Source organism: Ranitomeya imitator, chromosome 2, assembly GCF_032444005.1.
Source record: "Ranitomeya imitator isolate aRanImi1 chromosome 2, aRanImi1.pri, whole genome shotgun sequence".
Classification (NCBI taxonomy): Eukaryota; Metazoa; Chordata; class Amphibia; order Anura; family Dendrobatidae; genus Ranitomeya; species Ranitomeya imitator.
Genome location: NC_091283.1, coordinates 247601935 through 247672970, shown reverse-complemented (window position 1 = coordinate 247672970; position 71036 = coordinate 247601935). Strand labels below are relative to the sequence as shown.

General features: G+C 43.9%; 4 protein-coding genes across 6 annotated transcripts; 3 read left to right on the top strand and 1 right to left on the bottom strand.

The window, feature by feature from the left end:
• Window positions 1-31177: 31177 nt before the first annotated feature.
• Window positions 31178-34925, top strand: LOC138666352 (gastrula zinc finger protein XlCGF71.1-like). The gene is made up of 4 exons (XM_069754579.1): window positions 31178-31379; window positions 31473-31570; window positions 31667-31813; window positions 34893-34925. Exons 1-4 carry the CDS (start codon window positions 31178-31180, stop codon window positions 34923-34925), a joined length of 480 nt encoding a protein of 159 aa, XP_069610680.1.
• Window positions 33278-37871, top strand: LOC138662899 (uncharacterized). The gene is made up of 4 exons (XM_069748895.1): window positions 33278-33604; window positions 36557-36698; window positions 36804-36954; window positions 37039-37871. Exons 2-4 carry the CDS (start codon window positions 36650-36652, stop codon window positions 37727-37729), a joined length of 891 nt encoding a protein of 296 aa, XP_069604996.1. The 5' UTR covers window positions 33278-33604; window positions 36557-36649; the 3' UTR covers window positions 37730-37871.
• A 670-nt stretch (window positions 37872-38541) lies between these two features.
• On the bottom strand, window positions 38542-42309 carry LOC138662898 (uncharacterized). The gene is made up of 4 exons (XM_069748894.1): window positions 40956-42309; window positions 40347-40456; window positions 40107-40253; window positions 38542-39631 (listed from the first exon to the last, which is right to left on the bottom strand). Exons 1-4 carry the CDS (start codon window positions 41070-41072, stop codon window positions 38710-38712), a joined length of 1296 nt encoding a protein of 431 aa, XP_069604995.1. The 5' UTR covers window positions 41073-42309; the 3' UTR covers window positions 38542-38709.
• Window positions 42310-42350: 41 nt separating this feature from the next.
• LOC138662903 (zinc finger protein OZF-like) lies at window positions 42351-60808 on the top strand. Of its 3 annotated transcripts, none has more exons than XM_069748902.1 (7): window positions 42351-42495; window positions 43487-43636; window positions 43766-43945; window positions 44029-44152; window positions 44236-44336; window positions 47566-47656; window positions 58512-60808. In XM_069748902.1, exons 1-7 carry the CDS (start codon window positions 42493-42495, stop codon window positions 59615-59617), a joined length of 1755 nt encoding a protein of 584 aa, XP_069605003.1. In that variant the 5' UTR covers window positions 42351-42492; the 3' UTR covers window positions 59618-60808. The 3 variants fall into 3 exon arrangements, with proteins under 3 accessions (XP_069605003.1, XP_069605005.1, XP_069605004.1); XM_069748904.1 differs by having other exon boundaries at window positions 42369-42495; window positions 43901-43945; XM_069748903.1 differs by having other exon boundaries at window positions 42369-42495; window positions 43898-43945.
• Window positions 60809-71036: the final 10228 nt, after the last annotated feature.

The following is a 71036-nucleotide window of genomic DNA, read 5'->3' as shown; positions in this document are numbered from 1 at the left end:
ATACGGGTGTATACAGAGTACACAGAGGGGTGTGAGGCCGAAGCTGGAGGTATACGGGTGTATACAGTGTACACAGGGGGGTCTGTGACCGAAGAAGGGGGTATATGGGTGTATAAAGCGTGCACAGAGGGGGTCTGTGACCAAAGCTGGGGGTATATGAGTGTATACAGCGTACACAGAGGGGTCTGTGACCAAAGCTGGGGGTATACGGGTGTATACAGCATACACAGAGGGGTCTGTGACCGAAGCTGGGGGTATACGGGTGTATACAGAGTACACAGGGGGGTCTGTGACCGAAGCTGGGGGTATACGGGTGTATACAGCGTACACAGAGGGGTCTGTGACCAAAGCTGGGGGTATACAGTTGGTCAGTACACAGGACCCCATACAAACAGGGCTCTGCTCAGTATATGCCAGGCTCTGCTCCGTACACACATGGCTCCGCTCCATACACCTCGTACACACGCGGCTCCGCTCCGTACATCTCGCACACACACGGCTCCGCTCCGTATACCTCGTACACATGCGGCTCTGCTACATCCACACTGTAAACCCCTCCTGACCCCACACATTAACTTCCCCTCATCCAGCACCATGACAACCAGCACAGCAGAGTCCTGCATATACACAGAGGCCCCTGATCATGTGACCCCTGACTCTTCCCCTCCTGTGACCTCATCACAGGTCCTGTGCGCACACAGCAGCCATATAAATCTCCGGCCATTGTGGTCTCATCACCCAACTTCTGCTCGTTCTCCTTCTATTCTTGCAGAGGCCGCAGTGGATTTCATCCTAGATCCATAGAACCGAATAGAGGAGCGATGTTCCTTCAGGCTGATGGTAATTGATAGTGATATTTGTCCAACGTCCACATTACCGAGTATATCCCACCAGGACTGTAGCAGTGAAAGACCCCAATATCCACAGGTGTCCCTTCTAATGGGGGGAAAGTACCAAAGAAATCCCATCATATCCCGAGAAAGAAGCTCTGTACATGGAGACATTGGCCTCACTACGTCGCTGACCAATATACTACATAGCTGTGCAATATACTACGTGGCTATGTTATATACTATGTAGCTATGTTATATACTACGTCACTGTGCAATATAGTACGTAGCCTGCGCTATATACTACCTACATATTCTAGAATACCCGATACGTTAGAATCACGTCACCATCTAGTCTCTTATAAAAGCCTCAAACTTGTGTGTGTGAATCAGAGCTGAGATCTAACGTGATAGAAGATTACAGTGCGGGGAAGACGGGAAACCTTCATATAGAGGCCGGTGGTGATGGAGTCAGTGACCGACTCTGGCCAAATCTGTCTCTAGAGCCGTAGTAGAAGATGAAGATGTCGTTCTCATCATGAAGTAGTTATTTCTCATGTCGCGTGTAATGAATATCTCCTGCAGTATTACTAATGCCGATTCCAGGGTCGGTAAATGAGACGAGAATTAGCGTTTTGGAAGATGAGTCTATGGGGAACGTATTCAGCTGCCGACTCCGAGGAAGAAACTGCTTGTTGTCTGTGGCCTAAATATATAGGATTTATTAGTAGATGTAAAGAAGGAAACTGAACACTGTAAAATAATAAATCTCCTCATATGTTTCCCTTATTATCTCCAGTAATTGTATTATTACAGGATTCTTATGATGTTACATCGGCTCATCTTCTCATTCAGGTTTCTACAATATCGGATCCTCCCAGTGAAGATCTTCTACAAAAGAAAATTCTCCTGATTTACCCATCAAAGATGGATATGGACAGAGACAAGATGGGGGAGAGGATATTACACCTCACCCTAGAGATCCTCTTCCGGCTTACTGGAGAGGTGAGAGATTCTGATGATGTCACATTACATCATTCTTATCTATGGGAATAACAGATGGACAGAACTGGAGAGGTGAGGACTCTGGAAATGTCTGTAGTGAGATATATTAATGTGTCTCTCCACTACCAGGATTACACAGTGGTGAAGAAGACCCCTAGTGATCGCTGTCAGGACCCTGTGTCTGAGGGATGGAGAAGACCCCTGAGCCCAATCACGGGGCCTCCACCTCACCCCGTAGACCAGAACGATCCATGAGGACATCAATGACCAGAAGATCCTAGAACTCATCTACAAGATGATTGAGCTGCTGACTGGAGAGGTGACAGTGCTGGGAATGCTGGGACATTATACAGTAACACTATGAAGGGATCGGGGGATGACGGTATCATTGTATGTGTCAGGTTCCTATAAGGTGTCAGGATGTCGCTGTCTATTTCTCCATGGAGGAGTGGGAGTATTTAGAAGGACACAGAGATCTGTACAAGAACGTCATAATGGAGGTTCCCCAGCCCCTCACATCTCCAGGTAATAGACAGGACTAAATACACATGGCCTATAATTATCTGTATGTAAAGAATGAATTCACTCCCTGTATGTGTTTCCTCCAGATCTATCCAGTAAGAGGACAACACCAAAGAGATGTCCCCGTCCTCTTTTTCTTCCACAGGACTGTAACCAAGAAGATCCCAATGCTCCTCAGGATCATCAGGTAGATGGAGAGAAGGTGTCATCAGAACTCAGACACGTCCGTTTATTTCCGATCCCGGAAAAACCAATACCGGAGATATCAGTGTCCGTGTGTGTAATACTTGCGGCACATGTGTGGCAACCGTGTGCTGCCTCAGTACCACACAGACGGCCGCCTGGGAAGAAGTGCTACTGTAAGCGCTGTTCCCCTGTGACGGGTGCTGAAGACGGCTCTCATCGTTCTCCCCTGCTTTGCCAGCGATCGGCAGGAGCAGAAGAGAATGATGAGTTATATTAAAGTCTGAACGATGACAGCAGGTGGGGGCTTTAGGGACTATTACTCCCATCATCCGACACTTGCTGCCGCTAATAACAGTGACAGCAGGAGCAGATGATCGGGGTCCCCACGTTGTTATTTTTTTTATATATATTTTAATAAATAATAAATTAAAAAAACGGCATTAGGTCCACCGCATTTTTTGCAACCAGCCTTACTAAAGCTCACAGCTGGGCGCTGGTATTCTCAGGCTGGTAAGGGGCTATTGCTTTAGGCCCCCCTCCAGCCTAAAAACAGCAGCCCGCAGCTTCCCAGAAAAGGCGCATTTCTTAGATGCGCCAATTGTGGCACTTTGCCCGGGTCTTCCCACTTGCCCTGTAGTGGTGGCAAGTGGGGTTAATATTTGTGGGATTGATGTCACCTTTATATTTTCAGGTGACATCAAGCCCACGGCTTAGTAATAGAGAAGTGTCTATAAGCCACCTATCCATTACTAATCCTATAGTTATATGTAAATAAAGACACAGCCAGAGTAAAGTCCTTTAATTGAAAAAATTACAGACTCCTTTATTAAGTTCAAAGTAAACCATACGTACTGCATTGCCTAATTCCACCAAAGTCCTCGATCTCCTGTAATAAAAGTAAAATAAAAAAACAGCAATATACCATACCTGTCCGTCGTTCTGCCCCACGCTGTAATCCATGTCTGGGTGGCAAATAGTTTTCAGCCTGAAGGGTGCCAAGATGCGACCGTCCAGGCTGAAAACTACTGGTGAATGAGCTGCTGCGAGCCCAGCCTCAGTGACTAGCGGTGACATCATCACTGGCATTTTCCCACAGTCCGGAGGTCACTGCTGGTCAATGATGCTGTGCTCTTATCAGCTCATTCACCAGTGGTTCTCAGCCTGGACGGTCGCATCTTGGCACCGTCCATGTTGAAAACTAATTATCCTCCAGACATGGATTACGGTGTGGGACAGAACGAGAGACAGGTATGGTATATTGTTGTTGTTTTGTTATTTTATTTTTATTCCAGGAGATCAAGGGCTTCGGTGGAATTAGACGAGGTCGTAAGTATGGTTTAATTGAGAATATTAAAGGAGTCTGTCATTTGTTTTCCAATTAAAAGACTATATTCTTTGCTGTGTCTTTATTTACCATATAACTATAGGATTAATAATGGATATGTGTCTAACTCTCCATTACTGAGTCGTGGGCTTGATGTTACCTGACAATACAAAGATAAAATCGACCCCACAAATATTAACCCCTCTTGCCACCGCTACAGGGCAAGTGGGAAGAGCCGGGCAAAGTGCCAGAATTGGCGTATCTAATAGATGTGCCTTTTCTGGGCAGCTGCAGGTTGCTGTTCTTAGGTTGGGGGGCAATATCCATGGCTCCTTACCAGCCTGAGAAAAAGGCTCGAGCCACCTGTTATACGGGTTAGTGTCCTACCTACAAGGGGGACAGAGAGATCACGTGAGGACCTTGTGAGAACCTTAAGGCAGCAAGGGACTATACCACCGCGCTAGAAGGAAGGCTTCTAACTCCACCTTGTAAAGGAGAATCCCAACTCGCTTCCAAGCCAGCCGGATCCTACCTGTACCTGTGATTTGGTACCCTGGACTGTGGCTGCCTGAATTCATCAGTAAACCAGGTAAAGAGACTGCAAACTTGTGTCCTCCGTTTCCTTGCTACACCACCCACAATCTTTATCAATACACTGGAAGCCCTGGGGACCCAGCTTCATCTGTGGGAAGCCATACCATCACTGCTGCCACAACATCTCCCCAGAGGACCCCTTTAAGCAGCGTCGGTCACCCTGACCAAATTCCACAGGTGGCATCACGAGCACAAACTTTATTCAATGACTCTTTAAGGACATTCCCTTTGACTTAGGCGCCCAGGACCACGGACCGGGTTGCTGCCATTGTGACATCCCCTGTTGTGAATTCTGTGGCAGAGCTCCCTCCTGTGGTCACAAGTGGTACTTCGGCTGGTTCTCTCTGTGAGCTTCCGTTGGTGGAGGAAAGTGGTACTGCGGCTTCTGAGTTTCCTTCCTCAGGTGATGTGGTGAAGTCGTTAGGTGCTGCTCTATTTAACTCCACCTAGTGCTTTGATCCTGGCCTCCAGTCAATGTTCTAGTATTGGACCTGTTTCCTCCTGGATCGTTCCTGTGGCCTGCTGCTCTGCATAGCTAAGTTCCTCTTTGCTTTTTGTTTGCTGTTTTTTTCTGTCCAGCTTGTCAATTTGTTTTTTACTGCTTGCTGGAAGCTCTGAGAGGGGGGGAACCTCCGTGCCATTACTTCGGTACGGAGGGTCTTTTTGCCCCCTTTGCGTGGTTTTTGTAGGGTTTTGTGTTGACCGCAAAGTTACCTTTCCTATCCTCGCTCTGTTCAGAAAGTTGGGCCTCACTTTGCTAAATCTATTTCATCTCTACGTTTGTCTTTTCATCTTAACTCACAGTCATTATATGTGGGGGCTGCCTTTTCCTTTGGGGTATTTCTCTGAGGCAAGGTAGGCTTATTTTCTATCTTCAGGCTAGCTAGTTTCTCAGGCCGTGCCGAGTTGCATAGGGAGCGTTAGGCGCAATCCACGGCTGCCTTTAGTGTGGTTTGTGAGGATTAGGGATTGCGGTCAACAGAGTTCCCACGTCTCAGAGCTCGTTCTTGTTTTTTGGGTTATTGCCAGGTCACTGTATGTGCGCTGACCTCTATGTCCATTGTGGTACTGAATTACCTTTCATAACAGTACTGGAGGCCCAAAGTACTAATGATCCTCAATAGAGGGAAAAAAGAAGTTCTGAGACCATTTTTTTTCCTCTGTACTGTGTTTTGCCTTTTTTTTCCCCTAGACATTTGGGTGGTTCAGGACACAGGTGTAGCAATGGACATTAAAGGTCTGTCTTCATGTGTAGATCAGCTCACGGCAAGAGTACAAAGTATTCAAGACTTTGTGGTTCAGAATTCTATGTTAGAACCGAGAATTCCTATTCCTGATTTGTTTTTTGGGATAGAACTAAGTTTCTGAGTTTCAAAAATAATTGTAAACTATTTCTGGCTTTGAAACCTCGCTCCTCTGGTGACCCAGTTCAACAAGTTAGGATCGTTATTTCTTTTTTGCGTGGCGACCCTCAGGACTGGGCATTTTCTCTTGCATCAGGAGATCCTGCATTAAGTAATATCGATGCATTTTTCCTGGCGCTCGGATTGCTGTACGATGAGCCTAATTCTGTGGATCAGGCAGAGAAGAATTTGCTGGCTCTGTGTCAGGGTCAGGATGAAATAGAGGTATATTGTCAGAAATTTAGAAAGTGGTCCGTACTCACTCAGTGGAATGAAGGTGCGCTCGCAGCTATTTTCAGAAAAGGTCTCTCTGAAGCCCTTAAGGATGTCATGGTGGGATTTCCTATGCCTGCTGGTCTGAATGAGTCTATGTCTTTGGCCATTCAGATCGGTCGACGCTTGCGCGAGCGTAAATCTGTGCACCATTTGGCGGTATTACCTGAGCTTAAACCTGAGCCTATGCAGTGCGATAGGACTTTGACCAGAGTTAAACGGCAAGAACACAGACGTCTGAATGGGCTGTGTTTCTACTGTGGTGATTCCACTCATGCTATCTCTGATTGTCCTAAGTGCACTAAGCGGTTCGCTAGGTCTGCCACCATTGGTATGGTACAGTCAAAATTTCTTCTGTCTGTTACCTTGATCTGCTCTTTGTCATCGTATTCTGTCATGGCATTTGTGGACTCAGGCGCTGCTCTGAATTTGATGGACTTGGAGTATGCTAGGCGTTGTGGGTTTTTCTTGGAGCCCTTGCAGTGTCCTATTCCATTGAGAGGAATTGATGCTACGCCTTTGGCCAAGAATAAGCCTCAGTACTGGACCCAGCTGACCATGTGCATGGCTCCTGCACATCAGGAGGTTATTCGCTTTCTGGTGTTGCATAATCTGCATGATGTGGTCGTGTTGGGGTTGCCATGGCTACAAGTCCATAATCCAGTATTAGATTGGAAATCCATGTCTGTGTCCAGCTGGGGTTGTCAGGGGGTACATGGTGATGTCCCATTTCTGACTATTTTGTCATCCACCCCTTCTGAGGTTCCTGAGTTCTTGTCTGATTACCGGGATTTATTTGATGAGCCCAAGTCCGATACCCTACCTCCGCATAGGGATTGTGATTGTGCTATCGATTTGATTCCTGGTAGTAAATTCCCAAAAGGTCGACTGTTTAATTTATCTGTGCCTGAGCACGCCGCTATGCGGAGTTGTGTGAAGGAGTCTTTGGAGAAGGGGCATATTCGCCCGTCATCGTCGCCATTAGGAGCAGGGTTCTTTTTTGTAGCCAAGAAGGATGGTTCACTGAGACCTTGTATAGATTACCGCCTTCTTAATAAGATCACGGTTAAATTTCAGTACCCCTTGCCATTGTTATCTGATTTGTTTGCTCGGATTAAGGGGGCTAGTTGGTTCACCAAGATAGATCTTCGTGGTGCGTATAATCTTGTGCATATTAAGCGAGGCGATGAATGGAAAACTGCATTTAATACGCCCGAGGGCCATTTTGAGTATCTAGTAATGCCATTCGGACTTGCCAATGCTCCATCAGTGTTTCAGTCCTTTATGCATGACATCTTCCGAGAGTACCTGGATAAATTCCTGATTGTGTACTTAGATGACATTTTGATCTTCTCGGATGATTGGGAGTCTCATGTGAAGCAGGTCAGAACGGTGTTTCAGGTCCTGCGTGCTAATTCTTTGTTTGTGAAGGGATCAAAGTGTCTCTTTGGTGTTCAGAAGGTTTCATTTTTGGGGTTCATCTTTTCCCCTTCTACTATCGAGATGGACCCTGTTAAGGTCCAAGCCATCCATAATTGGACTCAGCCGACATCTCTGAAAAGTCTGCAAAAGTTCCTGGGCTTTGCTAATTTTTATCGTCGCTTCATCTGCAATTTTTCTAGTATTGCTAAACCATTGACCGATTTGACCAAGAAAGGTGCTGATTTGGTCAATTGGTCTTCTGCTGCGGTGGAAGCTTTTCAAGAGTTGAAGCGTCGTTTTTCTTCTGCCCCTGTGTTGTGTCAACCAGATGTTTCGCTTCCGTTCCAGGTCGAGGTTGATGCTTCTGAGATTGGAGCAGGGGCTGTTTTGTCGCAGAGAAGTTCTGATGGCTCGGTGATGAAACCATGCGCCTTCTTTTCCAGGAAGTTTTCGCCTGCTGAGCGAAATTATGATGTGGGCAATCGAGAGTTGCTGGCCATGAAGTGGGCATTCGAGGAGTGGCGTCATTGGCTTGAAGGAGCTAAGCATCGCGTGGTGGTCTTGACTGATCATAAGAATTTGACTTATCTCGAGTCCGCCAAGCGGTTGACTCCTAGACAAGCTCGTTGGTCGTTGTTTTTTGCCCGTTTTGACTTTGTGATTTCATACCTTCCGGGCTCGAAAAATGTGAAGGCGGATGCTCTGTCTAGGAGTTTTGTGCCCGACTCTCCGGGTGTATCTGAGCCGGCGGGTATCCTCAAAGAGGGAGTAATTGTGTCTGCCATCTCCCCTGATTTGCGGCGGGTGCTGCAAAAATTTCAGGCTAATAAACCTGATCGTTGCCCAGCGGAGAAACTGTTTGTCCCTGATAGGTGGACGAATAAAGTTATCTCTGAGGTTCATTGTTCGGTGTTGGCTGGTCATCCTGGAATCTTTGGTACCAGAGAGTTAGTGGCTAGATCCTTTTGGTGGCCATCTCTGTCTCGGGATGTGCGTACTTTTGTGCAGTCCTGTGGGATTTGTGCTCGGGCTAAGCCCTGCTGTTCTCGTGCCAGTGGGTTGCTTTTGCCCTTGCCGGTCCCGAAGAGGCCTAGGACACATATCTCTATGGATTTTATTTCAGATCTTCCCGTCTCTCAAAAGATGTCAGTCATTTGGGTGGTCTGTGATCGCTTCTCTAAGATGGTCCATTTGGTACCCCTGTCTAAATTGCCTTCCTCCTCTGATTTGGTGCCATTGTTTTTCCAGCATGTGGTTCGTTTACATGGCATTCCAGAGAATATCGTTTCTGACAGAGGTTCCCAGTTTGTTTCGAGGTTTTGGCGAGCCTTTTGTGGTAGGATGGGCATTGACTTGTCTTTTTCCTCGGCTTTCCATCCTCAGACTAATGGCCAGACCGAACGAACCAATCAGACATTGGAAACATATCTGAGATGCTTTGTTTCTGCTGATCAGGATGACTGGGTGTCCTTTTTGCCTTTGGCTGAGTTCGCCCTTAATAATCGGGCCAGCTCGGCTACCTTGGTTTCACCGTTTTTCTGCAACTCTGGGTTCCATCCTCGTTTCTCTTCAGGGCAGGTTGAGTCTTCGGACTGTCCTGGTGTGGATACTGTGGTGGACAGGTTGCAGCAGATTTGGACTCATGTAGTGGACAATTTGACTTTGTCCCAGGAGAAGGCTCAACGTTTCGCTAATCGCAGACGCTGTGTGGGTCCCCGACTTCGGGTTGGGGACTTGGTTTGGTTATCTTCTCGTCATATTCCTATGAAGGTTTCCTCTCCTAAGTTTAAACCTCGTTTTATTGGTCCGTATAGGATTTCTGAGGTTCTTAATCCTGTGTCTTTTCGTCTGACCCTTCCAGATTCTTTTTCCATACATAACGTATTCCATAGGTCATTGTTGCGGAGATACGTGGCACCTATGGTTCCATCTGTTGATCCTCCTGCCCCGGTTTTGGTGGAGGGGGAGTTGGAGTATATTGTGGAGAAGATTTTGGATTCTCGTGTTTCAAGGCGGAAACTCCAGTATCTGGTTAAGTGGAAGGGTTATGCTCAGGAAGATAATTCCTGGGTCTTTGCCTCTGATGTCCATGCTCCCGATCTTGTTCGTGCCTTTCATATGGCTCATCCTGGTCATCCTGGGAGCTCTGGTGAGGGTTCGGTGACCCCTCCTCAAGGGGGGGGTACTGTTGTGAATTCTGTGGCAGAGCTCCCTCCTGTGGTCACAAGTGGTACTTCGGCTGGTTCTCTCTGTGAGCTTCCGTTGGTGGAGGAAAGTGGTACTGCGGCTTCTGAGTTTCCTTCCTCAGGTGATGTGGTGAAGTCGTTAGGTGCTGCTCTATTTAACTCCACCTAGTGCTTTGATCCTGGCCTCCAGTCAATGTTCTGGTATTGGACCTGTTTCCTCCTGGATCGTTCCTGTGGCCTGCTGCTCTGCATAGCTAAGTTCCTGTTGTGAGTTCTGTTTTTGGGCTCCCTCTGGTGGTTACTGGTGGTACTGGGTGACTTGTGTTCTCTGCGGTCTCTGGTGTCCACCTGTTCCGTCAGGATATGGGAGTTTCCTATTTAGCCTGGCTTTCTTGTCATTTCCTCGCCGGCTATCAATGTAATCAGTGTGTCTTTTTACCTCTGCTACCCGCTTCTGTATTCTTCAGGACAAGCTAAGTTTTGATTTTCCTGTTCCGCGTTTTGCTTTATTTTTGTCTTGTCCAGCTTGCAGATATGTGATTTCTTGTTGCTGGTTGCTCTTGTGGGCTGAAATTACTCCTCATGTTCCATGAGTTGGCACATGAGTTCAAGTAATTTCAGGATGGTTTTTTGAAGGGTTTTTCGCTGACCGCGCAGTTCACTTTTGTATCCTCTGCTATCTAGCTTTAGCGGGCCTCATTTTGCTGAATCTGTTTTCATAACTACGTATGTGCTTTCCTTTCATTTCACCGTTATTACATGTGGGGGGCTGCTATTTCTGTGAGGTGTTTCTCTGGAGGCAAGAGAGGTCTGTGTTTCTTCTAATAGGGGAAGTTAGTTCTTCGGCTGGTGCGAGACATCTAGAATCATCGTAGGCACGTTCCCCAGCTACAGCTAGTTGTGTGTTAGGTTCAGTATCGCGGTCAGCTCAGGTTCCATCACCCTAGAGCTTGTTTTGCTTTTGTGCTTGTCCTTTTGTGATCCCCTGCCATTGGGATCATGACAGTATAGCCGGCCCAAAAGTGGTAATCGTATTGGCTGAAGTAGGAGGAAAAGTAGTCTGAGGAAGTTTTTTTTTTTTTTCCTCTCCCAGAGGTTGCTGCCTAGCCTTAATTGCAGCCTGGCTGCTTCTATCCTCCTCTTAATCCTTGAATGGCTCCGACCTCAGCTGTTTATCATGGACGTCCAGAGTTTGGCTTCCAGCCTGAATAATCTTGCTGCTAAGGTTCAAAATATACAAGATTTTGTTGTACATGCTCCTATGTCTGAACCTAGAATTCCTATCCCAGAGTTTTTTTCTGGAGATAGATCTAGTTTTCTGAATTTTAGGAACAATTGCAAGTTGTTTCTTTCATTGAAATCTCGTTCCTCTGGAGACCCTGCTCAGCAGGTCAAGATTATTATATCTTTCCTGCGGGGTGACCCTCAGAATTGGGCATTTGCATTGGCACCAGGGGATCCTGCGTTGCTTAATGTGGATGCGTTTTTTCTGGCATTGGGTTTGCTCTATGAGGAACCTAACCAAGAGATTCAGGCTGAAAAAGCTTTATTGGCTCTCTCTCAGGGGCAAGATGAAGCAGAAATATATTGTCAGAAATTTCGGAAATGGTCAGTGCTTACTCAGTGGAATGAGCGCGCTCTGGCTGCAAAATTCAGAGATGGCCTTTCTGAGGCCATTAAAGATGTTATGGTGGGGTTCCCGGCGCCTACAGGTCTGAATGAGTCCATGACTATGGCTATTCAGATTGATCGGCGTTTACGGGAGCGCAAACCTGTGCACCATTTGGCGGTGTCTTCTGAACAGGCACCTGAGACAATGCAATGTGATAGAATTCAGTCCAGAAGTGAACGGCAAAACTATAGGCGGAAAAATGGGTTGTGTTTTTATTGTGGTGATTCAGCTCATGTTATATCAGCATGCTCTAAACGCACAAAAAAGGTTGATAAGTCTGCTGCCATTGGTACTTTACAGTCTAAGTTCATTCTGTCTGTGACTCTGATTTGTTCTTTATCATCCATTTCCGTCGATGCCTATGTGGATTCAGGCGCTGCCCTGAGCCTTATGGATTGGTCATTTGCCAATCGCTGTGGGTTTAGTCTGGAGCCTCTGGAAGTTCCTATTCCTTTGAAAGGAATTGACTCTACACCTTTGGCTATGAATAAACCTCAGTACTGGACACAAGTGACCATGCGTATGACTCCCGTTCATCAAGAGGTGATTCGCTTCCTGGTACTGTATAATTTACATGATGTCTTAGTGCTTGGTCTGCCATGGTTACAAACTCATAACCCAGTCCTGGACTGGAAAACAATGTCTGTGTTAAGCTGGGGATGTCAGGGGGTTCATGATGATGCACCTCCGATTGCTATCGCTTCATCTACTCCTTCTGAGGTTCCTGTATTTTTGTCTGATTATCGGGATGTTTTTGAGGAGCCTAAGCTCAGTTCGCTTCCTCCTCACAGGGATTGCGATTGTGCAATAGATTTGATTCCTGGCAGTAAGTTTCCTAAAGGTCGTTTGTTCAATCTGTCAGTGCCAGAGCATGCTGCTATGCGGAATTATGTTAAGGAGTCCTTGGAAAAGGGACATATCCGTCCATCTTTGTCCCCTTTGGGAGCAGGTTTTTTTTTCGTGGCCAAGAAAGATGGTTCCTTGAGGCCTTGTATAGATTATCGTCTTTTGAATAAGATTACAGTCAAATATCAGTATCCTTTGCCATTGTTGACTGATTTGTTCGCTCGCATTAAGGGGGCTAGATGGTTCACTAAGATTGATCTTCGGGGTGCGTATAATCTTGTGCGGATAAAGCAGGGTGATGAGTGGAAAACCGCATTTAATACGCCTGAGGGCCATTTCGAGTATTTGGTGATGCCTTTTGGACTTTCTAATGCTCCTTCTGTCTTCCAGTCCTTTATGCACGATATTTTCCGTGAATATCTGGATAAATTTATGATCGTGTATTTGGATGATGTTTTGTTTTTTTCTGATGACTGGGAGTCCCATGTTCAGCAGGTCAGGAAGGTGTTTCAGGTCCTGCGGGCCAATTCTTTGTTTGTAAAGGGTTCAAAGTGTCTCTTTGGAGTCCAGAAGATTTCTTTTTTGGGGTATATTTTTTCCCCTTCTACTATTGAGATGGATCCCGTCAAGGTTCAGGCTATTTGTGACTGGACGCAGCCTACATCTCTCAAGAGTCTACAGAAGTTCTTGGGCTTTGCTAATTTTTATCGTCGTTTCATAGCTAATTTTTCTAGTGTTGTTAAACCTTTGACGGATTTGACTAAGAAGGGTGCTGATGTTGCGGATTGGTCTCCTGCGGCTGTGGAGGCCTTTCAGGAACTTAAGCGCCGGTTTTCTTCCGCTCCTGTGTTGCGTCAGCCAGATGCGTCGCTTCCTTTTCAGGTTGAGGTTGATGCTTCCGAGATTGGAGCGGGGGCGGTTTTGTCGCAGAGAAGCTCCGATGGCTCAGTGATGAAGCCATGTGCGTTCTTTTCTAGAAAATTTTCGCCCGCTGAACGGAATTATGATGTTGGTAATCGGGAGCTTTTGGCCATGAAGTGGGCATTTGAGGAGTGGCGTCATTGGCTTGAGGGTGCTAGACATCGTGTGGTGGTCTTTACTGATCACAAAAATCTGATGTACCTTGAGTCTGCCAAGCGTCTGAATCCTAGACAGGCTCGTTGGTCACTGTTTTTCTCCCGTTTCAATTTTGTGGTTTCATACCTGCCAGGTTCAAAGAATGTGAAGGCGGATGCTCTTTCTAGGAGTTTTGTGCCTGACTCCCCTGGAAATTCTGAGCCTACTGGTATCCTGAGGGATGGGGTGATTTTGTCGGCTGTCTCTCCAGACTTGCGACGTGCTTTGCAGGAGTTTCAGGCGGATAAACCTGATCGTTGTCCGCCTGAAAGACTGTTTGTTCCGGATAATTGGACCAGTAGAGTCATCTCCGAGGTCCATTCTTCTGCGTTGGCAGGTCATCCTGGAATATTTGGTACTAGAGACTTGGTGGCCAGGTCTTTTTGGTGGCCTTCCTTGTCGAGGGATGTGCGTTCTTTTGTGCAGTCTTGTGAAGTTTGCGCTCGGGCTAAGCCTTGCTGTTCTCGGGCCAGTGGATTGTTGTCACCTTTGCCTATCCCAAAGAGGCCTTGGACGCACATTTCCATGGACTTTATTTCGGATCTTCCTGTCTCTCAAAAAATGTCCGTCATCTGGGTTGTGTGTGACCGCTTTTCTAAAATGGTTCATCTTGTACCCATGCCTAAGTTACCTTCCTCTTCTGAGTTGGTCCCTCTGTTTTTTCAGAACGTGGTTCGTTTGCATGGTATTCCGGAGAACATCGTTTCTGACAGGGGATCCCAGTTTGTGTCTAGATTTTGGCGGACGTTTTGTGCTAAGATGGGCATTGATTTGTCCTTTTCGTCTGCATTCCATCCCCAGACGAATGGCCAGACTGAACGAACTAATCAGACCTTAGAAACTTATTTAAGGTGTTTTGTTTCTGCTGATCAAGATGACTGGGTTACCTTTTTGCCGCTTGCCGAATTTGCCCTTAATAATCGGGCTAGTTCTGCTACCTTGGTTTCTCCTTTCTTTTGTAATTCGGGGTTTCATCCTCGTTTTTCCTCTGGTCAGGTGGAGCCTTCTGATTGTCCTGGAGTGGACATGGTGGTGGATAGGTTGCATCAGATTTGGAGTCATGTGGTGGACAATTTGAAGTTGTCCCAGGAGAGAGCTCAGCATTTTGCTAATCGCCGTCGCCGCGTGGGTCCTCGTCTTCGTGTTGGGGACTTGGTGTGGTTGTCTTCTCGTTTTGTTCCTATGAAGGTCTCTTCTCCTAAGTTCAAGCCTCGGTTCATCGGTCCCTATAGGATCTTGGAAATTCTTAACCCTGTGTCGTTTCGTTTGGATCTCCCGGCATCGTTTGCTATTCATAATGTGTTCCATCGGTCGTTGTTGCGGAAGTATGAGGTACCTGTTGTTCCTTCGCTTGAGCCTCCTGCTCCGGTGCTGGTGGAGGGAGAATTGGAGTATGTTGTGGAGAAGATCTTGGATTCTCGTGTTTCCAGACGGAAGCTCCAGTATTTGGTCAAGTGAAAGGGTTATGGTCAGGAGGATAATTCTTGGGTGGTTGCCTCTGATGTTCATGCTGCCGATTTGGTCCGTGCATTTCATAGGGCTCATCCTGGTCGCCCTGGTGGTTCTCGTGAGGGTTCGGTGACGCCTCCTCAAGGGGGGGGTACTGTTGTGAGTTCTGTTTTTGGGCTCCCTCTGGTGGTTACTGGTGGTACTGGGTGACTTGTGTTCTCTGCGGTCTCTGGTGTCCACCTGTTCCATCAGGATATGGGAGTTTCCTATTTAGCCTGGCTTTCTTGTCATTTCCTCGCCGGCTATCAATGTAATCAGTGTGTCTTTTTACCTCTGCTACCCGCTTCTGTATTCTTCAGGACAAGCTAAGTTTTGATTTTCCTGTTCCACGTTTTGCTTTATTTTTGTCTTGTCCAGCTTGCATATATTTGATTTCTTGTTGCTGGTTGCTCTTGTGGGCTGAAATTACTCCTCATGTTCCATGAGTTGGCACATGAGTTCAAGTAATTTCAGGATGGTTTTTTGAAGGGTTTTTCGCTGACCGCGCAGTTCACTTTTGTATCCTCTGCTATCTAGCTTTAGCGGGCCTCATTTTGCTGAATCTGTTTTCATAACTACGTATGTGCTTTCCTCTCATTTCACCGTTATTACATGTGGGGGGCTGCAATTTCTGTGGGGTGTTTCTCTGGAGGCAAGAGAGGTCTGTGTTTCTTCTAATAGGGGAAGTTAGTTCTTCGGCTGGTGCGAGACGTCTAGAATCATCGTAGGCACATTCCCCGGCTACAGCTAGTTGTGTGTTAGGTTCAGTATCGCGGTCAGCTCAGGTTCCATCACCCTAGAGCTTGTTTTGCTTTTGTGCTTGTCCTTTTGTGATCCCCTGCCATTGGGATCATGACAGTTCCTCTTTGCTTTTTGTTTGCTGTTTTTTTCTGTCCAGCTTGTCAATTTGTTTTTTACTGCTTGCTGGAAGCTCTGGGACGCAGAGGGTGTACCTCCGTGCCGTTAGTTCGGTACGGAGGGTCTTTTTGCCCCCTTTGCGTGGTTTTTGTAGGGTTTTGTGTTGACCGCAAAGTTACCTTTCCTATCCTCGCTCTGTTCAGAAAGTTGGGCCTCACTTTGCTAAATCTATTTCATCTCTACGTTTGTCTTTTCATCTTAACTCACAGTCATTATATGTGGGGGCTGCCTTTTCCTTTGGGGTATTTCTCTGAGGCAAGGTAGGCTTATTTTCTATCTTCAGGCTAGCTAGTTTCTCAGGCCGTGCCGAGTTGCATAGGGAGCGTTAGGCGCAATCCACGGCTGCCTTTAGTGTGGTTTGTGAGGATTAGGGATTGCGGTCAACAGAGTTCCCACGTCTCAGAGCTCGTTCTTGTTTTTTGGGTTATTGCCAGGTCACTGTATGTGCGCTGACCTCTATGTCCATTGTGGTACTGAATTACCTTTCATAACAATCCCCTTTAAGTACCAGACCCAGTACCGAGTACCCCACGGCCCTGGCGGGTGTCCCACACTCACGTGGCGGCACACAGAGGTAGGAAAAATAGGAACACTGTCTCTTTAAATCCTCGTTGGTTTATTGTAAGGCAGCATAAACCAAGTTGTGGGGAAAACAAACTTAGAATTTTTGGCTAAAATTGGAGCAAAATAACAAAAGAAAAAAAAAACTGCAGCACAGTCCGTATGGTGCGGGTGGTACCCCGCCCTGGAGCAGGACAGGTTCAGTCTGTACTCAACGAGCCACAAAGCCTCTGGAGTCCTCTCTCCAGGCTAGCTGAACCCAGACTGTAGAGCTCGGTTATTTCAACCCAAGCCTGTAACTTCCCCATCATGTGATTTGATCACATGATCATGTCCTCATGCAGGTCCTGGAAGGTCTGCCAGGGGAGATAAAGTGGACCTTCTCCCACCCGCTCTGTGAATGTCCACATAAAACAGCCCTGTTTATGCTACTTAACCCTCACACACGATGGAGCTGATCATAGATGGGACTTCTCCATCTGTCGGTGACTTTTATAATATTTGTTTCAGGGTGAAGATCTGACCAATATTAATACTACAGAGACATATGTGAGGGGGGATGAGTGGTGTAAAGAGGAGATTCCCACATATGGCTACCCAGGTGAGTAGTGACCACTAAATGCAGAGAAGTCACAGATTCTTCTCATCACCGGCTGTGGCTGCTTTATCGGTGCTGTAGTCCAGCCGTAGTACCATGATCACCATTTTGCCTCTAGACCACAACATTCTCCTCCACCCAAAACTGTCCAAGTGACTTTGGGCATTGAAAGCCATTTTCTATAGAACTTACAACCTGGTAGATCCACCTACCCCCTGGGTTTAGGAGACGCTGTTACCTGCCCAGATCTGTGAACTACAAAGCCAAATGACAGCGTACGTAGAATGTGCTGACAAGGCAGAAATATATTATGATGAGAAAACGGAGGGTAATGATGATGTTGGCTTCCAAAATCCCTGATATGGGAAGAAGGAAAAAATCAGGGCTTTGAAAAGAGCTGCCAAGTGCTGAGCCAGAAAGTTGGCTATCAAAACAAATGAACGTAAAAAAAACAGCAAACTTTTCATTTTAACATTCTACTCATTTCCGATGTGAACCAGCTCCTTCCTCAGACATATGCAAATGATACGTTGTGAGATCCTCTCACAGTGATCAAAATAAAAAAATTAGTAAGCAACCCCCCCCCCACTTTATCACCCCCTTAGTTAGGAAAAAATGATAAAATAAAAAAATGTATGTATTTCTATTTTCCAATTAGGGTTAGTGTTGGTGCTAAAGTTAGGGTTAGGGCTAGGGTTGGGGCTAAAGTTAAGGTTGGGGCTAAACTTAGGGTTAGGGTTGGGGCTAAAGTTAGGGTTAGAGTTGGGATTAGGGTTTGGATTAGGGTTAGGGTTGGTATTAGGGATAAGGTTGGCATTAGGGTTACATTTGGGATTAGGGTTAGGTTTGAGGTTAGGGTTGAGATTATGATTAGGGGTGTGTTGGGTTTAGGGATTTAATTAGGGTTAGGGTTGGGATTAGGGGTGTTTTGGCGTTAGGGTTGTGATTAGGGTTATGCCATAGGGTTAGGGGTGTTTTGGGGTTAGGCTTTTGATTAGGGTTTTGGATTGGGTTGGGATTAGCGTTAGGGGTGTGTTGGGGTTATGGTTGGAGTTAGAATTGGGGGGTTTCCACTGTTTAGGTACATCAGGGAGTCTCCAAACGCGACAGTCAATTTTGCGTTCAAAAAGTGAATTGGTGCTCCCTCCCTTCTGAGCTCTGCCGTGTGCCCAAACAGTAGTTTACCCCCCATATGGGGTATCAGCGTACTCAGGACTGATTGGACAACAACTTTTGGGGTCCAGTTTCTCCTGTTACCCTTGCAAAAACATATGGGCGTGTTATCGGGATCTGTGTGGTGATATCTAACTATGCCACAAGCGCTCGGCCTGTATATATTTATATGATTGTATTCATATTTATGCATATCAGTGTATGAGCATTTTCTAACATTTTGGGCTGTGGCTTGTTGGTATATCATTATTTAAGTAGTATGGTGTGTTCGTTTTTTGATCCTTTTGGGATATGTTTTTAAATGTTTTTATATTTTGTATTTCTTTGTTTGATAATAAAGTTGCTATTCATTTTTGATATATAGGTGTGCACACATTTATGCATTGTCTCTTTCTTCTCTGGTTCAGTATTTGCATTCTCCATGCATTGTGTAGCACCCTAGTTTATATATTTATATATTGGTTGTGCTCCCGACATCTTTATCTTGTCATTCCTGGCTTCAGCCATATGTTCTCCCATCCTGCCCTCATGAGTATCCATTCTGCCCCATATGATCTCCCCATCCTGCCCCATCTGTCTCCATCATATTCATCCTGCCCCATGATCCAATCCTGCCCCATGTCTTTCATTCTGCCCCGTGTCTCCAATCATGCCCCGTATCTCCATTCTTGCCCCACCTGTCTCCAGTCCTGCCCCCAGTGTGTCCAGCATTCTGCCCCCAGTGTGTCCAGCATTCTGCCCCCAGTGTGTCCAGCATTTTGCCCCAGTGTGTCCAGCATTCTGCCCCCAGTGTGTCCAGCATTCTGACCCCAGTGTGTCCAGCATTCTGCCCCAGTGTGTCCAGCATTCTGCCCCAGTGTGTCCAGCATTCTGCCCCAGTGTGTCCAGCATTCTGCCCCCAGTGTGTCCAGCATTCTGCCCCCAGTGTGTCCAGCATTCTGCCCCCAGTGTGTCCAGCATTCTGGCCCCAGTGTGTCCAGCATTCTGCTCCCAGTGTGTCCAGCATTCTGCCCCCAGTGTGTCCAGCATTCTGCCCCCAGTATATCCAGCATTCTGCCCCCGGTGTGTCCAGCATTCTGCCCCCAGTGTGTCCAGCATTCTGCCCCAGTGTGTCCAGCATTCTGCCCCCAGTGTGTCCAGCTTTCTGCCCCCAGTGTGTCCAGCATTCTGCCCCAGTGTGTCCAGCATTCTGCCCCCAGTGTGTCCAGCATTCAGCCCCCTGTGTGTCCAGCATTCTGCCCCCAGTGTGTCCAGCATTCTGCCCCCAGTGTGTCCAGCATTCTGCCCCCAGTGTGTCCAGCATTTTGCCCCAGTGTGTCCAGCATTCTGCCCCCAGTGTGTCCAGCATTCTGACCCCAGTGTGTCCAGCATTCTGCCCCAGTGTGTCCAGCATTCTGCCCCAGTGTGTCCAGCATTCTGCCCCAGTGTGTCCAGCATTCTGCCCCCAGTGTGTCCAGCATTCTGCCCCCAGTGTGTCCAGCATTCTGCCCCCAGTGTGTCCAGCATTCTGGCCCCAGTGTGTCCAGCATTCTGCTCCCAGTGTGTCCAGCATTCTGCCCCCAGTGTGTCCAGCATTCTGCCCCCAGTATATCCAGCATTCTGCCCCCGGTGTGTCCAGCATTCTGCCCCCAGTGTGTCCAGCATTCTGCCCCAGTGTGTCCAGCATTCTGCCCCCAGTGTGTCCAGCTTTCTGCCCCCAGTGTGTCCAGCATTCTGCCCCCAGTGTGTCCAGCATTCTGCCCCCAGTGTGTCCAGCATTCTGCCCCAGTGTGTCCTGCATTCAACCCCCAGTGTGTCCAGCATTCAACCCCCAGTGCTCCAGCATTCTGCCCCAGTGTGTCCATCATTCTGCCCCCAGTGCTCCAGCATTCTGCCCCTAGTGTGTCCAGCATTCTGCCCCAGTGTGTCCAGCATTCTGCCCCAGTGTGTCCAGCATTCTGCCCCCAGTGTGTCCAGCATTCAACCCCCAGTGTGTCCAGCATTCTGCCCCCAGTGTGTCCAGCATTCTGCCCCCAGTGTGTCCACCAGCATTCTGCCCCCAGTGTGTCCACCAGCATTCTGCCCCCAGTGTGTCCACCAGCATTCTGCCCCCAGTGTGTCCAGCATTCTGCCCCAGTGTGTCCAGCATTCTGCCCCAGTGTGTCCAGCATTCTGCCCCCAGTGTGTCTAGCATTCAGCCCCGGGCCCCCCGGATCGCTGCTCTCAATAATAAAAAAAAAAAGAAGTTCTTACCTGACCGCGCTCCTGCGGCGAAAGCGAAGCTCCCTCCACTCAGCTGAAGCGCGAACTTGCCCCGGCAACTGACACTGACGTCAGCCGTAATTTTTTCCTTCCACATTGTTTCAGTTGCTGTGAAGCACGTCAAGGGTTAATACACTTCTTGAATGTGGTTTTGAGCACCTTGAGAGGTGTAGTTTTTAGAATGGTGTCAAGTTTGCGTATTTTCAGCCATATAGACCCCTCAAAGTGACTTTAAATGTGATGTGGTCCCTAAAAAAATGGTTTTGTAAATTTTGTTCTAAAAATGAGAAATTGCTGGTCTACTTTTAACCCTTTTAACTTCCTAACCAAAAAAAAAATTGTTTCCAAAATTGTGCTGCTGTAAAGTAGACATATGGGAAATGTTATTTATTAACTATTTTTCATGACATATCTCTCTGATTTAAGGGCATAAAAATTCAAAGTTTGAAAATTGCAAAATTTTAAAAATTTTCGCCATATTTCCATTTTTTTCATGAATAATTGCTAGAAATATCGAAAAAATGTTACCACTATCATGAAGTACGATATGTCAAGAAAAAACAATCTCAGAATTAGCGGGATCCGTTAAGGCGTTCCAGAATTATAACCTCATAAAGGGACAGTGGTCAGAATTGTAAAAATTGGCCCAGTCATTAAGTACCAAATTGGCTCTGTCACTAAGGGGTTAAACTGGTGGGATCTCATTTATATTCTAAAGCGAAATGTCTAAACAGACAGATTACACCTTTCCTAATATTATGTCTCTGGCTGGTCATCCTATTTTGGATCGCTTGGGTGGTTTTTAGATCCCTGAGATCTTATCGGATGAATCTCCCTTCTCTCCCTTCTGTGCTGCTGAATGTGAACATATGGTCCCTACAAGACCAGGTCCCGTCTTTCTGGCCAAACTTCACTTTTATGATCGACAGCATTGAATGTGCAGTGAGGCCAAGTGTGAATTTCTGGACAATAACAGAGTTTCCCTTTATCCTGACTTTTCAATTTCTTATTAAACCGACTAACTTTATACAAGATTGTGATACACATAATAAACAGTACACCGGTGCCATGATATATCTCTAAGTTGTGCGTGGCTGATGGCTGTAATATACAGCGGGTGCGGAAAGTATTCAGAAGAAGACTTTACATTTTTCATTGTTTCATTGCAGCCATTTGGTAAATTCAATAAAGTTCATTTTTTCTCATTAATGTACACTCTGCACCCCATCTTCACTGAAAAAAAACCAAAAATGTAGTAATTTTTGCAGATTTATTAAAAAAGAAAAACTGAAATATCACATGGTCATAAGTATTCAGACCCTTTGTTCAGTATTAACCCTTTAGAGCTAGTACAGCCTTGAGACTTCTTGGGAATGATGCAACAAGTTTTTCACCCCTGGATTTGGGGATCCTCTGCCATTCTTCCTTGCAGATCCTCTCCAGTTCTGTCAGGTTGGATGGAGAACGTTGATGGACGCCATTTTCAGGTCTCTCCATAGATGCTCAATTGGGTTTAGGTCAGGGCTCTGGCTGGGCCGGTCAAGAATGGTCACAGAGTTGTTCTGAAGCCACTCCTCTGTTATTTTAGCTGTGTGCTTAGGGTCATTGTCTTGGTGGAAGGTGAACCTTCGGCCAAGTCTGAGGTCCAGAGCACTCTGGAAGAGGTTTTCATCCAGGATATCTCTGTACTTGGCCACATTCATGTTTCCTTCAATGACAACCAGTCGTCCTGTCCCTACAGCTGAAAAACACCCCCATAGCATGATGCTGCCACCACCATGTATAAATGTTGGGATTGTATTGGGCAGGTGATGAGCAGTGATACCGCTGAGAATTATCACCAAAAAGGTCTATCTTCATCTCATCAGAGCAGAGAATCTTATTTCTCATAGTCTGGGAGTCCTTCATGTGTTTGTAGGAAACTCTATGCGGCTTTCATATGTCTTGCACTGAGGAGAGGCTTTCATAGGTCATAGGTCTTGCACTACTCTGCCATGAAGGCCTGACTGGTGGAGGTTGCAGTGATAGGTGACTTTGTGGAACTTTCTCCCATCTCCCTACTGCATCTCTAGAGCTCGGCCACAGTGATCTTGGGGTTCTTCTTTACCTCTCTCACCAATTGCTCAGTTTGGCTGGACGGCTAGGTCTAGGAAGACTTCTGTTGGTCCCAAACTTCTTCCATTTAAGGATTATGGAGGCCACTGTGCTCTTAGGAATCTTGAGTACTGCAGAAATTCTGTTGTAACCTTGGTGCATGCCAAAAGTAAAACAAAAAAGTTTTTAAATATATAAAAATAAAAAATATAAAAATGCAAATCACCCCCCTTTCGCCCCATGCAAAATAAAACAATAAAAAAAAATCAAACATACACATATTTGATATCGCCCGATCTATCAATAAAAAAAGGATTAACCTGATTGCTAAACGGAATAGCGAGAAAAAAGTAAAATTGCCAGAATTACTTATTTTGGTCGCCGCAACATTGCATTAAAATGCAATAATGGGTGATCCAAAGATCGTATCTGCACCAACATGGTGTCATTAAAAAACGACAGCTCGACGCACAAAAAATAAGCCCTTCCCCGACCCGATATCGCGAAAAATAAGGGGCTACGGGTATCGGAAAATGGCTCAAATTTTCTACTTATTTTTTTTAAGAAAGTTTGTGTCTGTTTCCTTTTTTTTGCACCACATAGATGAAAAAGAACCTAGACATGTTTGGTGTCTATGAACTCATAATGACCCGGAGAATCAAAAAACAAGTGTGAGATTGCACTTTATTTTTTAAATTTCACCACACTTGGAATTTTTCCCCATTTTCTAGTACACAACATGGTCAAATCAATGGTGTCATTCAAAAGTACAACTCGTCCCGCAAAAACAAGTCCTCACATGGCTATATTGATGGAAAAATAAAAAAGTTATGGCTCTGAGGAGAAGGGGAGTTAAAAATTAAAACACAAAACTGAAAAAGGCTCCGGGGGTTAATTAAACCCAGCTGGCCTCCAATGAAGGAGTAGAGCCATCTCAAGGAGGATCACGAGTTAATGGACAGCGTGTGACTGATATATGAGTGTATGAGCAAAGGCTCTGAAGACTTATGACCATGTGATATTTCAGTTTTTCTTTTTTATTAAATTTGCAAAAATTTCTACGTTTCTCATTTTTTTCAGTCAAGATGGGGTGCAGCGTGTACATTTAATGAGAGAAAAATGAACTTTTTTAAAATTACCAAATGGCTGCAATGAAACAAAGAGTGAAAAATGTAAAGGGGTCTGAATACTTTCTGTACCCACCGTACATTTATTCACGCCTGCAGGAGATGTGTTGGCTCCAGCCCTGGTTTCATGGATTCACTCCACCTCATAAATTCCATAGTTTTTGATCCTAAGAAATTCAGATTACTGCACAATCTCTCCTGAAATGGGGAGCAATATTATTTCCTCTAATCTTCTGGTCAGGATTCATAGTAGCTCCAATGGTCCACCATAAATGAGTGCAACACCGGTTTACTGGTGGAGTTCTCCCCTCATACTTATGTTGTTCTTGAGGATGTAACTTTTTTTAAATTTTTTGTTACATGTTCATTCTGTATGATAGTTTGATTGTGGTGGGATCGGCCTGCCTCACTTATCTGAGTCTAACTCCCTGGTAGTGTTTAACCCCTTTCTGACCTTAGACGTACTATCCCGTCGAGGTGCCCTGGGCCTATCTGACCCTCGACGGGATAGTACGTCATATGCGATCGGCAGCGCTCACGGGGGGAGCGCCGCCGATCGCGTCCGGGTGTCAGCTGCTTATCGCCCCCGGCACATTAACCCACGGCACACTGCGATCAAACATGATCGCGGTGTGCCGGCGGTACAGGGAAGCATCGCGCAGGGAGGGGGCTCCCTGCGGGCTTCCCTTAGCCCCCCGCAGCAACGCGATATGATCGCGTTGCTGCGAGGGTCTCCTACCTCCCTCCCTGCTCCAGTTCCCAATCCAAGATGGCCGCGGATCCGGGTCCTGCAGGGAGGGAGGTGGCTTCACAGAGCCTGCTCCGAGCAGGCACTGTGAAGCCTGCAGCACTATACGTCAGATCAGTGATCTGACAGAGTGCTATCCAAACTGTCAGATCATTGATCTGTGATGTCCCCCCCTGGGACAAAATAAAAAAGTAAAAAAAAAAATTTCCAAATGTGTAAAAAAAATTAAAAAAAATAATCCTAAATAATGAAAAAAAAATATTATTCCCTTAAATACATTTCTTCATCTAAATAAAAAAAACAAACAATAAAAGTGCACATGTTTAGTATCGCCGCGTCCGTAACGACCCGACCTATAAAACTGGCCCACTAGTTAACCCCTTCAGTAAACACCGTAAGAAAAAAAAAAAAGAGGCAAAAAACAACACTTTATTATCATACCGCCGAACAAAAAGTGGAATAATACGCGATCAAAATGACAGATATAAATAACCATGGTTCCGATGAAAACGACATCTTGTACCGCAAAAAACGAGCTGTCAAACAGCATCATCAGCAAAAAAATTAAAAAGTTATAGTCCTGAGAATAAAGCGATGCAAAAATAATTATTTTTTCTGTAAAATAGTTTTTATCGTATAAAAGCGCCAAAACATAAAAAATGATATAGATGAGGTGTTGCTTTAATCGTACTGACCCGAAGAATAAAATTGCTTTATCAATTTTACCAAACACGGCACAGTTTAAATGCTTCCCCCAAAAGAAATTCATGAATAGCTGGTTTTTGGTCATTCTTCCTCACAAAAATCGGAATAAAAAGCGATCAAAAAATGTCACGTGCCCGAAAATGTTACCAATAAAAACGTCATCTCGTCCCGCAAAAAACAAGACCTCACATGACTCTGTGGACCAAAATATGGAAACATTATAGCTCTCAAAATGTGGTAACGCAAAAAATATTTTTTGCAATAAAAAGCGTCTTTCAGTGTGTGACGGCTGCCAATCATAAAAATCCGCTAAAAAACTCGCTATAAAAGTAAATCAAACCCCCTTCATCACCCCATTAGTTAGGGAAAAATTAAAAAAATGTATTTATTTCCATTTTCCCGCTAGGGTTAGGGTTAGGGCTAGGGTTAGGGCTAGGGCTAGGGTTAGGGCTAGGGTTAGGGTTAGGGCTAGGGCTAGGGTTAGGGTTAGGGTTGGGGCTACAGTTAGGGTTGGGGCTAAAGTTAGGGTTAGGGTTTAGATTACATTTACAGTTGGGAATAGGGTTGGGATTAGGGTTAGGGGTGTGTCAGATTTAGAGGTGTGGTTAGGGTTACCGTTGGAATTAGGGTTAGGGGTGTGTTTGGATTAGGGTTTCAGTTATAATTGGGGGGTTTCCACTGTTTAGGCACATCAGGGGCTCTCCAAACACGACATGGCGTCCGATCTCAATTCCAGCCAATTCTGCGTTGAAAAAGTAAAACAGTGCTCCTTCCCTTCCGAGCTCTCCCGTGTGCCCAAACAGGGGTTTACCCCAACATATGGGGTATCAGCGTACTCAGGACAAATTGGACAACAACTGGGGGCTAAAAAATAATTTTTGTGGGAAAACAAAAAGATTTTTTTATTTTTACGGCTCTGCGTTATAAACTGTAGTGAAACACTTGAGGGTTCAAAGTTCTCACAACACATCTAGATGAGTTCCCTGGGGGGTCTAGTTTCCAATATGGGGTCACTTGTGGGGGGTTTCTACTGTTTAGGTACATTAGGGGCTCTGCAAACGCAATGTGACGCCTGCAGACTATTCCATCTAAGTCTGCATTCCAAATGGCACTCCTTCCCTTCCGAGCCCTGCCATGCGCCCAAGCAGTGGTTCCCCCCACATATGGGGTATCAGCGTACTCAGGACAAATTGGACAACAACTTTTGGGGTCGAATTTCTCCTCTTACCCTCAGGAAAATACAAATCTGGGAGCTAAAAAAATAATTTTTGTGGGAAAAAATTTTTGTTTTATTTTTACGGCTCTGCATTATAAACTTCTGTGAAGCCCTTGGTGGGTCAAAGTGCTCAAAACACATCTAGATAAGTTCCTTAGGGGGTCTACTTTCCAAAATGGTGTCACTTGTGGGGGGTTTCAATGTTTAGGCACATCATTGGCTCTCTAAACGCAACATGGCGTCCCATCTCGATTCCAGTCAATTTTGCATTGAAAAGTCAAATAGCGCTCCTTCGCTTCCGAGCACTGTCATGCGCCCAAACAGTGGTTTACCCCCACATATGGGGTATTGGTGTACTCAGGACAAATTGTACAACAACTTTTTGGGTCCATTTTTTCCTGTTACCCTTGGTAAAATAAAACAAATTGGAGCTGAAGTAAATTTTTTGTGAAAAAAAGTTAAATGTTCATTTTTATTTAAACATTCCAAAAATTCCTGTGAAGCACCAGAAGGGTTAATAAACTTCTTGAATATGGTTTTGAGCACGATTAGGGGTGCAGTTTTTAGAATGGTGTCACACTTGGGTATTTTCTATCATATAGACCCCTCAAAATGACTTCAAATGAGATGTGGTCCCTAAAAAAAAATGGTGTTGTAAAAATGAGAAATTGCTGGTCAACTTTTAACCCTTATAACTCCCTAACAAAAAAAAATTTTGGTTCTAAAATTGTGCTGATGTAAAGTAGACATGTGAGAAATGTTACTTATTAAGTATTTTGTGTGACATATCTCTGTGATTTGATTTCATAAAAATTCAAAGTTGGAAAATTGCGAAATTTTCATAATTTTCGCCAAATTTCCGTTTTTTTCACAAATAAACGCAGGTACTATCAAAGATTTTTTACCATTATCATGAAGTACAATATGTCATGAGAAAACAATGTCAGAATCACCGGGATCTGTTGAAGCGTTCCAGAGTTATAACCTCATACAGGGACAGTGGTCAGAATTGTAAAAATTGGCCCGGTCATTAACGTGCAAAACGGGTAAAGGGGTTAAAAAAGGTTTCAATTACCAAATGCACGAGATCTAAAATTAAGATCCCTCAGCTCTGCACTATTATAAGAAAGTTCTATTTAAATTTCTAATATTTCTTCTTGACTTTTATCTGACAGAAAATATTGGTCCATACGATAGTTTATATTGCTTAGAGCCACCAAGTCCCATACCGATGGTTTATATTGCTTAGAGCCACCAAGTCCCATACTCCAATTACTCCAGAGAAGTTTCACCACTACTCATTTTTTTCCTGAGGATGATTGTTCAGCTTGATCATTTCAGTAGATGTGTTATTGTCTATATTCACAGTTTTGTCCATTACCCTTTAACTTCTTTAACCCCTCTACATGGATTTGGTCTTACACAGAGACCCCTAGGCTTGAACCACAGTGTTACCTACTGTTCTGTGGAGTAAGATGGGAAGAAGAATAGACAGATAGCCGTGTCAGAACCAAGAGGCCAGAGAAAATACTAACTCAGGAGACATAAAAGTAGTCAGTAAACAGGCTGGGGTCACAACAGGAAACAAATACACAAACCGGGAGCTGAGCACAGAGGACTGAACTAGAGGAGATCAAGGCTGTATCTGGCAGATTCTGGCAATGTGCTTCAAGCTTTAGTAAGGTGTGGTGCTTTCGAAGTCCAACTCTGATTGCCCAAGGAGTTTGCAATCTCAGGCGGACATATTGCATATTATTATTATTATTATTTATTGTTATAGCACAATTTATTCCATGGCGCTTTACATGTAAGGAGGGGTATAGATAATAAAAACATGTACAATAATCTTAAACAATACAAGTCATAACTGGTACAGGAGGAGAGAGGACCCTGCCTGTGAGGGCTCACAATCTACAAGGGATGGGTGAAAATACAGTAGGTGAGGATAGAGCTGGTCATGCAGCTGTTTGGTCGATCGGTGGTTACTGCAGGTTGTAGGCTTGTCGGAAAAGGTAGGTCTTCAGGCTCTTTTTGAAGGTTTCCATGGTAGGTGGGAGTCTGATATGTTGTGGTAGAGAGTTCCAGATTAGGGGGGATACGCAAGAGAAATCTTGTATGCGATTGTGGGAAGAGGAGATAAGAGGGGAGTAGAGAAGGAGATCTTGTGAGGATCGGAGGTTGGGTGCAGGAAAGTACCGGGAGACAAGGTCACAGATGTATGGAGGAGACAGGTTGTGGATGGCTTTGTATGTCATGGTATGGTATGGCATATGCTTTGGCATTGTCCCAGATTGTCCTCATTGGAGTGGTGTATGGGTACGTTATTCCTAGGGATCCGTTGATATGTATATTAGGGTAAATATTAACTGACAATACAACTAAAATTGTAATTGCAAGATTGTTTTTTGCAAGGAAACTGATTGCAAAATATTGGGTTAGAGAGGAGCCTCCGTCCAGACGTGAATTCATTGCTCAAACGAACCACATAACTGAGCTTGAGAAAAGCATTTACACCAGGAGGGATGAGCTAGATTTCTTCCATAAATTATGGCAGCCGTGGTTGAATAGGATTAATTAATGTTATACCAGTATATAGTATTATAGAGTACAACTTATGGCAAACTGGAACTCTGTTTGATATTATCAACTACGGACGAATTATTGTTTGCTCCTGATATGGCCTCTATGGGGGGTTAATTTACTGTAAAACATAAAATGAGTATGAACATGTGATCTGTTGTAAATCTTGTTATCGTTAATACAAATTTATCTGATTAAAAAATGTTTGGTGCTTTCCAAATGGCTAAAACAGGGAGCAGATTACTGCAGCTGACAGCCCACATGCCCATACTGCCAGACTGGATGGTACTACAAATGCCAGGCACCCTAATCTTAGTGGGTGGGAGGAGCCTGCACCGCCAAGAGCTTCTGGTTCAAACACCACCTCTGATACCAGCATTGCCTTCAGAATGAGTAAGGCAGCGTCTGGTGTCCGAAGCAGAAATTGCAGGAGCAGATACCAGAGGAGAGAGGGCACACCATTTGCAGAATTCCTAATATGACAAAATTGCAGAAAACCAGAGCAGATGAAATCCCTTTAACCCCTTTCTGACCTCGGACGGGATAGTACATCCGACGTCAGAACCCCTGCTTTGATGTGGCCTCCGGCAGTGAGCCCGCATCAAAGCCTGTTCAAAACAGTTGACATGTGCTCGCAATAGCGGGGGGGGGGGGGTGGATTCACGATCCACCCGCCACTATTAACTAGTTAAATGCTACTGTCAAACGCTGACAGCAGCATTTAACTAGCGCTTCCGGCCATCAGGTCTAAAATGCGTGCATTGCTGACCCCCGTTACGTGATCGGGGGTCAGCGATGCGTCGGCATGAGAACCAGAGGTCTATTGAAGACCTCTATGGCTGTTGATGCCTGATTGCTGTGAGTGCCACCCTGTGGTCAGCACTCATAGCAATGCAGTAAATCTACTACATAGGAGCAATCTGAGCATCGCTCCTATGTAGCAGAGCCAATCAGGCTATGCTAGCTTCTAGCCTCCCATGGAGACTATTGAAGCTTGGCAAAAGTAAAAAAAAAAGTCAAAATAAAACAAAAAAATCAAATATACACATATTTCGTATCAACGCGCTCAGAATCGCCCGATCTATCAATAAAAAAAATAACCTGATTGCTAAATGGCGTAGCGAGAAAAAATTGAAACGTCAGAATAACGATTTTTTTGGGTCACCGCGACATTGCATTAAAATGCATTAACAGGCGATCAAAAGAATGTATCTGCACCAAAATGGTAGCATTACAAAATGTCAGCTCAGCACACAAAAAATAAGCCTTCACCCAACCCTAGATCACGAAAAATGGAGACGCTACAGGTATCGGAAAAGGGTGCAATTTTTTTTTTAAGCAAAGTTTGGAATTTTTTTTACCACTTAGATAAATAATAACCTAGACATGTTTGGTGTCTATGAACTCATAATGACCTGGAAAATCATAATGGCATCTCAGTTTTAGCATTTAGTGAACCTAGCAAAAAAGCCAAACAAAAAACAAGTGTGGGATTGCACTTTTTTTGCAATTTCACCACACTTGGAATTTTTTTCCCGTTTTCTAGTACACAACATGCCAAAACCAATAATGTCGTTCAAAAGTGCAACTCGTCCTGCAAAAGAATAAGCCCTCCCATGGCCATATTGACGGAAATATAAAAAAGGTATGGCTCTGGGAAGGAGGAGAGCGGAAAACGAAAACGCAAAACCAAAAAAAGCTGGGGTCATGAAGGGGTTAAAATGACTCCATTTTATAAATTATAACCCTCAATAAATTATAGGAATAGTGACTATTTTGACTCCACTTGCAGTTTCCAGATATTAGCACGCGCAGTGAATGTTGGAAAGTGAAAATTGCAAATATTCCAAGTTATTACCCAACACATAGTGCCCAGATTGTGCTCCAGGAGATACACATGCCATACAATAAGCGATTTCTTCTCACTATAGTAATGCCAAAAGCATGGAGGCTTAATGTGGTTTGAGCACAGTCTAGTAAACTGTAAACTGTCATTGTCTTTGTGAATAATTCAATAATTTCTTTACAGACCGTTTAAGTAGAAATGGTCAAAAATATAGAATTCAAGGATATTTTAGTCTAAAATAATAATTGGTTTTATTCTTGGCAGATGACCGTACCAGATCAGCAGGACAGCTGACATCTTCAATGTTTAAATCAGATAATCTTGAGATCCCACAGGATACAATTGAAGTGAATGCCATTACTCCAAATATACCATCATCCCTTCACAGCAAAGATCTGTCATCTGATCCTGTGGAACAGATCCTGTCTTCTGATTCATTCCCGACTACTAAGGAAAATCAAAGTCACAAAATAAGCATTAAAAAACAAACTGCTCCTAAAGCAATGAAGACATTTTCATTTTCAGAATACGGAAATAGTTTTCCCCTAGAAAAGTCCTTTCTCAAACAACAAAACCTTCACAAAGCAGACAATAAAATTTCTTGCTCCAAATGTGGGAGATGTTTTTACAAGAAATCAGATTTTGTCAGTCACCAGAGAATTCACACAGAGAAGAAGCCATTTTCATGTTCAGAATGTGGAAAATGTTTTATTCGGAAAGCGCAGCTTGTTACCCACCAAAGAACTCACACAGGAGAGAAGCCTTTTTCTTGTTCAGAATGTGGGAAATGTTTTACAGATAAAAAAGTTCTTATCAGACATCATATGTCTCACACAGGAGAGAAGCCTTTTTCCTGCTCAGAATGTGGGAAATGTTTTAACAGGAAAGCGCATCTTGTTAGCCACCAGAAAACCCACACAGGAGAGAAGCATTTTTCCTGCTCAGAATGTGGGAAATGTTTTAACAGGAAAGCGCATCTTGTTAGCCACCAGAAAACCCACACAGGAGAGAAGCCTTTTTCTTGTTCAGAATGTGGCAAATGTTTTACAGATAAAAATGTTCTTATCAGACATCATAGATCTCACACAGGGGAGAAGCCTTTTTCCTGTTCAGAATGTGGGAAATGTTTTAACCACAAAGCGAATCTTGTTAGCCACCAGAAAACCCACACTGGGGAGAAGCCTTTTTCCTGCTCAGAATGTAGGAAATGTTTTAACCACAAATCAAATCTTGTTAGCCACCAGAAAACCCACACAGGGGAGAAGCCTTTTTCATGTTCAGAATGTGGGAAATGTTTTAACCACAAATCGAGTCTTGTTAGCCACCAGAAAACCCACACAGGGGAGAAGCCTTTTTCATGTTCAGAATGCGGGAAATGTTTTAACAGGAAGACGAATCTTGATAGCCACCAGAAAACTCACACAGGGGAGAAGCCTTTTTCCTGTTCAGAATGTGGGAAATGTTTTAACCAGAAAACGCATCTTGTTACCCACCAAAGAACACACACAGGGGTGAAGCCATTTTCATGTTCATTTTTGTGGAAAATGTTTTGTGAAGAAACCATCTCTTTCTAGCCACCAAAGAATTCACACAGGGGAGAAGCTTTTTTATGTTCTTAATTGTGTTTACATAGTCACATTAGAGTGCTTCTCACAAAGTTAGAATATTATCAAAAAGTTAATTTATTCCAGTTCTTAAATGCAGAAAGTGAAACTCTTATATTATATAGAGTCATTACAGAGTCATATATCTCAAGTGTTTATTTCTGTTGATGACTAGATCCTACAGCCAATGAAAACCCAAAAGTCATTATGTCAGTAAATTAGAATAAAACACCTGGAATGGCTTCCTAAACATTTTAAAAAGGTCCCTTGGTCTGTTTCAGTAGGCTCCACAATCATGAGGAAGACTGCTGACTAGACAGATGTCTAAAAGGCAGTCATTGACACACTCCAGAAGGAGGGTAAGCCACTGTAAAATAATAGTATTTCAATAATAATTAAAAAATATAGTTTACTTAACATATGCAGGTTCTAACTAGAAAATAGATACTCTGGATAGTGAGGGACTGAGTTATTCTGAGGATTGTGGCCGATACATCTGTTCCCTGTTTGTCAGAACTATAGGGCTTTTGTCAGAACTGTGGCTATTTGGAGATAAAAAATGGTTCTTAAAGGTCACAGGCTATATGCTTAAGCATTTCAAAATGAGGTAATGTACAAAAAAACTAATATTCATATTCCGCAAGTTACTAGTGTTCTTCTAATATGGTAGAGGCTATGAACATAGCAGCAGATGACCATATGTGGTTATGAGACAGGAAAAATAGATCCAATGTAAGCCTTTGGGTCAAAATAGTATATAAGCCGACCTAACTCCTGTTCAGACAGATCTCTCATACTTTGAGAATCTCCAACCCAGACCGCATCATACTTCAAAACCATATGTAAGAACCAATGAATGCTTGTTTTCTATAATCTTATACTTACTACGTGCTATGAACTTATTTTCTTCATTTTTGTCATCACTTTTTGAATGAACATTAAACAAGATTTGTTTTATCCACACAATTAAATATTGCTTTCCTTTCTATCTTCACTGTGCTCCTACTTAAAAAAGTAAGAAACTGTTATTTTCTCTAACATTTTGGCGAGCCCTGCCAAATCTGATTTTTGCACTATTTTTGTGAAATCCTTTCCCTTGCACACGGAGGTGGAGAGCTCTGCTAAACACCTGTTGTTCAAGGCGCAGGAATTCTGCTATTTCACGTCACAAGGATCAGACAGAACCTATAGACAGTGAGGATTCGTGTCTCCAACCATAAAGAGCTGGATGTGTCCCATGATGGAGGTCTGAGGATTTCAGTAGAGACACAGAGGACCATCCATTGACGGTTGGATCAATCCAGGAGAGGAAAATATATTCCACAGGTGAGAAAATGGATTTCATTCATGATTATTCTAAGAAAAGTAATATAGAGTTTAAGTTTGTTCATAGCCATACAGATTCACAATTATGGTCTAGTTTTTATAGCCAATGTGAAGCAGAGAATCTAAGGGTATGTTCACACAGTGCGTTTTTTACTGCGGAACCGCAGCGGTTTTGCCGCTGCGGTTCCGCAGCTGTTTTCCATGCAGGGTACATTACAATGTAACCCTATGGAAAACAGGAACCGCTGTGCACATGATCCTGAATTTCCCTTAAAAAGCCGCGCTGAATAGCTGCGGGAAAAAAGAAGGAGCATGTCACTTCTTTTCCCGAAACAGCAGCGGTTCTGCACCCATAGACCTCCATTGTGAGGTCAAACCCGCAGTAAAACCCGCAGATCAAAAATATGTCTGCGGGTTTTATTGCGGTTTGTGGTGCAGAACCGCTGCAGCAGGAAGTGCGGGGAAGCGGGAGGAAGTGCGTGGGCGGAAGTGCGTGGGCGGAGTGTGGTCCTGACTGTATCCCGAAGAGACTGTCATCATGGAGGCATACCGTCGCATGGGGATCGATGTCGGGCGTCTGATTGATTTGGTATGTCCGTGTTTGTGTCCCCATGCGACGACAGTGCCTCCATTGTGCTAAGTCGCCGTATGGGACTACTACTCCCATCCGGTATTAGGATGGGAGAGTTGTCCCTGTGTCCGGCGACTTAGCACAATTGTAAAGTTACACAAAAAACACAAACACACAATACACAAACATGACACACAGTACAGTACATACAACACATAACATAGAGTATATACTCACCAACAGCACACTTGTAGGCGAAGCCCTCGATCCTCCAGGAAAAAATCCCAAAATAAAAAATAAAATTCATACTCCCTGTCCGCAGAATCCATAAAACGAGTGTCCCACGCCGATCGGCTGCTCTCCGGCGATACACTGCCAGGAGCAAAGCTCCTAGCAGTGTATCGCGTACTGTCCCGGAGTTCAATGGCTCCGGCGTCTCGTTTAACGGCAGTACAGCTGCGTTGAACTTTCCCACGCAGCACTGCCGTTAAGCGAGAGTACCGGGGTCAATGACCGCCGGTAAACTCGCTCGCGCATGCGCAGTAACACACCGACAGGAACTATGGCTCCTGTCAGTGTGTTGCTGCAGCCGTGGAGAGCAGACACATCTCTGGATGTGTCTGTTCTCCATGGAAGATCTTCGTGGGACCCTCGATGGATTTCTGCGGACAGGGCCAGGGAGTATGAATTTGTTTTTTTATTTTGCATCTTTTTCAGGTCGAGGGTCTTCAGGACGGATTGAGCGAATAATAAATTATGGTCAAAAAGTGTGTGTCTTTATTTCATTAAAATATTTTTTTCTAGTCTTTGTGTTTTTTTTTAACCCTTTCATTGGCTTAATAATGGATAGGCGTCTTATTGACGCCTCTCCATTATTAACCGGGCTTAATGCCACCTTACAATAGCAAGGTGGCATTAACCCCTCATTACCCCATATCCCACCGCTACACGGGAGTGGGAAGAGAGGGGCTAAGTGCCGGAATTGGCGCATCTTTTTGATGCGCCTTTTCCGGGGCGGCTGCGGGCTTATATTTGTAGCCAGGGGGGGCAAATATCCATGGCCCCTTTCCTAGGCTATGAATATAAGCCCACGGCTGTCTGCGTAGCCTTTCTGGCCTAAAAATATAGGGGGACCCCAACACTTTTTTTTTTTCGGGGCCCCCTATATTTTAGTGCCAGAACGGTTACGCAGACAGCTGGGGGCTTATATTCATGGCCTGGGAACAGCCATGGGTATTTTAACCCCTTCCCGGGCCTCAAATATTGGCCCACGGCTGTCTGCCTAGCCTTTCTGGACTAAAAATATAGGGGGACCCCAACACCTTTTTTTTTCTGGGCCCCCTATATTTTAGTGCCAGAAAGGCTGCGCAGACAGCTGTGGGTTAATATTCATAGCCTGGGAACAGCCATGGGTATTTTAACCCCTTCCCGGGCCTCAAATATTGGCCCACGGCTGTCTGCCTAGCCTTTCTGGACTAAAAATATAGGGGGACCCCAACACTTTTTTTTTTCTGGGCCCCCTATATTTTAGTGCCAGAAAGGCTGCACAGACAGCTGTGGGTTAATATTCATAGCCTGGGAACAGCCATGGGTATTTTAACCCCTTCCTGGGCCTCAAATATTGGTCCACGGCTGTCTGCCTAGCCTTTCTGGACTAAAAATATAGGGGGACCCTATGTATTTTTTTTTAGGGGGTCCACATATATTATAGTAACCCTTTAATAGGATTAATAATGGATAGGCGTCTTATTGACGCCTCTCCATTATTAACCGTGCTTAATGCCACCTTACAATAGCAACCCTATCATTAACCCTAGGATCCCTTTAGGGGTAGGGTTACGGTTAGGATCCCTTTAGGGTTAGGGGTAGGGTTAGGATCCCTTTAGGGTTAGGGGTAGGGTTAGGATCCCTTTAGGGTTAGGGGTAGGGTTAGGGTTAGGATCCCTTTAGGGTTAGGGTTAGGATCCCTTTAGGGTTAGGGTTAGGATCCCTTTAGGGGTAGGGTTAGGGGTAGGGTTAGGATCCCTTTAGGGTTAGGGGTATGGTTAGGATCCCTTTAGGGTTAGGGGTAGGGTTAGGGTTAGGATCCTTTTGGGGGTAGGGTCCTTAGGGTTATGAGCCCTAACCCTACCCTAACTATTTCAGTTTAGTGGGTTTTTTACTTAATGTTGTTGATTGGCGCACGCACCGCTCAGGATTGACGGCGCCAGAGCTAGTAGTAAAACAACTGCACACGAACGTTTTTATTGGTGTTTGTGTTTTTGTGCTTGTGTTCATTTATTAGGGGTTACTTTGATATATTTCAACTTTTTAAAAGCATTTGTGTAACATTACTTGGTCGTGCTATAGATTATGAGATGACACTATTGTATTCATTGTAGGTTCGTGATTATACGGCCCTGTGGGACCCTTCCGATGAATCCTATAAGGATAGGTACTTCAGGGAACTTGCGTGGACGAAAATAGTTCGCGACATGTTCCCGGATTGGGACAGATATCCTGGGGCAACACAGCAGAAAATAGGTAATTATAATTACATTTATTTAGTAAACCTTGAGTATATTAAAAATATAATTAGTTTAGATCTCTAAAAAATTGTTGTTTATTTTTGGAACCTTTTTTTGGTAGATAAAGATGTGAGGCAACGTTGGCGCTCCATCAGAGACCGATTTACTCAATTTCTAAATGATTGCTCAAAGAGTGGCTCTTCTCCAAGCAAAACAAAATTCCCCTTCAGTGAAGAGCTACAGTTTATTGTGACCAGCAGGACATTGAGAAAGTAAGTTAAAATCCACTCCACAAGATTATTTATATATATGTTGTGCTAAAAATTGTATTAATGATCTTTTTTTTCCACCCACAGGACGGAAGGAAACATGTCTGCAGCTGATTTAGAGGACAGCGACACAGAGGATGGAGCAGGCAGTTCCTCTGGAGTAGGAGGGACCATCTCTCCCTCCATTCCCACAGCTTCTGCTGAATCAGCATCCACTTCAGCAGCTGCTGCATCAACATCTGCTTCAGCAGCTGCTGAAGCTTCTGATTCCGTAGAAGCTGTGAGAGTGGAGAAGAGAGCTGTCTATCCGGTGGCAGCAGAGAAAAAAAAAACAAAAACAAAGAAGAACCAAGAGGACCAAACGGTTCAAATTGCCTGTGACACCTTGGATTTATTAAAAAAATCAACTACCGATGACCATTGCGACTCCTTTGCAATAACTGTCGCCAGAAAAACACGCTCCCTGCCACCGGATAGACAATCTCTTTTTATGTCTATGGTCCAGATGTCCCTCACTGCTCTGGAGGACCCTGCTCCTATTTCTCCATACAATGAGGTTCTGATGGGGGTGTTGGGACTTTTCAGGCCCCGACACAGAACACCTGAAACACCAGCTACAAGACCCCAGTATTTGGCCAACAGCCAAGGAAGTTCTGGACATAGAGGCATCCAAGGCAGTTATGGCGATAGAGGCAGTTCGCAGCAGCTGGGGGGAGCAACGTATGAAACTGAGGGAACAAATTTCCTCTATTCACCAGAGTACACCTTTCTTAATTGAACATAAATTGGGCAAAAGTTTTCAGTTGCACAGAAAACCACAAGAAAAACGAAGTACATCATATGTGATAATCGTTAAACTTATCAGTTTATTGAAAATAATAAAAATGAACAAAACATAATATAACAGAAAAACCGTATTGGTATTCAAATAATAGGGAACAGGTGCACCACAACATCAACTATCACATAACAGGAAGGGAGAAGGACATGCGTTGTCAAAGGATTAAAAAATACTGGCCCTGGAGGTCTCTATAGAGATGTACAGGGACACATAACTCCTTTGACAACTCCTGCCCTTCTCCCCTCCTGTTATGTGATATTGGATGTTGTGGTGCACCCGTTCCCTAATATTCGAATATTTCAGTATAACGGTTTTTCTGTCATATTTTGGTCATTTTTAATATTCAACAAAAAACTGACAATTTTAATGATTATCCGAGATATAATGTACATCTTTTTTCTTGTGGTTTTCTTTTTTTTTTTTCTCTGACTATGGTGTCCGGACCTGAGCTTTTTTTTTTTAGCTCCAGTTGCCTGTTGGATTTGAAAGGGGCTGTTTAAAATTTTTTTTTCAAATTGAAAAATCATTTGTAAAAATTACCACTAATTTGTGTTCTTTACAATAAATTTTATTTTTCACAAAATATTCTCTTCTTTTTAGACAATGGGGACAAGGCCGCTGTCCTGGGTTTATGGGCTATCGATTAGTGGTTTAGGGGTTGATGTGTTAACTATTGTATATCTCATACTGCTGTTAATTTATGAAAACACCAACCATTTTTTTGACATACAAAAAAACAAAACAAATTAAACCAAAATAACTTTTTTATTTATATTACAACCTATTTTTTTTTCTTTTTTGGGTAACATGAAAAAAAACTTTTTGAAAAAAAATTTTGTGTTGATTGCTGTCGTTTATCATTCTTCGGGATGTTTTCAAAACTGTTAGCAGCGATGTCGGCAACTTTTTGGGGACGGTCAGTGTAGATGCATCCTTCTCTGCTGGTCAGGCTGCTCAACACCAGCACAGGAGTATTGCCAGTGCACGGCACCTTCTGGACTCATAAAGTAGTCAGTGAAGGATTCTCTCACACGCACACCAGAGTTGGACGGCCTGCCCAGACCCCCGTTGACAACTGGATTAAATACTGCCTGCTGGTACTCCACATCTACGTCAGTGTTGTACACACGAGCATAGTTGTGGAGTTCACAGCAAGCCTTTATCACAGCATCAACGGTGTCTGTGTCCAACTGAATGGCAGTGTGAAAGATCCTCCACTGACTAGTCATGATGATCCCAAAGGTGCATTCCACATATCTGCGTGCACGACTCAGCCGATAATTAAAAATCCTCCGTCGGGCATCCAGTCCCCTTCGTGGGTATGGGCGCAGCAGGGTTGTCGTTAAGGGAAACGCCTCATCCGATACCATCACAAAGGGTACTGGATGTGTGGAACCCGGCAAAGGTCTTGGGGCTGGGAGCGTGGCGCCATCTCGAAGAATTTGCATCCCAATCTGTGACGTTCGCAACACCCGAGAATCCCCAGTACTACCATAGGCACCAACATCAATGGCAACAAATTTGTAATGGGCATCAGCCACCGCCATCAGGACCACTGAAAAATACTTATAATTAAAGAAGCATGATCCTGATCGTGGTGGCTGCTGAACCCTAACATGTTTACCATCGACTGCACCTATGCAGTTTGGGAAATTGGCCACAGACTGAAAGCCTGCTGCAACCTGCAGCCAAGTCTCCTCGGTTGGGGAAGGCATCACTATAGGCTGCAACTTCTGCCAGATGACGGTACATGTACACCTCACAATGTTAGAGATGGTAGATTTACCAACTCTAAATTGGAGGTGCAGGGATGTATAGCTCTCTCCTGTGGCCAAAAATCTGGAAAGAAACAAAAAAGAAAATTAGAAATGTCACACAAAAAGGTGATTACAACATGTCACAAGTTAAGGCCGCTATAATATGCGTCCAGCACCATTCAATAATGATGGCTTTAACACCCAGTACAACACAAAGGGTGTAAAAAACATTAATAAAAGGCCTGATGGGACTTGTGCACACACACATGCGAGATATGACCGAGTGTTGCATGGTAATCCCCGGACCTGCTGCATGCACTCCATTGTGGAGCATGCGGCTCCATGTATTGGTATGTGGGTGCACACTCCGCTCCAGAGTTCAGGCGGCAGGGCCGGGGATTACCATGCAACACTGGGACGTATCTCACGTGTGTGTGTGTGTATGTGTGCCCCCTGTCCAACAGGAGGACTGGGTGGGTTTAATCACACGTACTGGACACAGAGACACAAGTAAAATAGAGACCTAACGACATTCCCCCCAAAAAATTGTTACTTACCGCAAGGTGATGAGCAGCCTTTCCTCTGCAGAGATGGACTTCCTCATCACCGTGTCTTGCAGTGTCAAATTGGGTGCCAGGATGGTGAGCAGTCTGTCAAATGCCATAATTGGTAGCCGACAAAAAGAGATAAATTTTTCAGGATATCTGAAAATTGAAAAAGAAACACAAAAAAGGGTTACTTCACAAGTATTGCTAGCAAAAAAATTTAAATTTGTCATTCAATAGATTTCTACTTACCTCCTCAAATCATTGTACAGCACATAAAAGTGCCCCTTCTCTGTTCGGTCTGCTACAAGCGGGTGCACCCACATCCTTTTCTGCGCACGTCTTCTCTGCCGCCGCTGCCTCTAAAGTTAAAAAAAAAATATTTTTTTTGTAAAACAAAACAAAAAACATCAAGCATGCCTGGAAAGCAATGCGGATTATGTAAGGGTACGTGTCCACATTCAGGATGGCCATCGTTATCGTTGGAGCACCTAAGCCGCTATGTGCAAAGCCCCACCCCCTAGTGGGACGCAATGATGCCAGATGTGTTCATTGTACAAATCCGGCATCATCGCACCCCACGCATAGGGCCCTGTTTTATTCCTTGCGGAGCCGCAGCTTCTCAACAAGGAACACGGACATGCTGTGATCATAAAAGACGCGCAGCATGTCCGGAGTCGCAGGGCTGACGGATGACACACAGTGGACACGTGATTTCATGAAATCACCTCCACTATGCTGTTACATGTGGACGCTGCATGTTTGGCGCTGCGGCCACACGCAGCGCCAAACATACAGCGTTTCCAGAACGTGGACATGTACCCATAACCCAATATATAAAACAAACAGACATCTGCTTACCTGACGTGCATGTCGATTCAGAATTAGAAGCATCAACCCCAGGATCGCAATCCGGTGTGGTGTGCGGAGCTGGATCCGCGGGCTGTCATCTGGCCTACGCTCAGCACGTCCACTCATTTTGATGTGTAGTTCCAAAATGGAGGATGGAAGAAGAAAAGGGTTGGACAAGGAAATTACATCATTTTTTTTTTTTTTCCCCCCACTGCAGTAAGCTTTATTTGTGTCAAACACAGACAATCTGCAGAGAAAACTGCATCAAAAAACGCACTAAAAACCGCATCAAAAAACGCACCAAAAACGCACCTGCGTTTTCTGCAAAGAGCTGCGGTTTCAGTCCTGAAAAAAAAGGAGGGAAATCAGGAACGTGTGAACATACCCTTAAAATTGATAAGAGGTTTTTCAGTAAAAAAAGTTACAGAGAAAGCTTCAAAATGGAATGCACATGGACCGAGTGTACAATAATTTAGTCTTTGAGAAAACTGAAACACAAACACATGAAGCATGTACTATCACACAAGACATTGGTCATACTGACACACAAGGTGACACACAAGAGTCTGACGGGCTGGACTCTGTTCATCTTATGTTATCAGTAGATGTACGAGAGACGAGAGGCTGATGACCGCAGTGTTACCGTGTTGGTCAGTTCTACAGGGGGGATAGAGAGCTGGGTGGGTCTGTGAGCGAAGTTGGGGGTATACAGTGTATACAGTGCACACAGGGGGGTCTGTGACCGAAGCTGGGGGTATACGGGTGTATACAGCGCACACAGGGGGGTCTGTGACCGAAGCTGGGGTATACAGGTGTATACAGTGTACACAGGGGGGTCTGTGACCAAAGCTGGTGGTATATGGGTGTATACAGAGTACACAAAATGTGACCGAAGCTGGGGGTATACGAGTGTATACAGCGTACATAGATGGGTCTGCGACTGAAGCTGGGAATATACAGGGGAGAGCTGGGGGGGTCTGTGAGCGAAGCTGGGGGTATACAGGTGTATATAGTGTACACAGGGGGGTCTGTGACCGAAGCTGGGGGTATACGGGTGTATATAGTGTACACAGGGGGGTCTGTGACCGAAGCTGGGGGTATATGGTTGGTCAGTACACAGGACCCCATACAAACAGGGCTCCGCTCAGTACATGCCAGGCTTTGGTCTGTAAACACACGGCTGCGCTCCATACACCTCGTACACACACTGCTCTGCTCTGTACACCCTTTACACGCGGCTCCGCTACATCCACACTGTAAACCCCTCCTGACCCCACACATAAACTTCCCCTCATCCAGCACCATGACAACCAGCACAGCAGAGTCCTGAATATACACAGAGGCCCCTGATCATGTGACCCCTGACTCCTCCCCTCCTGTGACCTCATCACAGGTCCTGTGCGCACAGAGCAGCCATATAAATCTCCGGCCATTGTGGTCTCATCACCCAACATCTGCTCTTTCTCCTTCTATTCTTGCAGGGGCCGCAGTGGATTTCATCCTAGATCCATAGAACCGAATAGAGGAGCGATGTTCCTTCAGGCTGATGGTAATTGATAGTGATATTTGTCCAACGTCCACATTACCGACTATATCCCACCAGGACTGTAGCAGTGAAAGACCCCAATATCCACAGTTGTCCCTTCTAATGGGGGGAAAGTACCAAAGAAAACCCATCATATCCCGAGAAAGAAGCCCTGTACATGGAGACATTGGCCTCACAACGTTGCTGAACAATATACTACACACCTGTACAATATACTACGTGGCTATGTTATATACTACGTCACTGTGCAATATAGTACGTAGCCTGTGCTATATACTACCTACATATTCTAGAACAGGGGTCCCCAACTCCAGTCCTCAAGGCCCACCAACATGTCATGTTTTCAGGATTTCCTTAGTCTTGCCCAGGTAATAATTGCATCACCTGTGCAATGCAAAGGAAATCCTGAAAACATGACCTGTTGGTGGGCCTTGAGGACTGGAGTTGGGGACCCCTGTTCTAGAATACCCGATACGTTAGAATCGGGCCACTATCTAGTCTATAAAAGCCTCAAACTTGTGTGTGTGAATCAGAGCTGAGATCTAACGTGATAGAAGATTACAGTGCGGGGAAGACGGGAAACCTTCATATAGAGGCCGGTGGGGATGGAGTCAGTGACCGACTCTGGCCAAATCTGTTTCTATAGCCGTAGTAGAAGATGAAGATGTCGTCCTCATCATGAAGTAGTTATTTCTCATGTCGCGTGTAATGAATATCTCCTGCAGTATTACTAATGCCGATTCCAGGGTCGGTAAATGAGACGAGAATTAGCGTTATGGAAGATGAGTCTATGAGAAACGTATTCAGCTGCCGACTCCGAGGAGGAAACTGCTTGTTGTCTGTGGCCTAAATATATAGGATTTATTAGTAGATGTAAAGAAGGAAACTAAATACTGTAAAATAATAAATCTCATATGTTTCCCTTATTATCTCCAGTAATTGTATTATTACACAGGATTCTTATGATGTTACATCGGCTCATCTTCTCATTCAGGTTTCTACAATATCGGATCCTCTCTGTGAAGATCTTCTACAAAAGAAAATTCTCCTGATTTACCCATCAAAGATGGATATGGACAGAGACAAGATGGGGGAGAGGATATTACACCTCACCCTAGAGATCCTCTTCCGACTTACTGGAGAGGTGAGAGATTCTGATGACGTCACATTACATCATTCTTATCTATGGGAATAACAGATGGACAGAACTGGAGAGGTGAGGACTCTGGAAATGTCTGTAGTGAGATTTATTAATGTGTCTCTCCATTACCAGGTTTACACAGTGGTGAAGAAGACCTCTAGTGATCGCTGTCAGGACCCTGTGTCTGAGGGATGGGGAAGACCCCTGAGCCCAATCACGGGGCCTCCACCTCACCCCCTGATCCATGTGGACATCAATGACCAGAAGATCCTAGAACTCATCTACAAGATGATTGAGCTGCTGACTGGAGAGGTGACACTGCTGGGAATGCTGGGACATTATACAGTAACACTATGAAGGGATCGGGGGGATGACGGTATCATTGTATGTGTCAGGTTCCTATAAGGTGTCAGGATGTTGCTGTCTATTTCTCCATGGAGGAGTGGGAGTATTTAGAAGGACACAGAGATCTGTACAAGAACGTCATAATGGAGGTTCCCCAGCCCCTCGCATCTCCAGGTAGTAGACAGGACTAAATACACACGGCCTATAATTATCTGTATGTAAAGAATGAATTCACTTCCTGTATGTGTTTCCTCCAGATCTATCCAGTAAGAGGACAACGCCAGAGAGATGTCCCCGTCCTCTTCTTCTGCCACAGGACTGTAACCAAGAAGATCCCAATGCTCCTCAGGATCATCAGGTAGATGGAGAGAAGGTGTCATCAGAACTCAGACACGTCCGTTTATTTCCGATCCCGGAAAAACCAATACCGGAGATATCAGTGTCCGTGTGTGTAATACTTGCGGCACATGTGTGGCAACCGTGTGCTGCCTCAGTACCACACAGACGGCCGCCTGGGAAGAAGTGCTACTGTAAGCGCTGTTCCCCTGTGACGGGTGCTGAAGACGGCTCTCATCGTTCTCCCCTGCTCTGCCAGCGATCGGCAGGAGCAGAGGAGAATGATGAGAATTATTTTAAAGTCTGAACGATATTAAAGTCCGGATGATGACAGCAGGTGGGGGCCTTAGGGACTATTACTCCCATCATCCGACATTTGCTGCCGCTAATAACAGTGACAGCAGGAGCACATGATCGGGGTCCCCACGTTGTTATTTTTTTTATATATATTTTAATAAATAATAAATTAAAAAAACGGCATCGGGTCCACCGCATTTTTTGCAACCAGCCTTACTAAAGCTCACAGCTGGGGGCTGGTATTCTCCGGCTGTTAAGGGGCTATTGCTTTAGGCCCCCCTCCAGCCTAAAAACAGCAGTCCGCAACTTCCCAGAAAAGGCGCATTTCTTAGATGCGCCAATTGTGGCACTTTGCCCGCGTCTTCCCACTTGCCCTGTAGTGGTGGCAAGTGGGGTTAATATTTGTGGGATTTATGTCACCTTTATATTTTCAGGTGACATCAAGCCCACGGCTTAGTAATAGAGAAGTGTCTATAAGCCACCTATCCATTACTAATCCTATAGTTATATGTAAATAAAGACACAGCAAGAGTAAAGTCCTTTAATTGAAAAAATTACAGACTCCTTTAATAAGTTCAAAGTAAACCATACGTACTGCATTGCCTAATTCCACCAAAGTCCTCGATCTCCTGTAATAAAAGTAAAATAAAAAAACAGCAATATACCATACCTGTCTGTCGTTCTGCCCCATGCTGTAATCCATGTCTGGGTGGCAAATAGTTTTCAGCCTGAAGGGTGCCATGATGAGACCGTCCAGGCTGAAAACTACTGGTGAATGAGCTGCCTCAGTGACTAGTGATGACATCATCACTGGCATTTTCCCACAGTCCTGAGGTCACTGCTGGTCAATGATGCTGTGCTCTTATCAGCTCATTCACCAGTGGTTCTCAGCCTGGATGGTCGCATCTTGGCACCGTCCATGTTGAAAACTAATTATCCCCCAGACATGGATTACGGTGTGGGACAGAACGAGAGACAGGTATGGTATGTTGTTGTTTTGTTATTTTATTTTTATTACAGGAGATCGAGGGCTTCGGTGGAATTAGACGAGGTCGTAAGTATGGTTTAATTGAGAATATTAAATGAGTCTGTCATTTTTTTTCCAATTAAAAGACTTTATTCTTTGCTGTGTCTTTATTTACCATATAACTATAGGATTAGTAATGTAGAGGTGTTTTATAGACACCTCTCCATTACTAAGCTGTGGGCTTGATGTCACCTGACAATACAAAGATGAAATCGACCCCACAAATATTAACCCCTCTTGCCACCGCTACAGGGCAAGTGGGAAGAGCCGGGCAAAGCGCCAGAATTGGCGTATCTAATAGATGTGCCTTTTCTGGGCAGCTGCAGGTTGCTGTTCTTAGGTTGAGTGGCAATATCCATGACCCTTTACCAGCCTGAGAAAAAGGCTAGAGCCACCTGTTATACGGGTTAGTGTCCTACCTACAAGGGGGACAGACAGATCACATGAGGACCTTGTGAGAGCCTTAAGGCAGCAAGGGACTACACCACCGCGCTAGAAGGAAGGCTTATAACTCCACCTGGTAAAGGGGAATCCCAACTCGCTTCCAAGCCAGCCGTATCCTACCTGTACCTGTGATTTGGTGCCATGGACTGTGGCTGCCTGAATTCATCAGTAAACCAGGTAAAGAGACTGCAAACTTGTGTCCTCCGTTTCCTTGCTACACCACCCACCATCTTTATCAATACACTGGAAGCCCTGGGGACCCAGCTTCATCTGTGGGAAGCCATACCATCACTGCTGCCACAACATCTCCCCAGAGGACCCCTTTAAGCAGCGTCGGTCACCCTGACCGAATACCACAGGTGGCATCACGAGCACAAACTTTATTCAATGACCCTTTAAGGACATTCCCTTTGACTTAGGCATCCAGGACCACGGACCGGGTTGCTGCCATTGTGACATCCCCTTTAAGTACCAGACCCAGTACCGAGTACCCCACGGCCCTGGCGGGTGTCCCACACTCACGTGGTGGCACACAGAGGTAGGAAAAATAGGAACACTGTCTCTTTAAATCCTCATTGGTTTATTGTAAGGCAGCATAAACCAAGTTGTGGGGAGAACAAACTTAGAATTTTTGGCTAAAACTGGAGCAAAATAACAAAAAAAAAAAAAAAACTGCAGCACAATCCGTATGTTGTGGGTGGCACCCCGCTCTGGAGCAGCACAGTCTGTATGTTGCGGGTGGCACCCCGCTCTGGAGCAGCACAGTCCGTATGTTGCGGGTGGCACACCGCCCTGGAGCAGGACAGGTTCAGTCTGTGCTTGATGAGCCACAAAGCCTCTGGAGTCCTCTCTCCAGGCTAGCTGATCCCAATCTGCCCGTAGAGCTCGGTTATGTCAACCCATGCACCCCGCTCTGGAGCAGCACAGTCCGTATGTTGCGGGTGGCACCCCGCTCTGGAGCAGGACAGGTTCAGTCTGTGCTTGACGAGCCACAAAGCCTCTGGAGTCCTCTCTCCAGGCTAGCTGATCCCAGACTGCCCGTAGAGCTCGGTTATGTCAACCCAAGCCTGTAACTTCCCCATCATGTGATTGATCACATGATCATGTCCTCACGCAGGTCCTGGCGGGTCTACCAGGGGAGATAAAGTGGACCTTCTCGTACCCGCTCTGTTAAGGTCCACATAAAACCAGCCCTGTTTATGCAACTTAACCCTCACAACACGTAGTGTGCTGGAGAAAAAATGCTCTGGTTTCACACCACTGACGCCGTTAAGCGCAGTGACACATATCTCCTCTATCACCTTACCAGTGACCCTGTCACATTGTGTAGATGGCTGTGAAGGTCTTGGGCTCAGTCTTGTTTTATCCACCAGTATTATATGTCTTATACTTGTGTAATGAGAACGGTAGAGATGGCAGGATTAGAGCTGATCATAGATGTGACTTCTCCATCTGTCGGTGACTTTTATAATATTTATTTCAGGGTGAAGATCTGACCGATATTAATACTACAGAGACATATGTGAGGGGGGATGAGCGGTGTAAAGAGGAGATTCCCACATATGACTACCCAGGTGAGTAGTAACCACTAAATGCAGAGAAGTCACAGATTCTTCTCATCACCGGCTGTGGCTGCTTTATCGAACTAGAACTTTCACCCTGGAAGATCCACCTACCCCCTGAGATTAGAAGACTCTGACCATTACCTGCCCAGATCTGTGAACTACAAAGCCAAATGACAGCGTACGTAGAATGTGCTGACAAGATAGAAATATATTATGATGAGAAAACGGAGGGTAATGATGCTGTTGGCTTCCAAAATCCCTGATATGGGAAGAAGGAAAAAATCAGGGCTTTGAAAAGAGCTGCCAAGTGCTGAGCCAGAAAGTTGGCTATCAAAACAAATGAACGTAAAAAAAGTGCTAAAGTTAGGGTTAGGGCTAGGGTTGGGGCTAAAGTTAAGATTGGGGCTAAAGTTAGGGTTAAAGTTGGAATTAGGGTTTGGATTAGGGTTAGGGTTGGTATTAGGGATAAGGTTGGCATTAGGGTTACGTTTGGGATTAGGGTTAGGTTTGAGGTTAGGGTTGAGATTATGATTAGGGGTGTGTTGGGCTTAGGGATTTGATTAGGGTTAGGGTTGGGATTAGGGTTAGGGGTGTTTTGGCGTTAGGGTTGTGATTAGAGTTATGCCATAGGGTTAGGGGTGTTTTGGGGCTAGGCTTTTGATTAGGGTTTTGGATTGGGTTGGGATTAGCGTTAGGGGTGTGTTGGGGTTATGGTTGGAGTTAGAATTGGGGGGTTTCCACTGTTTAGGTACATCAGGGGGTCTCCAAACGCGACAGTCAATTTTGCGTTCAAAAAGTGAATTGGTGCTCCCTCCCTTCTGAGCTCTGCCATGCGCCCAAACAGTAGTTTACCCCCCATATGGGGTATCAGCGTACTCTGGAATGATTGGACAACAACTTTTGGGGTCCAGTTTCTCCTGTTACCCTTACGAAAATAAAAAAAAATTGGGGGCTAAAAAATGATTTTTGTGGGAAAAAAATGATTTTTTATTTTCATGGCTCTGCGTCAAACTTCTGTGAAGCACTTGGGCATTCAAAATGATCACTACATATCTAGATAAGTTCCTTTGGGGGGTCTAGTTTCCAAAATGGGTTCTCTTGTGGGGGGATTCTACTGTTTAGGTACATCAGGGGCTCTGAAAATGCAGCAATGACACCCGCAGACCATTCCATCAAAGGCGACATAGTATCACTCTACACAGTAAAAGGACCACCCCCCCCATTTAAAACAGTATCCTCAAAAAATAAAATAAATACATCACTGCAGTAATAATATCCTGTAATTCGCCCCTATGGTAATAATATCCCCCATCCTGGGTCCTGTGTGTCCCATACCTGGCTTCAGCCATATGTTCTCCCATCCTGCCCTCATGAGTATCCATTCTGCCCCATATGATCTCCCCATCCTGCCCCATCTGTCTCCATCATATTCATCCTGCCCCATGATCCAATCCTGCCCCCATGTCTTTCATTCTGCCCCGTGTCTCCAATCATGCCCCGTATCTCCATTCTTGCCCCACCTGTCTCCAGTCCTGCCCCCAGTGTGTCCAGCATTCTGCCCCCAGTGTGTCCAGCATTCTGCCCCCAGTGTGTCCAGCATTCTGCCCCCAGTGTGTCCAGCATTCTGCCCCCAGTGTGTCCAGCATTCTGCCCCCAGTGTGTCCAGCATTCTGCCCCCAGTGTGTCCAGCATTCTGCCCCCAGTGTGTCCAGCATTCTGCCCCCAGTGTGTCCAGCATTCTGCCCCCAGTGTGTCCAGCATTCTGCCCCCAGTGTGTCCAGCATTCTTCCCCCAGTGTGTCCAGCATTCTTCCCCCAGTGTGTCCAGCATTCTTCCCCCAGTGTGTCCAGCATTCTGCCCCCAGTGTGTCTAGCATTCAGCCCCGGGCCCCCTAAATCGCTGCTCTCAATATTAAAAAAAAAGAAGTTCTTACCTGACCGCGCTCCTGCGGCGAAAGCGAAGCTCCCTCCACTCAGCTGAAGAGCGCACTTGCCCCGGCAACTGACACTGACGTCAGCCGTCATTTTTTCCTTCCACATTGTTTCAGTTGCTGTGAAGCACGTCAAGGATTAATACACTTCTTGAATGTGGTTTTGAGCACGTTGAGGGGTGCAGTTTTTAGAATGGTGACAAGTTTGCGTATTTTCAGCCATAGAGACCCCTCAAAGTGACTTTAAATGTGATGTGGTCCCTAAAAAAATGGTTTTGTAAATTTTGTTCTAAAAATGAGAAATCGCTGGTGAACTTTTAACCCTTTTAACTTCCTAACCAAAAAAAAAAAAAATTGTTTCCAAAATTGTGCTGCTGTAAAGTAGACATGTGGGAAATGTTATTTATTAACTATTTTTCGTGACATATCTCTCTGATTTAAGGGCATAAAAATTAAAAGTTTGAAAATTGCAAAATTTTAAAAATTTTCACCATATTTCCGTTTTTTTCATAAATAATTGCAAGTAATATCGAAGAAATGTTATGACTAACATGAAGTACAATATGTCACAAAAAAACAGAATCAGCGGGATCCGTTAAGGCGTTCCAGAATTATAACCTCATAAAAGGACAGTGGTCAGAATTGTAAAAATTGGCCCGGTCATTAAGTACCAAATTGGGTCTGTCACTAAGGGGTTAAACTGGTGGGATCTCGTTTATATTCTAAAGCGAAATGTCTAAACAGACAGATTACACCTTTCCTAATATTATGTCTCTGGCTGGTCATCTTATCGCTTGGGTGGTTTTTAGATCCCTGATATCGGATGAATCTCCCTTCTCTCCCTTCTGTGCTGCTGAATGTGTTCATATGGTCCCTACAAGACCAGGTCCCGTCTTTCTGGCCAAACTTCACTTTTATGATCAACAACATTAAATGTGCAGTGAGACCAAGTGTGAATTTCTGCACAATAACAGAGTTTCCCTTTATCCCGACTTTTCAATTTCTTATTAAACCGACTAACTTCATACAAGATTGTGATACACATAATAAACATCACACCGGTGCCATGATATATCTCTGAGTTGTGCATGGCTGATGGCTGTAATATACAGCGGGTGCGGAAAGTATTCAGAAGAAGACTTTACATTTTTCATTGTTTCATTGCAGCCATTTGGAAATTCAAAAAAGTTAATTTTTTCTCATTAATGTACAATCTGCACCCCATCTTGACTGGAAAAAAACAAAAATGTAGTAATTTTTGCAAATTTATTTAAAAAGAAAAACTGAAATATCACATGGTCATAAGTATTCAGACCCTTTGCTCAGTATTAACCCTTTTGAGCTAGTACAGCCTTGAGACTTCTTGGGAATGATGCAACAAGTTTTTCACCCCTGGAGAAATTTGGGGATTCTCGGCCATTCTTCCTTGCAGATCCTCTCCAGTTCTGTCAGGTTGGATGGAGAACGTTGATGGACAGCCATTTTCAGGTCTCTCCATAGATGCTCAATTGGGTTTAGGTCAGGGCTCTAGCTGGGCCGGTCAAGAATGGTCACAGAGTTGTTCTGAAGCCACTCCTCTGTTATTTTAGCTGTGTGCTTAGGGTCATTGTCTTGGTGGAAGGTGAACCTTCAGCCAAGTCTGAGGTCCAGAGCACTCTGGAAGAGGTTTTCATCCAGGATATCTCTGTACTTGCCCGCATTCATGTTTCCTTCAATGACAACCAGTCGTCCTGTCCCTACAGCTGAAAAACACCCCCATAGCATGATGCTGCCACCACCATGTATGAATGTTGGGATTGTATTGGGCAGGTGATGAGCAGTGATACCGCTGAGAATTATCACCAAAAAGGTCTATCTTCATCTCATCAGAGCAGAGAATCTTATTTCTCATAGTCTGGGAGACCTTCATGTGCTGTTAGCAAACTCTATGCGGCTTTCATATGCCTTGCACTGAGGAGAGGCTTCCGTCAGGCTACTCTGCCATAAAGGCCCGACTGGTGGAGGCTGCAGTGATAGTTGAGTTTGTGGAACTTTCTCCCATCTCCCTACTGCATCTCTGGAGCTCGGTCACAGTGATCTTGGGGTTCTTCTTTACCTCTCTCACCAATTGCTCAGTTTGGCTGGACGACCAGGTCTAGGAAGACTTCTGTTGGTCCTAAACTTCTTCCATTTAGGCTGTGTGCACACGTTGCGTTTTTTTCGCGGTTTTTTCACGGTTTTTCCCAATAAAAACGCTATAAAACCGCAAAAAAAACGCATACAATAAGCATCCCATCATTTAGAATGAATTCCGCATGTTTTGTGCACATGATGCGTTTTTTTCCGCGAAAAAAACGCATTGCGGTAAAAAACGCAGCATGTTCATTAATTTTGCATTTTTTTTGCGGATTTCCCACTACAAAATGCATTGGGAAGTGTCCGGAAAAAACCGCGGCAAAACCGCGGCAAAAACGCGTCAAAACCGCGGCAAAATCACGGCAAAAACGCATGCGGTTTTCTTGCAGATTTCTTGCAGAAAATGTCCAGTTTTTCTCAGGAATTTTCTGCGAGAAATCCTGAACGTGTGCACATAGCCTTAAGGATTATGGAGGCCACTGTGCTCTTAGGAATGTTGAGTACTGCAGAAATTCTGCTGTAACCTTGGCCAGATCTGTGCCTTGCCACAATTCTGTCTCTGAGCTCCTTGGCCAGTTCCATTGACCTCATGATTCTCATTTGGTCTGACTTGGACTGTGAGCTGTGAGGTCTTATATAGACAGGTGTGTGCCTTTCCAAATCAAGTCCTATCAGTTTAACCCCTTAACAACATCGGGAGTAATAGTGCGCTGAAGTCGGACTCCCTCCCTTTGTTTTGAACAGCTGACATGTGCCCGCAATAGCCAAGGGTGGAATAAAGATCCACCCACGGCTATTAACCAGTTAAATGCCGCTGTCAAACTCTGAAGTGGCATTTAAATTTCACTTATGGCAATCACGAAGGAAATACGCAAACCGGTGACCCCCGTCACATGATCGTGGGTCACCGATGTGTTGGCATGACAACCTGAGTTCTCCTGGAGACCTCTATGGTTGTCAGTGCTGGCTTCCTGTGAGCGCAACCCAGTGGTCGGCGCTCATAGCAAGTGAGTAAATCTGCTATATACAGGCCATCTGAACATCGCCTCTATGTAGCAGAGCCGATCGGGTTGTGGCAGCTTCTAGTCTCTTATGAAGACTATTGATGCATGCCAAAAGTAAAACAAAAATGTTTTTAAATATATAAAAATAAAAAATATAAAAATGCAAATCACCCCCTTTCGCCCCATTCAAAATAAAACAATAAAAATAAAATCAAACATACACATATTTGATATCGTCGCATTCAGAATTGCCCGATCTATCAATAAAAAAAGGATTAACCTGATTGCTAAACGGAATAGGGAGAAAAAAGTAAAATTGCCAGAATTACTTGTTTTGGTCACCGCGACATTGCATTAAAATGCAATAATGGGCGATCGAAAGATCGTATCTGCACCAACATGGTGTCATTAAAAAACAACAGCTCGGCGCACAAAAAATAAGCCCTCCCCCGACCCGATATCGCGAAAAATGAGACGCTACGGGTATCGGAAAATGGCTCAAATTTTCTTCTTTTTTTTTTAAGAAAGTTTGTTTTGGTTTGCTTTTTTTTTTCACCACATAGATGAAAAAGAACCTAGACATGTTTGGTGTCTATGAACTCATAATGACCCGGAGAATCAAAAAACAGGTGTGAGATTGCATTTTTTTTTTTTTTAAATTTGACCACACTTGTAATTTTTCCCCATTTTCTAGTACACAACATGGTCAAATCAATGGTGTCATTCAAAAGTACAACTCGTCCCGCAAAAACAAGTCCTCACATGGCCGTATTGATGGAAAAATAAAAAAGTTATCTCTCTGAGAAGAAGGGGAGTGAAAAACGAAAAGGCTAAACTGAAAAAGGCTCCGGGGGTTAATTAAACCCAGCTGGCCTCCAATGAAGGAGTAGAGCCATCTCAAGGAAGATCACAAGGAAATGCACAGGGTGTGACTGATATATGAGTGTATGAGCAAAGGGTCTGAATACTTATGACCATGTGATATTTCAGTTTTTCTTTTTTTATTAAATTTGCAAAAATTTCTACGTTTCTCATTTTTTTCAGTCAAGATGGGGTGCAGCGTGTACATTTAATGAGAGAAAAATGAACTTTTTTAAATTTACCAAATGGCTGCAATGAAACAAAGAATGAAAAATGTAAAGGGGTCTGAATACTTTCTGTACCCACCATAAATTTGTTCCCGCCTGCTGGAGATGTGTTGGCTCCAGCCCTGGTTTCATGGATTCACTCCACCTCATAAATTACATTGTTTCTGATCCCAAGAAATTCAGATTACTGCACAATCTCTCCTGAAATGGGGAGCAATATTATTTCCTCTAATCTTCTGGTCAGGACTCATAGTAGCTCCAATGGTCCACCATAAATGAGTGCAACACCGGTTTAGTGTTGGAGTTCTCCCCTCATACATATGTTGTTGTTGAGGATGTAACTTTTTTTTACATTTTTTGTTACATGTTCATTCTGTATGATAGTTTGATTGTGGTGGGATCGGCCTGCCTCACTTATCTGAGTCTAACTCCCTGGTAGTGTTTAGAAAAAGGTTTCATTTACCAAATGCCTGAGATCTAAATTTAAGATCCCTCAGCTCTGCACTATTATAAGAAAGTTCTATTTAAATTTCTAATATTTCTTCTTGACATTTATCTGACAGAAAATATTGGTCCATACGTTAGTTTATATTGCTTAGAGCCACCAAGTCCCATACCGATAGTTTATATTGCTTAGAGCCACCAAGTCCCATACCGATAGCTTATATTGCTTAGAGCCACCAAGTCCCATACCGATAGCTTATATTGCTTAGAGCCACCGAGTCCCATACTCCAATTACTCCAGAGAAGTTTCACCACTACTCATTTTTTTCCTGAGGATGATTGTTCAGCTTGATCATTTCAGTAGATGTGTTATTGTCTATATTCACAGTTTTGCCCATTACCCTTTAACTTCTTTAACCCCTCTACATGGATTTGGTCTTACACAGAGACCCATAGGCTTGAAGCCCAGTGTTACCTGCTGTTCTGTGGAGTAAGATGGGAGGAAAAATACACAGATAGGCGTGTCAGAACCAAGAGGCCAGAGAAAATACTAACTCAGGAGACATAAGAGTAGTCAGTAAACAGGCTGGAGTCACAACAGGAAACAAATACAGAAGCCGGGAGCTGAGCACAGAGGACTGAACTAGAGAAGATCAAGGCTGTATCTGGCAGCTTCTGGCAATGTGCTTCAAACTGTAGTAAGGTGTGGTGCTTTCGAAGTCCAACTCTGTTTGCCCAAGGAGTTTGCAATCTCAGGCGGACATATTGCATATTATTATTATTATTTATTGTTATAGCGCCATTTATTCCATGGCGCTTTACATGTGAGTAGAGGTATACATAATAAAAACAAGTACAATAATCTTAAACAATACAAGTCATAACTGGTACAGGAGGAGTGAGGACCCTGCCCGTGAAGGCTCACAATCTACATGGGATGGGTGAGAATACAGTAGGTGAGGATAGAGCTGGTCATGCAACGGTTTGGTCGATCGGTGGTTACTGCAGATTATAGTCTTGTTGGAAGAGGTGGGTCTTCAGGTTCTTTTTTAAGGTTTCCATGGTAGGCGAGAGTCTGATATGTTGTGGTAGAGAGTTCCAGAGTAGGGGTGATGCGCGAGAGAAATCTTGTATGCGATTGTGGGAAGAGGAGATAAGAGGGGAATAGAGAAGGAGATCTTGTGAGGATCAGAGGTTGCGTGCAGGAAAGTACCGGGAGGCCTGGTCACAGATGTATGGAGGAGACAGGTTGTGGATGGTTTTGTATGTCAGTGTATGGTATGGCATATGCTTTGGCATTGTCCCAGATTGTCCTCCTATTGGACTGTAGTGTTGAACTGCATTGGAGTGGTGTATGGGTACGTTATTCCTAGGGATACGTTGATATGTATATTAGGGTAAATATTAACTGACAATACAACTAAAATTGTAATTGCAAGATTGTTTATTGCAAGGAAACTGATTGCAAAATATTGGATTAGAGAGGAGGCTCCGTCCAGACGTGAATTCATTGCTCAAATGAACCACATAACTGAGCTTGAGAAAAGCATTTACACCAGGAGGGATGAGCTAGATTTCTTCCATAAATGATGGCAGCCGTGGTTGGATAGGATTAATGTTATACCAGTATATAGTATAGAGTACAACTTATGGCAAACTGGAACTCTGTTTGATATTGACAACTACGGACGAATTATTGTTTGCTCCTGATATGGCCTCTATGGGGGGTTAATTTACTGTAAAACATAAAATGAGTATGAACATGTGATCTGTTGTAAATCTTGTTAACGTTAATACAACTTTATCTGATTAAAAAATGTTTGGTGCTTTCCAAATGGCTAAAACAGGGAGCAGATTACTGCAGCTTACAGCACACACACTCAGAGTAGATAAAAGGAGTGGCTCACTGTTAGTATTCACAGGTGCTCTGGAAAATATCAAATAGTCTCAAGAAAAAATCCGGCACACTGTTTTCAAGTCAAAAAATGAAGATCAATTAATTGGAGATATATACAAATCTTCTCTTTCAAATTAGCAGTATCGCACAACATAAGGACCATTGAGGTATGTGACATTGGTATCAAAATTCAACGTTTCGGCTATATTATAAGCCTTTATCAAGAGATACCCGAAGCAGTGAGTCCGTTGCTTGCTAAGGTCCGAAGTGCGGACTCACTGCTTCGGGTATCTCTTGATAAAGGCTTATAATATAGCCGAAACGTTGAATTTTGATACCAATGTCCCATACCTCAATGGTCCTTATGTTGTGTGATACTGCTAATTTGAAAGAGAAGATTTGTATATATCTCCAATAAATTGATCTTCATTTTTTGACTTGAAAAGAGTGTGCCGGATTTTTTCTTGAGCACACACACCCATACTGCCAGACTGGATGGTACTACAGATACCAGGCACCCTAATCTTAGTGGGTGGGAGGAGCCTACACCGCCAAGAGCTTCTGCTTCAAACACCACCTCTGTTACCAGCATTGCCTTCAGAATGAGTAAGGCAGCGTCTGGTGTCCAAAGCAGACATTGCAGGAGCAGATACCAGAGGAGAGGGGGCACACCATTTGCAGAATTCCTAATATGACAAAATTGCAGAAAACCAGAGCAGATGAAATCCCTTTAACCCCTTTTTGACCTCAGACGGGATAGTACATCCGAGGTCAGAACCCCCGCTGTGATGTGGCCTCCGGCGGTGAGCCCACATCAAATCCTGTTCAAAACAGCTGACATGTGCTCGCAATAGCGGGGGGTGGATTCACGATCCACCCACCACTATTAACTAGTTAAATGCTACTGTCAAACGCTGACAGCGGCATTTAACTAGCGCTTCTGGCCGTCGGGTCTAAAATGCGTGCATTGCTGACCCCCGTTACGTGATCGGGAGTCAGCGATGCATCGGCATGACAACCAGATGTCTCTTGATGACCTCTATGGCTGTTGATGCCTGATTACTGTGAGCGCCACCCTGTGGTCAGCACTCATAGCAATGCAGTAAATCTACTACATAGGAGCTATCTGAGCATCGCTCCTATGTAGCAGAGCCGATCAGGCTATGCTAGCTTCTAGCCTCCCATGGAGGCTATTGAAGCATGGCAAAAGTAAAAAAAATGTTTTAAAAAATCTGAATAAAATATAAAAGTTTGAAATCACTCCCCTTTCCCCCCATTCAAAATAAAACAAAAAAAATCAAATATACACATATTTCGTATCTCCACATTCAGAATCGCTCGATCTATCAATAAAAAAATTAACCTGATCGCTAAACGGCGTAGCGAGAAAAAAAGTTGAAACGTCAGAATTACGATTTTTTTGGTCACAGCCACATTGCATTAAAATGCAATAACGGGCGATCAAAAGAACGTATCTGCACCAAAATGGTAGCATTAAAAATGTCAGCTCAGCACGCAAAAAATAAGCCTTCACCCAACCCTAGATCACGAAAAATGGAGACGCTATGGGTATCGGAAAAGTGCGCAATTTTTTTTTAGCAAAAATTTTTGGTATTTTTTTTACCACTTAGATAAATAACCTAGACATGTTTGGTGTCTATGAACTCGTACTGACCTGGAAAATCATAATAGCAGGTCAGTTTTAGCATTTAGTGAACCTAGCAAAAAAAGCCAAACAAAAAACAAGCGTGGGATTTCACTTTTTTGCAATTTCACCACACTTGGGATTTTTTTCCCGTTTTCTAGTACACAACATGCTAAAACCAATAATGTCGTTCAAAAGTGCAACTCGTCCTGCAAAAAAATAAGCCCTCACATGGCCATATTGACGGAAAAATAAAAAAAGGTATGGCTCTGGGAAGGAGGAGAGCGAAAAACGAAAACGCAAAACGAAAAAAAGCTGGGGTCATGAAGGGGTTAAAATGACTCCATTTTGTAAATTATAGCCCTCAAAAAATTATAGGAATAGTGACTATTTTGACTCCACTTGCAGTTTCCAGATATTAGCACGCGCAGTGAATGTTGGAAAGTGAAAATTGCAAATATCCCAAGTTATTACATAACACATAGTGCCCAGATTGTGCTCCAGGAGATATACATGCCATACAATAAGCGATTTCTTCTCACTATAGTAATGCCAAAAGCATCGATGCTTAATGTGGTTTGAGCACAGTCTAGTAAACTGTAAACTGTCATTGTCTTGGTGAATAATTCGATAATTTTGCATAACTTGCCATTTTTACAGACCATTTAAGTAGAAATGGTCAAAAATATAGAATTCAAAGATATTTTATTCTAAAATAATAATTGGTTTTATTCTTGGCAGATAACTGTACCAGAAGATCAGCAGGACAGCTGACATCTTCAATGTTTAAATCAGATAATCTTGAGATCCCACAGGATACAATTGAAGTGAATGCCATTACTCCAAATATACCATCATCCCTTCACAGCAAAGATCTGTCATCTGATCCTGTGGAACAGATCCTGTCTTCTGATTCATTACCGACTACTAAGGAAAATCAAAGTCACAAAATAAGCATTAAAAAACAAACTGCTCCTAAAGCAATGAAGACATTTTCATTTTCAGAATATGGAAATAGTTTTCCCCTAGAAAAGTCCTTTCTCAAACAACAAAACCTTCACAAAGCAGAAAATAAAATTTCTTGTTCCAAGTGTGGGAGATGTTTTAACCAGAAATCAGATTTTGTCAGTCACCAGAGAATTCACACAGAGAAGAAGCCATTTTCATGTTCAGAATGTGGAAAATGTTTTATTCGGAAAGCGCAGCTTGTTACCCACCAAAGAACTCACACAGGAGAGAAGCCTTTTTCTTGTTCAGAATGTGGGAAATGTTTTACAGATAAAAAAGTTCTTATCAGACATCATATGTCTCACACTGGAGAGAAGCCTTTTTCCTGCTCAGAATGTGGGAAATGTTTTAACAGGAAAGCGCATCTTGTTAGCCACCAGAAAACCCACACAGGAGAGAAGCATTTTTCCTGCTCAGAATGTGGGAAATGTTTTAACAGGAAAGCGCATCTTGTTAGCCACCAGAAAACCCACACAGGAGAGAAGCCTTTTTCCTGCTCAGAATGTGGGAAATGTTTTAACCAGAAAGCGCATCTTGTTAGCCACCAGAAAACCCACACAGGAGAGAAGCCTTTTTCCTGCTCAGAATGTGGGAAATGTTTTAACCAGAAAGCACATCTTGTTGGCCACCAGAAAACCCACACAGGGGAGAAGCCTTTTTCATGTTCAGAATGTGGGAAATGTTTTAACAGGAAGATGAATCTTGATATCCACCAAAGAACACACACAGGGGAGAAGCCATTTTCATGTTCATATTGTGGAAAATGTTTTGTGAAGAAACCATCTCTTTCTAGCCACCAAAGAATTCACACAGGGGAGAAGCTTTTTTTATGTTCTTAATTGTGTTTACATAGTCACATACAAGTGCTTCTCACTAAGAATATTATCAAAAAGTTAATTTATTCCAGTTCTTAAATGCAAAAAGTGAAACTCTTATATATTATATAGAGTCATTACAGAGTCATATATCTCAAGTGTTTATTTCTGTTGATGACTAGATCCTACAGCCAATGAAAACCCAAAAGTCATTATGTCAGTAAATTAGAATAAAAACACCTGGAACGGCTTCCTAAACATTTTAAAAAGGTCCTTTGGTCTGTTTCAGTAGGCTCCACAATCATGAGGAAGACTGCTGACTGGACAGATGTCTAAAAGGCAGTCATTGACACTCCAGAAGGAGGGTAAGCCACTGTAAAATATTAGTATTTCAATAATAATTAAAAAATATAGTTTACTTAACATATGCAGGTTCTAACTAGCAAATAGATACTCTGGATAGTGAGGGACTGAGTTATTCTGAGGATTGTGGCCGCTACATCTGTTCTCTGTTTGTCAGAACTATAGGGCTTTTGTCAGAACTGTGGCTATTTGGAGATAATAAATGGTTCTTAAAGGTCACAGCCTATATGCTTAAGCATTTCAAAATGAGGTAATGTACAAAAAACTGATATTCATATTCCGCAAGTTACTAGTGTTCTTCTAATATGGTAGAGGCTATGAACATAGCAGCAGATCACCATATTTGGTTATGAGACAGGAAAAATAGATCCAATGTAATTCTATGGGTCAAAATAGTATATAAGCTGACCTAACTCCTGTTCCTTTTACTAGGCACTGCTCCTAATGGCCAGTTTCCTACTCCACACTGATGAGGGGCAAATACCCCGAAACAGCTGTCTGTGGATGGATACCATGTTTTGGCATAGGTGGTTTTCCTTTTTGGATGCTGCCCTTCCCGTGGTTGTTCCTTCCCGGTGAAAGACCTGGCTATTTATTGCTTGCGTTGAGAAACACGTGATGGTGTCTCTGCGGCTTTTCTACATGCACTAACTCCTGTTCAGACAGATCTCTCATACTTTAAGAATCTCCAACCCAGACCACATCATACTTCAAGACCATATGTAAGAACCAATGAATGCTTGTTTTCTCTTCTATAATCTAATACTTACTACGTGCTATGAACTTACTATTCTTCATTTTTGTCATCACTTTTTGAATGAACATTAAACAAGATTTGTTTTATCCACACAATTCAATATTGCTTTCCTTTCTATCTTCACTGTGCTCCTACTTAAAAAAGTAAGAAACTGTTATTTTCTCTAACATTTTGGCGAGCCCGGCCAAATCTGATTTTTGTGCTATTTTTGTGAAATCCTTTCCCTTGTACACGGAGGTGGAGAGCTCTGCTAAACACCTGTTGTTCAAGGTGCAGGAATTCTGCTATTTCATGTCACAAGGATCAGACAGAGCCTACAGACAGTGAGGATTCGTGTCTCCAACCATAAAGAGCTGGATGTGTCCAATGACGGAGGTCTGAGGATTTCAGTAAAGACACAGAGGACCATCCATTGATGGTTGAATCAATCCAGGAGAGGAAAAGATATTCCACAGGTGAGAAAATGGATTTCATTCATGATTATTCTAAGAAAAGTAATATAGAGTTTAAGTTTGTTCATAGCCATACAGATTCACAATTATGGTCTAGTTTTTATAGCCAATGTGAAGCAGTGAATCTTAAGATTGAACAGAGGTTTTTCAGTAAAAAAAAGTTACAGAGAAAGCTTCAAAATGTCATGTACATGGTCCGAGTGTACAATTATTTAGTCTTTGCGAAAACTGAAACACAAACGCATAAAGCATGTACTATCACACAAGAGATCGGTCATACTGACACACAAGGTGACACACAAGAGTCTGACGGGGATTACTTTGATTGTCCACATTGTTTTGTATTTGTCAGAACATAATGAAAAATTGGAAAATCAAATCGATTCTCGAACAGAATTATTGTCCAAATTGCACCAAGATATAAAAAAGGTTTCTGTTCTTACAAGATCAAACAAACATGAAGACAATGCCACCACATCATTTGTACCAAACACACAAAATCCAGATGTTTCAGTAGAAGATTTACAGGCAGATGAACTACAATGGAAGACATTACATGACAGAGCAGCACAAATTGAAAATACACGATCAGTTAATGAAAATTGTAAAAGATATTCCAAACTACAATGACAAGATGGATGCCTTTTATAATGCGGGAAAGATATATATCTTGGTACCGTGTTAGCCAGGAGATAGAAAAATATTTAGAATTGAGAGTCCTCAGTGGTGGATATGTTTTAATGGCTAACTGAAAAGATGGTAACAATTTACAAGCTTTCGAGACTACTCAGGTCTCTTCATCAGGCAGAGACTAAAGCAAATTCTGAAGAATGACATATTTATACACAACACAGCACAGAACTGCCACTAGGGGAGAGTGATAAGTGATAAACAGTTGTGTCCATGTGGGGTCATCATAACAGAACCAGACCCCAATCAGAGGACAACAAAACATACACTCTTAATCTAGGAATTTTCCGATATTTATGGACACAACTGTTTATCACTCACCACTCTCCCATAATGACAGTTCTGTGCTGTGTTGTGTATAAATACGTAATTCTCCAGAATTTGTTTTAGTCTGTGCCTGATGAAGAGACCTGAGTAGTCTCAAAAACTTGCAATTTGTTACATCTTTTCAGTTAGCCATTAACCCCTTTACCCCCAAGGGTGGTTTGCACGTTAATGACCAGGCCAATTTTTACAATTCTGACCACTGTCCCTTTATGAGGTTATAACTCTGGAACGCTTCAATGGATCCTGGTGATTCTGACATTGTTTTCTCATGACATATTGTACTTCATGATAGTGGTAAAATTTCTTTGATATTACCTGCGTTTATTTGTGAAAAAAATGGAAATTTGGCGAAAATTTTGAAAATTTCGCAATTGTCCAAATTTGAATTTTTATGCAATTAAATCACAGAGATATGTCACACAAAATACTTAATAAGTAACATTTCCCACATGTCTACTTTACATCAGCACAATTTTGGAACCAAAATTTTTTTTTTGTTAGGGAGTTATAAGGGTTAAAAGTTGACCAGCAATTTCTCATTTTTACAACACCCTTTTTTTTTTAGGGACCACATCTCATTTGAAGTCATTTTGAGCGGTCTATATGATAGAAAATAACCAGGTGTGACACCATTCTAAAAACTGCACCTCTCAAGGTGCTCAAAACCACATTCAAGAAGTTTATTAACCCTTCAGGAGTTTCACAGGAATTTTTGGAATGTTTAAATAAAAGTGAACATTTAACTTTTTTTCACAAAAAATTTAATTCAGCTCCAATTTGTTTTATTTTACCAAGGATAACAGGAGAGAATGGACCCCAAAAGTTGTTGTATAATTTGTTCTGAGTACGCCGATACCCCATATGTGGAGGTAAACCACTGTTTGGGCGTATGGCAGAGCTCGGAAGGGAAGGAGCGCCATTTGACTTTTCAATGCAAAATTGGAATTGAGATGGGACGCCATGTTGCGTTTGGAAAGCCCCTGATGTGCCTAAACATTGAAACTCCCACAAGTGACACCATTTTGGAAAGTAGACCCCCTAAGGAACTTATCTAGATGTGTGGTGAGCACTTTGACCCATTAAGTGATTCATAGAAGTTTATAATGCAGAGCCGTAAAAATAAAAAATCATATTTTTTCACAAAAATTATGTTTTTGCCCCCAATTTTTTATTTTCCCAAGGGTAAGAGAAGAAATTGGACCACAAAACTTGTTGTACATATTGTCCTGAGTACCCCGATACCCCATATATGGGGTAAACCACTGTTTTGGCGCATAACAGAGCTCGGAAGGGAAGGAGCACCATTTGACTTTTCAATGCAAAATTGACTGGAATTGAGATGGGATGCCATGTTGCGTTTAGAGAGCCACTGATGTGCCTAAACATTGAAACCCCCACAAGTGACACCATTTTGGAAAGTAGACCCCCTAAGGAACTCATCTAGATGTGTTGTGAGAGCTTTGAACTCCCAAGTGTTTCACTACAGTTTATAACGCAGAGCCATGAAAATAAAAAATCTTTTTTTTTCACAAAAATTATTTTTTAGCCCCCAGTTTTGTATTTTTTCAAGGGTAACACTTGAAATTGGACCCCAAAAGTTGTTGTCCAATTTGTCCTGAGTATGCTGATACCCCATATGTGGGGGGAATCACCGTTTGAGCGCATGGCAGAGCTCGGAAGGGAAGGAGCTTCGTTTGGAATGCAGACTTAGATGGGTTGGTCTGCAGGCATCACATTGCATTTGCAGAGTCCCTGATGTACCTAAACAGTAGAAACCCCCACAAGTGATGCCATATTGGAAACTAGACCCCCCAAGGAACTTATCTAGATGTGCTGTGAGAACTTTGAACCCCCAAGTGTTTCACTACAGTTTATAACGCAGAGCCATGAAAATAAAAAAAATTCACACAAAAATGTTTTTTTACCCCCGCCCAATTTTTATTTTCCCAAGGGTAACAAGAGAAATTGGACCCCAAAAGTTGTTGTCCAATTTGTCCTGAGTACGCTGATACCCCATATGTTAGGGTAAACCCGATTGGGCGCATGGGATAGCTCGGAAGGGAAGGAGCAATGTTTTACTTTTTCAACGCAGAATTGGCAGGAATTGAAATCAGACGCCATGTCGCGTTTGGAGAGCCCTTGATGTGCCTAAGCAGTGGAAGCCCCCAATTCTAACTGAAACCCTAACCCAAACTGTTATGGTCTGGTGATTAAGGAGCGACATGCGACTAGCTCTGAGCAGGTGGTAACTATACTGACCGCAGTCCCTAAGCTCAACACAACACTAGAAGTAGCCGTGGGATGCTCCTAACTCTCCCTAGGCACCTCGTCACAGCCTAAGAGCTAACTACCCCTAAAGATAGAAGCAGGAAAACTATCTTGCCTCAGAGAAAATCCCCAAAGGATAGATTAGCCCCCCACAAATAATGACTGTGAGAGGAGAAGGAAATGACATACGTAGTATGAAACAAGATTTAGCACAGGAGGCCACTTCTAGCTAGATAGAAATAGTACAGGACAGAATGCTGTGCGGTCAGTAATAAAAACTAGAAAAATTCCACCGCAGAGAAATGCAAAAATCTCCACACCTGACTAAAGGTGTGGAGGGCAAACTCTGCTGCCCAGAGCTTCCAGCTTAGCTGAATAGATCCATACTGATAAGCTGGACAAATGAGCAAAACAGAGAAAGTGCTGAACAACAAAGTCCACAACAAGTGAACTGCAAAAGGACAAGCAAGGACTTAGCTTTGCTGAACTGGTCAGAGTGTCAGGAAAATCCTAAGAGCAATGACTCCAGGCTGGAACAATTGACAACTGGCATTGAATGAGGGATAAGGCCAGACTAATATAGCCGAGCCAGAAAGACGATCAGTGAAAACAGCTGCTGAAGCTAAATCCAAGAAGCAGCCATACCACTCAAAACCACAGGAGGGAGCCCAAGATCAGAACTCACAAAAATGCTACTTACAACCACCGGAGGGAGCCCAAGAGCGGAATTCACAACAGTACCCCCCCTTGAGGAGGGGTCACCGAACCCTCACCAGAGCCCCCAGGCCGATCAGGACGAGCCAAATGAAAAGCACGAACCAAATCGGCGGCATGAACATCAGAGGCAACAACCCAAGAATTATCCTCCTGGCCATAACCCTTCCACTTGACAAGATACTGAAGCTTCCGCCTCGAAAAACGAGAATCCAAAATTTTCTCAACCACATATTCCAACTACCCCTCAACCAACACCGGGGCAGGAGGATCAACAGATGGAACAACGGGCACCACATATCTCCACAACAAAGATCTATGGAAAACATTGTGGATGGCAAAAGAGGCTGGAAGGGCCAAACGAAAAGACACAGGATTGATAATCTCAGAAATCTTATAAGGACCAATAAACCGAGGCTTGAACTTAGGGGAAGAAACCTTCATAGGAACATGACGAGAGGACAACCAGACCAAATCCCCCACACGAAGCCGAGGACCAACACACCGACGGCGGTTAGCAAAACGCTGAGCCTTTTCCTGGGACAACGTCAAATTGTCTACCACATGAGTCCAAATCTGCTGTAACCTGTCCATCACAGAATCTACACCAGGACAATCAGAAGGCTCAACCTGCCCTGAAAAAAAACGAGGATGGAAACCAAAATTACAAAAGAAAGGCGAAACCAAAGTAGCTGAACTGGCCCGATTATTAAGGGCAAACTCGGCCAACGGCAAGAAAGTCACCCAATCATCCTGATCAGCAGACACAAAGCATCTCAAATAGGTCTCCAAGGTTTGATTAGTTCGTTCAGTTTGACCATTTGTCTGAGGATGGAACGCCGAAGAAAAAGACAAATCAATACCCATCCTAGCACAAAAGGCCCGCCAAAACCTGGAAACAAACTGAGAACCTCTGTCAGACACAATATTCTCCGGAATGCCATGCAAACGAACCACATGTTGAAAAAACAATGGAACCAAATCAGAGGAGGAAAGCAATTTAGGCAAAGGTACCAAATGGACCATTTTAGAGAACGGATCACAAACCACCCAGATAACAGACATCCTCTGGGACACAGGAAGATCCGAAATAAAATCCATGGAAATATGCGTCCAAGGCCTCTCCGGGACGGGCAAAGGCAAAAGCAACCCACTAACGCGGGAACAACAAGGCTTAGCCCGGGCACAAGTCCCACAGGACTGCACAAAAGAACGCACATCCCGTGACAAGGAAGGCCACCAAAAGGACCTAGCAACCAAATCTCTGGTACCAAAAATCCCAGGATGACCGGCCAACGCAGAACAATGGACCTCAGAATCCGGCAAAAAACTCCTAGAGAGGGCATCCGCTTTAACATTCTTAGATCCTGGAAAATATGAGACCACAAAATCAAAATGGGAGAAAAACCGGGACCACCGAGCCTGTCTAGGGTTCAGCCGCTTGGCCGACTCAAGGTAAATCAGATTCTTATGATCGGTCAAGACCACAATGCGGTGCTTGGCTCCCTCAAGCCAATGTCGCCACTCCTCAAATGCCCACTTCATAGCCAATAACTCCCGATTGCCGACATCATAATTGCATTCTGCAGGTGAAAACTTTCGGGAAAAGAAGGCACATGGCTTCATCAAGGAACCATCAGAATTCCTCTGTGACAAAACGGCCCCTGCCCCAATCTCAGAAGCGTCAACCTCAACCTGAAAGGGAAGAGAAACATCCGGCTGACGCAAGACAGGGGCAGAAGTAAATCGGCGTTTAAGCTCCTGAAAGGCCTCAACAGCCTCAGAGGACCAATTTGTCACATCAGCGCCTTTCTTCGTCAAATCGGTCAGGGGTTTAACCACACTAGAGAAGTTGGCAATGAAACGGCGATACAAATTAGCAAAGCCCAAAAATTTCTGAAGGCTCTTCACAGATGTGGGTTGAATCCAGTCATGAATGGCTTGGACCTTAAAAGGATCCATTTCTATAGACGAAACAGAAAAAATAAACCCCAAAAAAAGAGACCTTCTGAACTCCAAATAGGCACTTAGACCCCTTCACAAATAGAGCATTATCACGAAGGATCTGGAATACCATCCTGACCTGCTTCACATGAGACTCCCAATCATCAGAAAAAATCAAAATATCATCCAAATACACAATCAAGAATTTGTCAAGATAATTGCGGAAAATATCATGCATAAAGGACTGAAATACAGAAGGAGCATTAGAAAGCCCGAAAGGCATCACCAGGTATTCAAAATGGCCTTCGGGCGTATTAAATGCAGTTTTCCATTCGTCACCCTGTTTAATACGAACAAGATTATATGCCCCTCGAAGGTCAATCTTGGTAAACCAACTAGCCCCCTTAATCCTAGCAAACAAATCTGAGAGCAAAGGTAAAGGGTATTGGAATTTGACCGTGATCTTATTAAGAAGGCGATAATCAATACAGGGTCTTAAGGAGCCATCCTTCTTGGCAACAAAAAAGAATCCCGCTCCCAATGGTGATGAAGACGGCCGAATATGCCCCTTCTCTAAAGACTCCTTAACATAGCTCCGCATGGTGGCATGCTCTGGCACAGACAGATTGAAAAGTCGGCCCTTAGGGAACTTACATCCAGGAATCAAGTCAATAGCACAATCACAGTCCCTATGTGGAGGAAGGGAACTGGACATGGGCTCATCGAATACATCCTGGAAATCTGACATAAATTCAGGAACATCAGAAGAGGGGGAAGAGGAAATTGTCATTAAAGAAACGTCACTATGTACCCCTTGACAACCCAAACTAGTCACAGACATTGATTTCCAATCCAGCACTGGATTGTGTACTTGTAACCATGGAAAACCCAGTACAACAACATCATGTAAATTATGCAACACCAGAAAACGGCAATCTTCCTGATGTGCAGGAGCCATGCACATAGTCAGCTGAGTCCAATACTGAGGTTTATTCTTGGCCAATGGGGTAGCAACAATACCCCTCAAGGGTATGGGACTCTGCAAAGGCTGCAAAGAAAAACCACAGCGCCTAGCGATTTCTAAACCCATTAAGTTCAGAGCAGCGCCTGAATCCACAAATGCCATGACAGAAAAAGATGACAATGAGCAAATCAGGGTCACAGACAGGAGAAACTTAGGCTGCACAGTACTAATGGTAACAGATCTAGCGACCCTCTTAATACGCTTAGGGCAATCAGAAATAGCATGAGCAGAATCACCACAGTAAAAACACAGCCCATTCTGACGTCTGTATCCCCTCTGTTCCGCTCTAGTCAAAATCCTATCACATTGCATGGGCTCAGGACTCTGCTCAGAGGACACTGCCAAATGGTGCACCACTTTGCGTTCGCGCAGGCGCCGATAAATCTGAATGGCCAGAGACATAGATTCGCTCAAACCAACAGGCGTGGGAAACCCAACCATAACATCTTTAAGGGCTTCAGAAAGACCCTTTCTGAAAATTGCTGCCAGAGCGTCCTCATTCCATTTAGTGAGCACAGACCATTTTCTAAATTTCTGGCAGTATAATTCTGCAGCTTCCTGACCCTGACACAGGGCCAATACTGTTTTCTCAGCATGCTCTACAGAGTTAGGTTCGTCATACTATAATCCGAGCGATTGAAAGAATGCATCTATATTGAGCAATGCCGGATCCCCTGACTCAAGAGAGAATGCTCAGTCCAGAGGGTCACCACGCAGCAGAGAAATAACTATCTTTACTTGCTGAATGGGGTCACCAGAGGAACGGGGTTTCAGAGCAAAAAACAATTTGCAGTTATTTTTAAAGTTCAAAAACTTAGATCTATCCCCGTAAAACAAATCCGGAGCAGGAATTCTAGGCTCTAAGGCCGGAGTCTGAACAACATAATCTTGAATACTCTGTACTCTTGCAGCAAGCTCATCCACACGAGAAAACAACCCCTGAACATCCATGCCTGCATCCAAATCCTGAATCACCCAGAGATTAAGAGGAAGGAAAAAGACAAAACAAACTAAAGAAAAAAAAATGGCTCAGAACTCTTTTTCTTTTCCTTCTTTTGAGATGCATTCAGCTCATTTTTGGCCAGTTGTACTGTTATGGTCTGGGGATTAAGGAGCGACATGCGACTAGCTCTGAGCAGGTGGTAACTATACTGACCGCAGTCCCTAAGCTCAACACAACACTAGAAGTAGCTGTGGGATGCTCCTAACTCTCCCTAGGCACCTCGTCACAGCTTAAGAGCTAACTACCCCTAAAGATAGAAGCAGGAAAACTATCTTGCCTCAGAGAAAATCCCCAAAGGATAGATTAGCCCCCCACAAATAATGATTGTGAGAGGAGAAGGAAATGACATACGTAGTATAAAACAAGATTTAGCACAGGAGGCCACTTCTAGCTAGATAGAAATAGTACAGGACAGAACGCTGTGCGGTCAGTAATAAAAACTAGAAAAAGTCCACCGCAGAGAAATGCAAAAATCTCCACACCTGACTAAAGGTGTGGAGGGCAAACCCTGCTGCCCAGAGCTTCCAGCTTAGCTGAATAGATCCATACTGATAAGCTGGACAAATGAGCAAAACAGAGAAAGTGCTGAACAACAAAGTCCACAACAAGTGAACTGCAAAAGGACAAGCAAGGACTTAGCTTTACTGAACTGGTCAGAGTGTCAGGAAAATCCTAAGAGCAATGACTCCAGGCTGGAACAATTGACAACTGACATTGAATGAGGGATAAGGCCAGACTAATATAGCCGAGCCAGAAAGACGATCAGTGAAAACAGCTGCTGAAGCTAAATCCAAGAAGCAGCCATACCACTCAAAACCACAGGAGGGAGCCCAAGAGCAGAACTCACAAAAATGCTACTTACAACCACCGGAGGGAGCCCAAGAGTGGAATTCACAACACCAAACACACCCCTAACCCTAATCCCAGCCCTAACCTCACCCCTAACCCAAACATGCCCCTAACCCTAACCCCAACAGACCTCTAACCCTAATCCCAACCCTAACCACACCCCTAACCCTGACACACCCCTATCCCTAATCCCAACCGTAAATGTTATCCTATCCCTAACTTTAGCCCCAACCCTAACCCTAACTTTAGCCCCAACCCTAACTGTAGCCCTAACCCCAACCCTAACCCTAGCTCCAACCCTAGCCCCAACCCTTACCCTAACCCTAGCCCCAACCCTAACACTAGCCCCAACCCTAACCCTATCCCTAATGGGAAAATGGAAATAAATACATTTTTTAAAAATTTATTATTTTTCCCTAACTAAGGGGGTGATGAAGGGGGGGTTGATTTACTTTTATAGCGGGTTTTTTAGCGGATTTTTATGATTGGCAGCCATCACACACTAAAAGATGCTTTTTATTGCAAAAAATAGTTTTTGCGTATCTACATTTTGAGAGCTATAATTTTTCCATATTTTGGTCCACAGAGTCATGTGAGGTATTGTTTTTTGTGGGACGAGTTGATGTTTATATTGATACCATTTTCGGGCACGTGACATTTTTTGATTGCTTTTTATTATGATTTTTGTGAGGCAGAATGAACAAAAACCAGAATACTATACTTGCTATAGGTCAGGGGGAATTCAAGTACAAACAAATAACCTATAATCCTCAATTGTATATAAAACAATACCTTTATTGAATATTAATAAAACCATAAACACAACCACAAGCATAACACGACAGACAACCGTGCTCTCTAGATATACCCTATCAGGGGACCCTTAATGCCTACTACCTATCAGTGGAGGTTAGCACCCTATACACAATCGAGACTGGCGCCCCCACTCAACGTCGCCTTACCCTAATTCTCCTGTTGCTGCCCTACATATGTGTCACATTTGGGCTCACAAATACTCAACAGGAAATAATTGGGTAGAATTATCTATAGCC

Bases quoted from the DNA above. Each gene is read 5' to 3' on its own strand.
- LOC138666352 (XM_069754579.1), top strand. From the start codon at position 31,178: ATGAAGACATTTTCATTTTCAGAATACGGAAATAGTTTTCCCCTAGAA. The intron at 31,571-31,666 runs GTTAGCCACCAG...GTTAGCCACCAG, and splicing joins TTAACAGGAAAGCGCATCTT to AAAACCCACACAGGAGAGAA. The intron at 31,814-34,892 runs GCGAATCTTGTT...CATCTTTTTCAG, and splicing joins GGAAATGTTTTAACCACAAA to GTCGAGGGTCTTCAGGACGG.
- LOC138662899 (XM_069748895.1), top strand. From the start codon at position 36,650: ATGTTCCCGGATTGGGACAGATATCCTGGGGCAACACAGCAGAAAATA. The intron at 36,699-36,803 runs GTAATTATAATT...TTTTTTTGGTAG, and splicing joins GGCAACACAGCAGAAAATAG to ATAAAGATGTGAGGCAACGT. The intron at 36,955-37,038 runs GTAAGTTAAAAT...TTCCACCCACAG, and splicing joins ACCAGCAGGACATTGAGAAA to GACGGAAGGAAACATGTCTG.
- LOC138662898 (XM_069748894.1), bottom strand. From the start codon at position 41,072: ATGAGTGGACGTGCTGAGCGTAGGCCAGATGACAGCCCGCGGATCCAG. The intron at 40,457-40,955 runs GTAAGCAGATGT...TTTTAACTTTAG, and splicing joins TGAATCGACATGCACGTCAG to AGGCAGCGGCGGCAGAGAAG. The intron at 39,632-40,106 runs GTAAGTAACAAT...GTTTCTTTCCAG, and splicing joins AGGCTGCTCATCACCTTGCG to ATTTTTGGCCACAGGAGAGA.
- LOC138662903 (XM_069748902.1), top strand. The intron at 43,637-43,765 runs GTGAGAGATTCT...CTCCATTACCAG, and splicing joins TCTTCCGACTTACTGGAGAG to GTTTACACAGTGGTGAAGAA. The intron at 44,337-47,565 runs GTAGATGGAGAG...TATTTATTTCAG, and splicing joins ATGCTCCTCAGGATCATCAG to GGTGAAGATCTGACCGATAT.